General features: G+C 36.5%; 1 protein-coding gene and 2 pseudogenes across 1 annotated transcript; all 3 read right to left on the reverse strand.

Annotated features, from left to right (window-relative positions):
• Positions 1-13,103: 13,103 nt before the first annotated feature.
• LOC124959425 (olfactory receptor 4C15-like) lies at positions 13,104-14,049 on the reverse strand (annotated as a pseudogene).
• A 21,318-nt stretch (positions 14,050-35,367) lies between these two features.
• LOC124959772 (olfactory receptor 4C15-like) lies at positions 35,368-43,557 on the reverse strand. Its single transcript, XM_047518155.1, has 2 exons — positions 43,439-43,557; positions 35,368-36,190 (listed from the first exon to the last, which is right to left on the reverse strand). The coding sequence occupies exons 1-2, from the start codon at positions 43,546-43,548 to the stop codon at positions 35,368-35,370; spliced, it is 933 nt and encodes a 310-aa protein (XP_047374111.1). The 5' UTR covers positions 43,549-43,557.
• An 11,983-nt stretch (positions 43,558-55,540) lies between these two features.
• LOC124959426 (olfactory receptor 4C15-like) lies at positions 55,541-56,477 on the reverse strand (annotated as a pseudogene).
• Positions 56,478-72,089: the final 15,612 nt, after the last annotated feature.

Here is a 72,089-nt window from a genome sequence, read left to right on the forward strand (position 1 = left end):
CTATAATAAACACATATAATGTAAATAAAAATTTAACTTTCTTTGCCATCCAGCTAAAATAGTATTAGCTCAATGTGATAAACTAGGGTTTTTATAATAACTACAACTGATTTTAATTCTAGTTATCTGTGACAATTATAAAAAATAAAATGAACTAATTATTAGTTAATTTCAATACGTTAGGTTCCTCATGAGAGAAAACTAGAAAGAGGGTGTGAGAAAAGGATCAATTAGAAATTACAAGAAGAAGAAAAAATGCTTTTCATCAGGTGAACACACAGAGGATCTTCAGAAAAAAACTAAATTCTCATCAAATACAAAGGCTGTTTGAAATAAAGTCATGGGCAAATGATGGACACCCACACTCTCCAGGCCTGAAAACCTATTTTGGTTTATTTTAAATAAGAGGAAAAAACAGATTTAGGGACAAGGAGCACTTTGTCAAGATCCTTGCATAAGCTTAGGTCAATACTGTTTCAGGTTTATCATTGAAACCAGTTATTATTTCTTAAACTCCTGAACTAAACTTTCTCTCTGATTTGGGGGACAACCATGGTAGTGGAGCATACTATTTACTCTTCCTTAAATTTTATTTCTCCTCATTAGAATTTTAACAAGTTCAAATTATATCTGGGCACAAAACCCTTCTGTGCTTTTGTCCAGAAAATCATCTACCTCTATTCCTTTTCTTTGATATTACTATGTGTTTTGATTTGACTTGAATAAAATACTCTATATTACATATTTTTCTTGTTTCATTACCTTATAGTTTAAACAAAGGTTCACTTTTCTTATTTCATTTGATATGAATGTTTTCTTACAAGGTAAGTATGGCCACTGGTCTTGTTCTTTTCTGTGTATTAATTGTGACCTGTAACATAGAGAGTTTTACTGAGCCAAAACAAGAATGGGGTGCTGATACTAAATAGTTATTCTCTTTTGTGTCTACCTCACCTGTCATGTAAAATAACAAACCACAAACTTCCATGGTAGATTTCATCCTCAAAAAGAGAAATCTTGAGCCATCAGAAAATGCCAGTTGTTTTTATTTTCCTGACTTGATCATAAAATCAAGTTCTTCAACTTTCATGTTGAGAAAAGTATGAAAACATGAATTAGATAGCTAATGAATAATAGTGAAAAGGGGACAGGGCAGAGAGTCAATGAATCTGAGTAGCAGAGAGGAGAATGATAGTGAAGAGACAGCAGCAGAGTCAGGGGGTAGGAGAAAGGAAGATCTAGATAGCAGAGGTCAAAGGAGTCTGTTACCCAAGATTTCATCTCAAAGTTTAGCCTCCTTCTTTCCGACCCAATTCAAAGCTCTTGTGCCAAAACCAGAGAGGGGAAGTTGTGCATCATGAGCAAGGAAGATCAAGGGTCCTGAAATTCCAGGTGGGTAAAAACTAGAGCCCTAACATATACTCTGTCCCAGAAACACCACCACTGGCACTAAACTCTTCAAATGAGATGATCCTATGATTAAAAGTACAGCCATGCTGGGTTCAATGTCATGGTGATGTCTAATTCCACCTTCTGTTAAAAGAAAGTCATTAAAGATATAGTACAGCTTCCTGCTGAGGCCAAGGGCATATCATGAATCCTGGACCACCGTAAGTGTTCTTTTGGGAAATACTCCCCAGGAGCTCCACTTTTCATAGAATAAAACATCAGTATAGGTTCCATCAAATCAATCTAGAGAAGGTAAAGTGCAGAGAGCCTTTTAGAGAGATTAAAACCCTTACCTCTTTTCTTTTAAGCAAACAGATAATTTCCAAGAAACTTCAACTTTCATTTACAGGAAACTGAATCACACGAAGCCTGGTTACAGTTTTCTATCATAATTATGGGATGTGGAGATACTATGCAGAGAGGAGATTTTACAAGTGGACTTTACGTATTACACATGGTTCCTCCAAAAGCACTGTGTCATATGAAAACAACAATTTCTCTACTGGAGCAAGGAAGAAAGTTGTAAAAATTGGAGGAAGTTTCTTAATTTGGTTCTTGAAAACATTATGGAACAAACTATTCCAGCATTTGGAGAAACCTCTGAAACCAGTTTTTGTTCCAAGTTTGTCTTTAGTAACAGTGTAAGTAAATGAGTTTCTTTTTATTGGATTGGATATTTATAGTAATTCCTCAAAGACTTTAGAAGCCTAAAGCTTTTATTCTCAGGAGCTCTAAGAAAGCCAAACTCCCAATCAGTCCCAAAGGTTGTCAGTGAGTTACCTAGTTGACACAGTCCAAAGACAAGGCAGGCACTGGAGTTAAATTTCAACTCAGTATTAATTGCAGCTGAGGAAAACTTGCTCATTTTTTATGTGATTATGACTTAAGTCCCTCTCTTATGGAATCATGGAATTCGTTGAAGCCAGTTAGATGTCCACGTTCCATGAACCCTGGCTCTACCACTACCTGCTATCTGAATTTAATCAACTACATTAATCTCTTCAATTTTCAATTTAATCTTGTGTAAAGGTCAACTAATAATATTTATTTACCCCATTTCCACTCCCATCTATGTTTTAAAATAGTGCAGAGAGAAGAAAGGGATGAGAATTATTGAATATTTTAAACATATTTTTCTTTTTATTTGTAAAGATATATTCTCTTCCACACAAGGAAGATGGCTAGATCTTTGCTTTTGAATGTGATCATAAGCTATTAAAGTTGGCACATTACAAAATTACTTTTCTATGATGGATGGAAACTGTGGATTACTAGCTAGTGTATGTATCTGCTAGCTATGCCAATGCCTCTGTAATACATATAATGAGGTTTATGTCACAGATCCAGAGAGGGGGTGGGAGGACAGAAGCAGGAGACAAACTGCACAATTCTTCACACTTTTGCCCATGTGTCTGAGCACTAACCAGCAAGTCCAAGTGCCTGAGAGAAACATATTAGGGAAAATATTACTGTCAGCCTGGCTTTTTTTATTGTAAACAGACTGGAAGAATTTTGAGAACATTTTTTGGTGTGTCACCTAAAGCTTTTGGACCTCAATTTCTCCACCAATTAAATGGGAGTGTGATGAAAAATTTATAATGTTATTATTTTACCAGTATACAATTTTATAAAGACTTCAAGATATATCATAAAAGAAGTAATCCCTGACTCAGAAAAAGGTGTAGAAGTAGTTATTATGCTTTTATGAATCCTTCTTAAATATGAGGAAAATGAAAAGACTCCCTCAAGGCGACAAAACCCATGAGTAACAGAAGGAGCTTAGAATCTAAATCTCTCAACAAGGAGTCTAAAGCTTTAAAAAAAAGTAATAAGATATTTATAGTAATGTCATAAGATTTCTTGTCCTGTAAAACAAGATCAGTCAACTAGGCAGGAGTCTGGGTCAATGATCTCACCTAGCCCCTTAAAGTGCTGAGTGAATTCTGTGAATGCACACTAAATATTTCTTGTGGACAGAAGAGTTGAGATACCTAACAACTCCCCAAAAAGCAAAACCAGGGCTAGCAAGGATGGATTGAGGGCAGTGAACTCTGGTCATTTAATCACGAAAACTATGTAAGTTGGAATAGATGACAACTGATACTTGTACTCTTTTGTCATTTTTCTTTCTTTTTTTTTTTTTTTTTTTTTTTTTGTATCGGGGATTAAACCCAGGTGTGACTCTCTACAATTGAACCACACCCCTAGCCATTTTAAAAAATGTTTTATTTTTAAAAAAGTTCTCACACTACATTATTGAGGCTGGCCTTGGACATTGTGATCCTCTTTCCTCAGCCTCCCAGGCCCCTGGGATTACAGGTGTGTTGCTACCATTGCAGCCTAGCACTCTTTTGTCTCTCTTTTTTTTGGGGGGGGTGGAGGTTCCTAGGGATTGAATGCAGGAGCACTTGGCCCTGAGTTTCTTAGTGCCTCACTTTTGCTCAGGCTGGCTTTGAACTCACTTTCCTCCTGCCTCAGCCTCCCAAGCCTCTGGAATTACAGGTGCATTTCTCCACACCAGACCACTCTTTGTCTTTTGTAAAAATATCAGAATGAATTAGGACCTTACTCTAAAATTTGTTTACTTAAAGTTTCTTCTTACTAGGGTAAGCATGTCAATGAATAATAAAGAAATTTTTCAGATCAAAACTAACCAATAAAATGAAAAATTGAAGCGATAGATTATTTTATTGAGATTCAAAATACCTACAGATCACTGAAAGCAACTTTTATTTTTGAAAGCAATGGGAGAATGAATGGAGAATGAACAGACTTGCAGAAAATAATTTAGTATAGACATAGGAAATAACTAAAAATAAAATTTATTTGAAATATCCCATTCCATGCTATGTTAAACTATGAACTGTAGTTTTTATCACTGTCTGCTAATGACTACATGCACTCTGCCAACATTTCAATGGATTAATATTAGAGATGGGTTTGAACTATTCTAAGGAAAGATATACCATGCATTCATTCAGTCAAAGTATGTTTAATAAGACAGAGATGCATCAGTGAACCAAAGAGAAAGAAATTCTGGTCCTCATAGCCTAGGGTTTATGAAAGGAGACAAACAAAAATACAAGTATACAAATTATATGGAGGATCAGAGAATGATATAGCTATCAAAGAACAGAGAGGGTGACAAGGGGCTTAATGAAAGCCACAATGCAGAGTTCTGCCTTTTAAAACACAGGTGATGTGGAATGCATGGGGAATCATAGAAGAGAAGTAGGGAGGGTGTGAGAAAGAAACAGTAAAGGAGGTCACAGTCATCCAAACTGTAGAGTCTTGGAGGTGACTGTCAGGACTCCACATTTTCCTCTAATCAAATGGAGAAAAATTGCAAGATTATGAGCAAAGTTGTGTTTTCATGGTACCTATGAGTTAATACAGCATCACTCCTGAATCATTTCCCTTTTAAAATTAGAAACCTCCTGTTATTCTTTCAAATATCCAGAAACATTTTTTTCGAATCTCCACTTTTAACATTGGCACTGTATTCCTGCAAATTCTTTAAATAACTCTGGTAACTCCAAGGAGCCAACTTAGTGTTAGCCCAACAACATTATTGGGATGAGTGTCATCATGCCTAAACAGATCTACGTGGAAAACAAAATGCAAATCTAAAGCCAAATCTGTTGTTCGGAGAGAATGAAATATTTCAGTACATAGGTTTGTTCTAGAAGCTACCTGGTAACCTGAGATTACTAAACTTTAGCAATAGAAATGACATATGTTTCTACATTTAAATTATCTTTTTATTGATAATTGTTCCAATAGAATCATTTTCACTTGGTAGTCAAAGCTAAGAAAATTAGAATCATACAAATTGAAATGTGATCTTCTTTTAAAATTAACTTTTTACTTTCTAATACTTTTGGGCACTATTTTTTTTCTGCAAGAGGGAAATTTCACAGCACTATGTATGTACCTTAATAAGGCATTGCTGGTATAGAGGTGTTCCAACAGTTCCCTTTCACTTTACTTGGATAAGAAATGCTGATTGCTGACTCCCATATGGAGTGTGCACCACTATCCCTCCATAACTTACTGATGGTTTTCTGATCTGAGAGGAGCTATTCATAGGCAGAATTCTCTCTCAGGAAACACAAGAAGGGACTCAAATTCTGCCAACCACACTGAATGCTGAAGTCACCTGACACAGGGTGTCCTACAGTAGAGGTTTAGTGAGTCTCTACCCTCTATCCATCTTAAGTCCTGGCTGTTCTTCAACAGTAACTAGGATCACTGTCATCCATATTTTATAACATGAAATGGTATGAATAAATTTCTGTTTCTAATGTGCAAAATACTTTGTTTTCACTCTATAAAGATTTTGCAAATAGTAGAGAGAAGGGTCAGTAATCAGTAGGTAATCTCTCTTTCCATTCTTTCTTTCTTTCATTTTTAGATTCAAAGACACGTAAAATTCAATTCTTTTGAATTTATATATGAAATATCAAGTTGCCCATTCAGATCTGATAACACATGTGAACATAAAAACCATTTCCTGAACCCTATGTGAAGTATTTTTCATACATATAAATATTACCATGTTTCTATACAAAGGGAATCCTATCAAGTTTTTAAATCAGAAACAATTTTTTATTATTTCAGAAATTTAATTTTTCAAGTTTTCTTTTTATTGTAAAAATGGTCCACTTTATTTTTTTTCTCAGAGCAGTTTTATTTATTTATTTGTTTTTAAATTTATTTTTATTGTAAACAAATGAGCTACATGTTGTTTCTGTTTGTACATGGAGTAAGAGAATACCATTTGCATATTCATACATTTACATAGAGTAATGATGTTTGATTCATTCTGTTATTTTTTCCTTCCCCCCCACCTCTCACACCTCTCTTTTCCCTCTATACAGTCCCTCCTTCCTCCATTCTTGCCCCCCTCCCACCCACCATTACATGTCATCATCCACTTATCAGTGAGATCATTTGTCTTTTGGATTTTTGAGATTGGCTTATCTCACATAACATGATATTCTCCAATTTCATCCATTTGCCTGCAAATGCCATAATTTTATTATTCTTTATAGCTGAGTAATATTCCATTGTATATATTTATACCACAGTTCCTTTATTAATTCATCAATTGAAGGGCATCTAGATTGGTTCCAGAGTCTGGATATTGTGAATTGAGCAGCAATGAACATTGATGTGGATATAGCTCTGTAGTATGCTGATTTTAAGTCCTTTGGGTATAGGCTGAGGAGTGGGATAGCTGGGTCAAATGGTAGGTCCATTCCAAGTTTTCTAAGGAATCTCCACACTGCTTTCCAGAGTGGCTGCACTAATTTGCAGCCCCACCAGTAATGTATGAGTGTACCTTTTTCCCCCACCCTCTCCGAAACCTATTGTTGCTTGTATTCTTGATAATCACCATTCTAATTGGGGTGAGATGGAATCTTAGTGTCTTTTTGATTTGCATTTCTCTTATTACTAAAGATGATGAACATTTTTTCATACATTTGTTGATTGCTTGTAGATCTTCTTCTGTGAAGTGTCTGTTCATATCCTTAGCCCATTTGTTGATTAGGTTATTTGTATTCCTGGTGTAGAGTTTTTTGAGTTCTTTATAGATTCTGGAAATTAATGCTCTATCTGAAGTATGAGAGGCAAAGATACTCTCCCACTCTGCAGGCTCTCTCTTCCCATTTCTGGTAGTTTCTTTTGCTGAGAGAAAGCTATTTAGTTTGAATCTATCCCAGTTATTGATTCTTGCTTTTATTTCTTGTGCTATGGGAGTCCTGTTAAGGAAGTCTGATCCTAAGCCATGAAGGTGAAGATTTGACCCACTTTTTGTTCTATAAGATGCAGAGTCTCTGGTCTGATTTCAAGCTCCTTGATCCATTGTGAGTTGATTTTTGTGCAGGGTGAGAGATAGGGGTTTAGTTCCATTCTGTTGCCTATGGATTTCCAGTTTTCCCAGCACAATTTGTTGAAGAGGCTATCTTTTCTTCATTGCATATTTTTGGCACCTTTGTCTAGTATGAGTAAATTGTATTGATTTGGGTTTGTGTCCATGTCTGTCGGGGTACTGCGGACCCCATCCTAGCCTGGCACTGAGCCGGGGCAGCCTGGGTTGCAACAATCAAGGACTTCAGTATGGCACCTGGCACTGAGCCGGGGCAGCCTGGGTTGCAACAACCAAGGACTTCAGTATGGCACCTGGCACTGAGCCGGGGCAGCCTGGGTTGCAACATCAAGGACTTCAGTATGGCACCTGGCACTGAGCCGGGGCAGCCTGGGTTGCAACATCAAGGACTTCAGTGTGGCACCTGGCACTGAGCCGGGGCAACCTGGTTTGCAACAAACAGCTGACACTGCTTAAGGAAGTTGCCCCGGCACTAAGCCAGTGCCAGAATGGACTGCTCTGATTGGACAAGGTGACTCATGCTCGCTGCGCCCTTATTGTATTACATTGTTATCATGCTTATTGTATTACATTGTTATCATGCTCTCCCCACATGCTCTGTAACCTAATTGGCTCATGATTCATATAAATATGATTGTAACTGCCTTGTAAAATCATCAGAGGATCATCAGAGGATGATCAGAGGAGGAAGAGAGAAGAATAAAGAGCTCTGATGAACAACTGATGTGTCGTGTCTCTCTCTGCGGGCAGAAGGAACGTGACACATGTCCTTTATTCTCATTGATCTACCTGTCTATTTTGGTGCCAATACCATGCTGTTTTTGTTACTATTGCTTTTTAGTATAATCGAAGTTCTGGTATTGCGATACCCCCTGTTTTGTTCTTCCTGCTAAGGATTCCTTTAGCCATTCTGGGTTTTTTATTCTTCCAGATGAATTTCATGATTGCTTGCTCTATTTCTGTAAGGTATGTCATTGGGATTTTAATTGGAATTGCATTGAATCTGTATAGCACTTTTGGTAGTATGGCTATTTTGACAATATTAATTCTGCCTATCCAAGAACATGGGAGATCTTTCCATCTTCTAAGGTCTTCCTTAATTTCTTTCTTCTTCATTTTGTAATTTTCATTGTAGAGATCTTTTACCTCTTTAGTTAGATGGATGCCCAAGTATTTTATTTTTTTTAAGGCTATTGCAAATGGAGTTGTTTTCCTCATTTCCCTTTCAGCTGTTTTGTCACTTGCGTATAAAAATGCTTTAGATTCATGCATGTTGATTTTATAGCATGCTATTGTGCTGAATTCATTGATGAGGTCTAGAAGTTTTCTGGAGGAGGTTTTTGGGTCCTCTAAATATAAAATCATGACACCCACAAATAGGGACAGCTTAAGATCCTCTTTTCCTATTTGTATCCCTTTAATTTCTTTAGTCTGCCTAATTGCTCTGGATAGAGTTTCGAGGACAATGTTGAATAGAAGTGGTGAAAGAGGACATCCCTGTTTTGTTCCCATTTTTAAAGGGAATGGTTTCAGTTTTTCTCCATTAAGAAAGATGTTGGCCATGGGCTTAGCATAAATAGCCTTTACAATGTTCAGGTATGTTCCTACTATCCCTATTTTTTTTAGTGTTTTGAGCATGAACAGGTGTTGTATTTTGTCAAACGCTTTTTCTGCGTCAATTGAAATAATCATATGATTCTTATCCTTAATTCTATTGACGTGATGGATTACATTTATTGATTTACGAATGTTGAACCATCCTTGCATTCCAGGAATAAACCGCACTTGAATGTGGTGCACAATTTTCTTAATATGTTTTTGGATATGGTTTGTCAATATTTTGTTAAGAATCTTTGCATCTATATTCATTAAGGATATTGGTCTAAAATTTTCTTTCCTTGATGTGTCTTTTCCTGGTTTGGGTATGAGGGTGATATTAGGCTCATAGAATGAGTTTGGTACGGTACCCTCCTTTTCTATTTCCTGGAATACTTTCAGAAGTATTGGAATGAGTATTGGAATTCTTCTTTGAAGGTCTTGTAGAACTCAACTGAAAATCTGTATGGTCCTGGGCTTTACTTGGATGGTAGATTTTTAATGGCTTCTTCTATTTCATTGCTTGATATTGATCTGTTTAAATCGTGTATGTCCTCCTTGTTCAGTTTGGGAGGAGCATATGTCTCCAGAAATTTGTCAATGTCTTCAGTACTTTCTATTTTGTTGGAATACAGATTTTCAAAGTAGCTTGTCATTATGTTCTGTATCTCAGTGGTGTCTGTCGTGATATTTCCTTTTGCATCATGTATTTTAGTAATTTGAGTCTTCTCTCTCCTCTTTGTTAGTGTGGCTAAGGGTTTGTCTATTTTGTTTACTTTCTCAAAGAACCAAATTTCTGTTTTGTCAATTTTTTGAATAGTTTCTTTTGTTTCAATTTCATTGATTTCAGCTCCGATTTTAATGATTTCCTGTCTTCTACTACTTTTGCTGTTATTCTGTTCTTTTTCTAGGACTTTGAGCTGTAATGTTAGGTCATTTAGTTGTTGACTTTTCATTCTCTTCTGGAATGCACTCCATGCAATGCATTTTCCTCTTATTCTGCTTTCATAGTGTCCCAGAGATTTTGATATGTGGTATCATCGTACTCATTGACCTCTAAGAATTTTTTAATCTCCTCCCTGATATTTTTTGTTATCCATGTTTCATTCAATAGCATATTATTTAGTCTCCAAGTGTTGGAGTAATTTCCCTTTTTTATTTTGTCATTGATTTCTACTCTCAGTCCATTATGATCTGATAGAACACAAGGCAGTATCTCTATTATTTTGCATTTCCTAAGGGCTGCTTTGTGGCATAACACATGGTCTATTTTCGAGAAGGTTCCATGTGCTGCTGAGAAGAAAGTGTATCCGCTCATTGATGGATGGAATATTCTATATATGTCTATTAAGTCTAGGTTATCAATTGTGTTATTGAGTTCTATGGTTTCTTTGTTTGTATTTAGTATGGAAGATCTATCTAGTGGTGACAGTGGTGTGTTAAAGTTGCCCAGAATTATTGTGTTGTGGTCTATGTGATTCTTGAAATTGAGAAGGATTTGTTTAATGTATAGGGATGCACCATTGTTTGGGGCATAAATATTTACTATCCTTATGTCTTCCTGATTTATGGTTCCCTTAAGCAGTATGAAATGTCCTTCTTTATCCCTTCTGACTAGCTTTGGCTTGAAGTCACTTTATGTGATATAATGATGGAAACCCCCACTTTTTTACTGAGTCCATGCACGTGGTAGGTTTTTCCCCATCCTTTCACCTTTAGTCTGTGGATGTCTTTTTCTATGAGATGAGTCTCTTGCAGGCAGCATATTGTTGGGTCTTTCTTTTTAATTCATTCTGCCAGTCTACATCTTTTGATTGATGCGTTTACGTCATTAATGTTCAGGGTTATTATTGAGAAATGATTTGTATTCCCAGTCATTTGGCTTATTTTTGGTTTTTAAGTTGGTTTTGTTTCTCCTTTGAGTGTTTTTTCTCTAAGGTAGTTCCTCCCTTTGCTGACTTACATTGTTGTTTTTCATTTCCTCCTCATGGAATATTTTGTTGAGAATATTCTGTAGTGCAGGTTTCTATTTGTAAATTCTTTTAACTTTTGATTATCATGGAAGGATTTTATTTCCTCTTCAAATCTGAAGGTTAGAGTTGCTGAGTATAGGATTCTTGGTTGGCAAAGATGTTCTTTCAGAGCTTGAAATATGTTGTTCCATGCCCTTCTAGCTTTTAGAGTCTGGATTGAGAAGTCTGCTGCTATCCGTATTGGTCTCCCCCTATATGTAATCTGATGCTTTTCTCTTGCGGCCTTCAAAATCCTATCTTGATTTTGAATGTTAGGCATTTTCATTATAATGTGCCTTGGTGTGGATCTGTTGTGATTCTGTGCATTTGGTGTTCTGTAAGCCTCTTGTATTTGATTTTCCATTTCATTCTTCAGGTTTGGGAAATTTTCTGAAATTATTTCATTGAATAGGTTGTTCATTCCTTTGGTTTGTATCTCTGTGCCTTACTCAATCCCAATAATTCTTAAATTTGGGCTTTTCATGATGTCCCATAGTTCTTGGAGATTCTGTTCATGATTTCTTACCATCTTCTCTGTTTGGGTGACTTTATTTTCAAGATTAAATATTCTTTCTTCATTGTCTGAGATTCTGTCTTCCAAGTGGTCTAGTCTGTTGGTGGTGCTTTCCATTGAGTTTTTTATTTGGTTTATTGTCTCCTTCATTTCAAGGATTTCCATTTGGTTTTTTTTGAGAATCTCTATCTCTTTGTTGAAATGATCTTTTGCTTCCTGCAGGTGCTCTTTCAGCTTTATCATTCATTGCCTGCATTTGCTCTCTTATCTCATCCTTTGCTTCGCAAATCATCTGAATCATGTATAATCTGAAGTCCTTTTCTGACATTTCTTCTAACATATTGTCATTGGATTCTATTGCTATAGAATCTAGATTTGTTTGGATCATTTTCTTCCCTTGTTTTTTTCATGTTGTTCATGTATTGTCTCCTCTAGCAATGTAGATCTGGGGTATTGCAAATTTCCCCCTATAGGTTTATAGTGGCCCTATAGGTTTCCAAAACCCTTTCTTTAAGGGGAGATCAATATTAGCAGTGCCCAAATCAGACACTATGCAATCCTAGACCAAATAGCCCCTATGGGGACAATAACAAAATTGTCATAATAAACAAAATGAGTTCAAATATTACCTTCGGTAAAAGGAACAGGTTTGCAATAACGTCTGCAGTTTCTAATGGAGGACAAAGAGGATGCAGTGGTATGTAGAATGTGCTGTTAATGTGAGAAGAAAAATATATACAGAAGTTCTAGAAAATAGAAAGGGTGAGAGTGTAATCAAAAGAAATCGGATGTTAGCATGCAAAAAAAGGAGAAAGAGACTCTGAGGGAACAGGTAAACAAAAGGAAAAGAAAGCAAGAAAAGTAAAAAAATAAAAACTTAAATTTTTTTAAAAAGGAGAAAAAAGAAATTCTACTGTATAACACTCATATACTAATGAAACCTCCCAGTGTTCAGTAGCCTGATGCATGAGAAGTATCTGACAATGAGCTTCAAGCCTCCAGCAGGCATCACAGGATGGGATTTCCCCACCCAAAGATCAGAGCTCCGGCTTCCAGGATTATCCATGCTGGCTGCTCTGACTTTGAAATGTGTTGGCAAGTGGGGAACTGCAGCTCAGGGGTGGACGTGGTCAGCTGGAGGTCCTGGAGACAGGATGCAGTTAGTCTAGCAGGGGTCCTGGAGGTCCAGTGTGTTTGGTGTGGTTGTGGGATCCTGGAGGCAGGGTGCAATCAGTCAGTCTGGGGTCCCGATGATAGGGCACAGTCAGTTGGTCTGGGGATCCTGGTGGCAGGGAGCAGTCAGTCGATGTGAGGGCCCCAGAGGCAGGGAGTTATCAGTTGGGCTGAGGGATCCTGGAGACGGGGCTCAGTCTGTCCGGCCAGGGGTCCTACGGGGCCTGGCTATTGTCTCAAAATGGTGGAAGGCAGGTATAATCAAACCTGCAGGTACTGTAACAGTGAACATCCAGGCAGCAGCAGGCAGCTGGTGCTCCACTGGGGGTTGTTGATCAGTTTGCTGACTGTTGTCGGACAATTGGGAGGTGAACCTCAGGCGTTGGGTGATGGATAGGAGTAAAGCAGGTGATGGACAGGCGAGAGGCAGGCAAATGGCAGATGATAATTTTTCAAGTTTTAATATCTAACTTTCATCAGAAAGCACCACCACTCTCTTCCACACTTTCCTTAAGGCACTTTTCACTTCCTGAATTCTGAAAGTGTAAATCAAAGGATTAAGCAAGGGGCTCAGGATGGTGTAAAATATGGCCACCATTTTGTCAGAGGTGAAGGCAAATGGAGGTCTTGCATAGGTACATATGCAGGGAACAAAAAACAAAACCATCACAGCAATGTGAAATCCACAGGTAGACAGAGCTCTCCTCCGCCCTTCAACACTGTGTGTCCTCAGGGAGAACAAGATGACAGACACCATAGGAGACAATCAACAGGGAGAAGATGATGATGCAGATTAATCCACTGTTGCTGATCACCAGAAGACCTAGGATGTGGGTGTCAGTGCAGGCCAGCCCCAGTAATGGGTACAGGTCACACATGAAATGATCAATGACATTAGGTCCACAAAAGGGCAGCTGGAATGTAAAGAGAATCTGGATGATGGAATGCAAGAAGCCCCCTGTCCAGAAAACCCCCACCAGAATGCCACAGAGCCTCCAGTTCATGATGGAAGAGCAATGCAAGGGCTTGCAAATGGCCACATAGCGGTCATAGGCCATGACCGAGAGAACAATTACCTCTGCCCCAGCAAGGAAGTGCTCAGCAAAAAGTTGAATCATGTATCCTTTATAAGAGATGGTTTTTCTTTCACAAATAGAGTCCACAATCATTTTTGGAGTGATGGCAGAGGAGAAGCAGGCATCCAGGAAGGACAGGACTGTCAGGAAGAGGTACATGGGAGAGCCCAGCAGTGCAGGGCTACAGAGGATGCTTACTACAATCAGCATATTGCCCAAAACAGTTGCAAGGTAGACCAACAAAAATGCAACAAATATCATTTTCTGAACTCTTGGAATATTTGAAAGCCCCAGTAGGACAAACTCAGTTACAATGCTATAATTTTGCATCATTTCCAAGGAAAATATGAAGGTAAAAGAGTGATCATGTAAACCTACAATTAGAATAGAAAATTGCTTCATGCTATTTGTAATATTATAGTCATCAACTAGTTGGTGCTTCATTATTTGAACTTATCTTGAGTGCTTTTAATTTCATCACTTAGAACATAATATTAGACATTTATTGAAGGCTGTTGTAGATCAGGCAAAATTGAGGTGGAGATACATTATTGTGCACTGAAGAAAACCAGATTTTCAAACTGGTGGAGAAGTTGCTTTTTATTTCAAAGATTAGCTTTAAAACCATTGTGAATTATTTAGAGGCATTTTGAAGCCACACACAAGTTGCAAAAAAATAAATTAAAAGACTATTATTTACTAACCAAAACACCCATAGGCATGGTATGAGGTAGGGTTGAGTAACCTGCCATGCTTGACCAGAGGACTGCCTCATCTACCATTAGAAAACAAATAAGAAATTGTTGAGGTGGCTTTTGGAAACCATGGTTACTCCTCAAAATTTTTTAAAAAATTTGGAAAGAATTGATCCTTTGAATGTGATGATTCATTCTTTATAAAACAGAAAGATATATGAAAAAGTACATAGCTCTTGATGCATAAATATATACAAAGTGTTGAGGTTTTACTGGCAATTCATCATTTAAAAATGTGAGCAAAGGTCAATAAAAATAATGTCTATTTTATGATGAATAACTGGAACAATGAGGGAAAGCAATAGCTCAGGAACCACAACCTGTGTGAGGTCTTTTGATCCCTATTTATTGGAGAATAATTTGTACTTAAATTTTAATTTGAATCAAACAACAGATTCTTCACTGGGAATTTCATGTTATAAGAAATCTCTAGCTTCAAAATTCAATTCTTTTTAAAAAAGATTAGCAGAGAAAGAAATAGAACTTTTTCCTCTTCCAGGAATTTCATGTTATAAGAAATCTCTAGCTTCAAAATTCAATTCTTTTTAAAAAAGATTAGCAGAGAAAGAAATAGAACTTTTTCCTCTTCCAGGAGGAAGTTCAGAGCAGGTGCAGTCTCTCTATAGTTTCAGTCCATCTTGAAATTTAAAGTATATTATTTGATTGCTCATGTTTAAATGAGGAATCTTGATAAAGCAAACAAGCACATCAGGAAGAATCAGAAGGTGATTGTCCAGTCACCTACAGATGCATATTGGTAACCACTAGGTAAGAAAAGGAATAACTGGGTGAATATAATTTAGAGTCTTGAGACTTTATTATGTGTTATTTATTTATACAATATCACCTTATCTGAGCAGATATAATTCTTCAAAACACATGGTTTCAAATTTATATGAATTTATTATAAGATAGAAGTGTTATAAACAGTTTATATACTCATCTCCTAGGATTATAATGATGGTCAAATTTGGAAATGTAAAATCATAAATGATAAAATGTTCTTATATGAAAACCAGGTGGCCTCACCCACAGGAAGTTTTTCTATGAGTTCTCCAGATAAATACTCCCAACTCTTGAAATCATTTGTCTCTGGCTGACACAGCTTCAAAGAGTGACTATCCTCGCCTGTTCATGTAACTAAAATGCAAATAGCATTTGTGTCTGTGAATAGTTATGTGTACATGTATGCATACATATGTATTTTTGGTTGTTAAAAGAAGGGAATAAAACAATCATTGGGCTTATTCAAGAATGACAAGTGACTTCCCTTTGAATCAACAATAACAACTTGGAATATTAATAAAGCTAACACATACAACTGTTAGCCTTAGCATATGTCCTCCGCCAGACTGAAGGCAGCCATTGTCACCATTCCTTCAGTTCATTCCTCACTAGTGTCTGCACCTTGAACTCTGTGTCAAAAGCTCACAGGCTATTACTAAGGAAACGAGAGTGTAAGCAAAACCTAAAATGTCATGGTGTCAGAAAACAACCCTGGAAGATCAATATATAATTTAGCAGAGGTCTGCTAAACCAAGAACCAAAGCAGGAAAGGCAAAGAATGAGGAAGAAAATCTGCTCCAGATTCATGCAGACCTGGCTTCCAATCTTTCTGAGGCTCAGATCAGTTTATTCATAGATCCTAAAAATTCAAAAAGCCTCAAGTTTCTGCTCAGTGAATGACTTTATTAGGAAATGACTCTCTGTGTGGATCTTCTGCAGAGTTCAGTGAAGTCATCCACTAGAAACATCAATGCAGTCAGAAGCACAGATGATGGGGAGGCATGAGAATGACCTGCCACAGCCCAGGACACAGAGCAGAATGACAACCTTTGCCTCTGATTTCTCCCTCACCTTGACAAGGCTGAGTACCTTTCCTCTTACTGATTTACAAGTGTAAAGTCTTTTGATGATAATTCACAATGAAGAAATGATACTTTTAAAATACACAACACTTTAAATGTCTTTAGCATTCCTTGAATGCATTACTGTGGCCCTCAGTCCCCACTGGTTTCTTTCTTATTTCCTTTACAAAGAAATCCAAACTGAGTGGAAGGTTCAAAGGAAGATAGTTTCCTAATTAATCAAATAATCAAGGAGCTCTTATTTATTCATTATCTTTTTCTTGAGGAGTTCTTAGAGCAATACCATATTTGGATTAAATACTCATCAGATACTAACATGAGGGTGTGCTCATGGTTTATGACAAGTTTTATGATTTTAAATTATGTAAAATGTAATTGTAATGTACTGTGCTCTTCTAGATGGAATCCTACTGTGGAAAAAGTACAGAAGTGGTAAATGATTTAAATGTACATAAAATTTCATATAATTATTATTATTATTATTATTTTTTTGCAGTGCTTGGGATCGAACCCAGGGCCTTGTGCTTACAAGGCAAGCTCTCTACCGATTGAGTTATCTCCCCAGTCCTTATTATTATTTTCATTATTATCTGATACCAGGGATTGAACCCAGGATACTTAATCACTGAGCCACAACCCCAGCCTTTTTACTTTGAGACATGTCTTCCTAAATTGCTTAGGACCTCACTAAGTTGCTGATGCTAGCCTCAAAATTGTGGTCATCCTGTTTTAGCCTCCTGAGTGGCTGAGATCACAGGCACATACCACCATGTCCATCAAAGTCTTATATTATTTTAAAGTATCTCTTAATCTTGGCAAACATACCCATGGTAACATAAGAAAACAATATGAAAGGAAACTGAGTTACATACTAGAACCCTCTATACAATCTCATATCTCTTAATCTATAATTATGCAGAATAGTTAAGAAAAAAGAAACAAATCTGTTCAGTGTTTCTATCAAAAAGATAGCAATCCCAGTTTCATAGTTAATAGCTGTGTGTCAGCTTTCTGATCCATGAAAAGCATAGATCAAAAGGAAGATGTGAGTATTCATGTCAGCAATATTTTAAACAGTGTCTGCATAAACAAACTGAGATAAAACTGAACTATTCATAATAAAATGCCTTTTTAAACTCATGCATTAAAAAATGACTCCTACACTAAAATGGCAACAAAATTGATTCATTCATGTAATACTTCTGAAAAATGTATTAGTAAATGTTTCCAGAATCTTAATTCACTTGTATTGCTTATACTACTAACCCCAGGCATATAAATTTATCCTAATAATGAAAAGAGAAAAAAAAAAAGTGGAAATTTTATATTGGAAAATTATCCAATGTTAATAATGGCAATTGAGAAATATCTAACCTATTCAGCAATTAAGATGTTCATATAAATATGACTATTACAAATTATCATCACATAATACTAAGAATAAAACATTAATAACATAAGGACATACAACACAAAGCGTTTTATACTGAGAGGCAGAAGAAAAAGAAAATCACTGACCTTTCATAAATCTTTTAAATATAATTTTGTTAATTTAGAAGGGAACATATAACAATGATAATCTTTTTATTTTTTGTTACTATTATAGGAGTATTTAGAATTAAACATCAAGATTAAAATCTTACCATCAAATTTCCTAGAAGTTCAGAAAGAGAAGGTAAGGTTGTGGTTAATTTATTTGTCAAGGGTTATACTAACATAATCCAGCATCTTATATAAAAAATTTAAACTATTGAAAACTTTCCATAAGTGACCCCACCATAGACCCACCCCTCTCTAACTTCCATGTGTTCTTCAATATCAATTTTAGGTCTATATTGTGATGTAGGTAGCAGGTTATACTGTCCACATTTCTCCTACAAAATACCTTGGTTTCTCCTTCCTTCATGGTATACTCTTGAATATGATGGTCCTGTTCCTGAGATTGGTCAGAGGCCCCTCAAATCATGATTTGTGGGCACTGAGTCACCACTTTGAGCTGTGATCTTGGAAAGTTGGCATCTCTGTACCCCACTCTTCACATTACCCACTCTTTTCTTCCTAACAAAACAAATTATTTAGCAACAAAACTAATTCTAACATTAATTGCTCTGTAAATAATAGAATTTTGTTTTAAATTTTATTTTTTATATATACATATGTTTCTTTCAAAATTGTAAGAGAGAGCTGTAATAAGATTTTCATTATGGGCAGTCTTTTTGTAACTGTACTTTAAGTAATAAATTTCAAATAATTTATATGCACATGTATGTACATATCAGTCACACTTTCATATAGCTTATTAAATAATTATTGTAACAAATTTAAAAATAAATTAAAATACTACTTGTAATAAACTTTTCTGTTAAATTTCTTAAATTTTCCATATATTTGATCTAAGATTATTCTTCACCAATTAAAGATTTTTTTTCTTGTACTGTCTAATTAAGCATGCCCCATCTAATTAAGCATATTCTCTTTCCCAACTATCTAAGATGCATATTCTTTTCAGATTGCTGGTCCTTTCCTTTTGAAGCCAGAATTAAGGACAGGAAGTTAGTGTAGAAATAGGAAATCGGGTCAATTCGAGGAAAGGAAGCCATGAAGCCATCTGCCTCTGGAAGTTGGAGACTGCCCCTGGGAGAATGGAATGTCAAGGAGCTCCAGAGCCCATTAATTACCAAATTTACCTGCCTTTATCAAGGAGTGCAAGCATGGAGCTGCTAATTAATGCCCCCTGGGCCTTTGCCTGCCTGAATCACCTTGGCCCTCCCCCTGCCCATGACTTCTCACTTAATGCAAAACCAGGCCTAGTCAAGTAGGCAGGAAGGAGAGATAAGGGGGGAGAGAACTGGAGAACAAAAGAGATTTTAACCTATAAAAGATGTAGGGTGTGCTCACTTCTTGGGACTTTTAGAACATCAGCCCTGGCCCCCTTCTTCCTGCCAGGAGAAGTCTGTATTATTACCTTTAAATAAAACTTGCTTAATATTCTTGCCTTGGTGTGCTTCTCTAGTGTTCAATCTTCAACATTAGAAGGAGCAGAACTCGTCACCAGTAAACGGCAGTATCAGATTTGGAGATCCCACCGAGATTTATGGCAAGGTAAGTAAGCTTCTCTCTCCACGCACCCCACATCTGCTAGAGGTGCATCTTTCTGTCTCTTTATTTTTGGAGGGCAAAATGGGCACCCGTCAGCTACTTAAATGCAATCAGGGCAGCGGCCATTCTTATGACTCGGGTGAGAGGTTTCCCGGCCCAGGCAAGTTTCCAATCACCTGCTCTGTAGTCATGTTGGACTCTGCTGAAGCCGTTTCCTACTTTCTGTCCAGTCCCGGAGTGTAATTGCAGTGAGTACACAGTGTCCCTAGTCCTGATCTGTCCAGGATGCGTGGATGTGGAGGAAGGGTTGAAACAACTACGGGGTTCTCGGCCTGGGCTACTCTCAGGTGGACCCCAAAGGTTCCTTCTCCAGACTCCCCCTCCCAACAGACCTGAGGGGTATCCAGAGTGATAGGTAGACAAGCGGCACTGAGGGAAAGCACCAATTACCTTTGCCTCCATATGGGCCACACAGTGCACAACACTCCCGCACATCCACTCCCTCCTGGATGCTCCTCTTCCCTTGCTGATCAGACATTAGGAATTCAAGCTGTAGGATTAAGGCCTGGGATGATTAGCATGAAAATGCCCAGGTTCCCTTTGTTCACATAGTTAGCCCTCACTAGTCTAGACACTAGAGTCTCCCCATTACTGTTCCTATACTTAATGTGCTCATGGTGTTCTCTTTAAGCAGCAAGAGGGATGCATTTAAAAACCGCTCCCGTGTGACCCTCCAAGCAAAGGGTGTTATACGCCTAACAACCAACCAATGTCCCCTCACCCTCTGGAGATTCCTTTAGTCTACAGGGCAAGAAAATAGGCAAAAGGCAGACTTTTTACTTTTGTCATCGCTTTTCATAATTAGGAGTTTATAGTGGCAGGAGGAAAGCAGTAATGCCCTTAAGTCTGAATCCTCCCAGGGTCTCTAGCACAGGGCAAACTAGGACCCTAGCACTTTGCCAAAGAAGGCCATAAATATCTTTGGCAAAACCAGGTAGTGAGAGATGGGTTTTTCTGGGCCATAAGGAAGCTCAAAGTAAGGGAGACGTCCCTAATACTTCTAACTCAGAAGGGAGCTTCTCTCTCAACAGTATTGCCAGATTCACCACTAGCCTGCATACTGCTAAATTGCAAATGATCAAGAAAAGTGCCTTTCATATGTTACTGTGCTTGACATCAATAATTTCTACCATGAGAGGAGAAAATACTTGAGGAATCACCCACTAAGGGAGGAAAATCGAGGGGACCTTCCCAACTTAAGTGTCAGGGACCAAGAAGAAGTTCTCATTCTGAGAAGGTTCTGACCTTTATGATAAGCAGCAGCGCCCCTCCCTGCTCCTGGCTGATAGTTCTGACAAAATGGCGCCTATGGTGCCGTCCCTGCTTCTCTTCCAGGATTTCACCTTCCCACCGGCGCGAACTTGCACCCTATCAGGAGCCCAGTAGAAGAACACAGCCAACCAGCCTGCACCTCGTCATACCCCTCATTCCCTCAGCATAAATACCCATGTGAACAATAAAAATTTGCAGCTTGATCAGAATTCCTGTCTTGCCGTCACTCCCTGTGTCTCTTGTCCCTTTCATTCCTTCTCTCTTAGGTTCGCTGTCCTCATTGATGTCCTGCGGGTCGGGACACTTAAGACAGACAAAAATAAATTTAAGGAGGCTTTTGGAGGATCCTAATAAATATTGAGATGTTTCAAAACTTATGCCAGGTATGACTTCACCTGGAAAATTATGCTATTAACCATCTAGAGAACAGGCAGTTCCCAGAAACCATCCTAACTGGTATTCAAATAATGAGTACAATGCCTAAAAAAACTATTTGCAGCCTTCAGGAAAGTCCTGCTATTTTCATGGACAGACTTAGGAAAGCAATAAGAAAACACACCACTCTGAATCCTGAATCCATAAAGGGCCACCTACTTTTAAAGTATAAATTCATTATTCAGTCAGCCCCAAACATTTAGAGGGAATTACAAAAATTGGCACATGGCCCTGATCAATCCTCAGATGATCTTCTCCAATTTGCATCTTCCATTTTTTAATTGACTTCAAAAAGAAAGAAAAGGGAACATATAGGCAAGAAAAGGATTTATTAAAGATCATTCAAACTGATAGAAACTTTTAATGCCTTGCAATAGCCCATGCAATTCACCCATTTTAGGAGTTAAAAAGCAAACTGCCTAGTCCAAAACCTTTGAATAATGAAGCAGTAATTTCCCCCACCCTGTAGTTCTTAATCCATACACTTTTATCTTGAATTCCAACTGCTGCTTGGTTTACTAAGTTAGATTTAAAAGATGACTTTTCCTGTCTATGCTAGACTCTGAATAGCAATTTCTGTTTGCCTTTGAGGAACCAGATACTGTATCTCAACTAACCTAGACAGTGTTGCCTCAGGATTTAGATGGCCCTCACCTGTTCTGGACAAACCTTAGCTAAGGACTTAATAAAATTCAGAGATAAAACATCTGTGATTGTTCTCCAGTAAGTAAATGACATCCTTTATGTGCCTTCACCCAGGAGGAATATCAAAAGGCCATTGCAGAACTCCTAAACTTCTTAGCTAATAGGAATTAAAAGATCTCAAAAAATAAAGCTTAATTATGTCATCAACAGGTTCAATACTACAGGAAATAGACACTATAGGACAATATTCTGCCCCAGGAATATCAAAAAGGGGCCTTACTTCAAGCTCCTGTCCTCAGCTTACATATGAAGCAAGATTTAACCTGTTTGTCACAAAGGGGAAAATAAATTCTGGATAAGCAGCCATAGGCAGCTCAGTAACCAATGGCATATCTCAGTGAGGAACTTAGCAAAGTAGCTTCATTCTCAAAAGTAATGGAAAATAAGGTCTCATAATTTTCTTTAACATCCAATCTGTCCTGATGAGATGGCTAGAATGCCCTAGGCACAAAGTTTCTGTTAAAAACTGTTAGGTCCTTCCAGATCTCAGTCAAGGATTACATTGAAATGTAAATAAAAGAAGCCTAAAGACTCAGTAGGAGACAGGTCTCAAACCCAAGAGAAAATAAGGTAAAGGAGTCTTACCTAAACTCCAGCAAAAGCAAATTTTACGGTGCCTTACTAAAGTAATTAACGACCTTATCATTTTTCCAGGACTCTTGTTTTTTTTAATTCTATATTTTTTTGAGCTCATGATTTTTTTTTGATCAGTTCTATTTTTTATTCAACTAGAGTTTTTGAACATCTTTTACATTGCAATGGAGACTCACCTATAAAGTTACAAGGCCTTTGATTTTGTGTTATTTTTATGTAGTGCTGTCTGATGTCATGTTTTGTCTGTATAAAAACTGAGCGCTCCTAAAATTAAAATTTAAAAATGGATCCAGATACTTTTAATTCACATGATTTAAAAAGTTCAATTCAAATTGGGTAAACTAATGAAAGTACAATGTCTTTGAAAATAACTCGCAAGTCTCTAGGTGGTCAAGCTAATAAAATATTGATGTTAATAAAATGTATAATATCAATTGTTTGTAGAACTTTTCTTCAACAGGAAAGAGACAGCAAATACTGTTTAGGACACTTGTCTGATATCTTGGTTTTTACAGAATAAGTGAATTAGAGTTAACATGTATGGGATTACTCAAATGTGTTTGTAGAGACATCTGATTACTTTACAAAGTTAAAATGCTAATTGTTAAATAACATCAAGTACTCTTAACTCTTTAAATTCCATGGGGTATCAGACTTAAACATTATTGGTGTTTTCATAGGTTGGTAAATAAAAGGGTTTAAACTTGCTTTGTGTCATCACTAAACTAAAAACAAGGTTACTAAGAGTTATGTCCTAACAAGTGCATTTCTATATACAAAGGGTCCCAAAAGTTTCAACTGTGTTTCAATTAGAGTACTATAAACAACAAAATATTTAATCTTATTAAAATAATTTATCTAAATTCAGAAATTTCATAAGAGTTGTTTCAGAATGTGAACAAAAAGGGGTCAACAAATAGGAAAGAGAAAATAAAAGGTTCTGGGTATGGAAATATATTTAGTAAAAGGGAAAAGGAAATGTTTCTGGGTAAGAAAGTGCTTGTGTGATGAAATACATGAGGGTCTAAGTGCTATGAAAGTCTGTGTAAGTAAAGGGCAAGTTTCAGCAAGTTTGTATGTAACTAAGTTGGTTGTATGTATGTGAGACAGCTAAAGCTATTTAAGGTTTTTCCTAAGGTGAAATACTAATGTTCTGATATAAACCAAAGTTTAATCTATATGGTAAAATGACATGGTAAAATGACAAGGATTTCTTAGAAACACTAATTTACTCTTAACTTTATGTCTATTTAAGTTTTATTCTTTAGAACTATTAGTCTTAAAAATTGAGGTTTATACAATTATGGTTAAACAACTGTTAGAGTATTGTACTATGTTACAGAGTTTAAATTTTTCTTTAAAAACTAAATTTGGTAAGATAAAAGTGTCAAGGTAATTGTGAAATGGTCACTAGTTGTATATTAAATGGGTTCATATTTTCCAGGTGTACAAGTTTTTAAAGCAGGGAATTTATCAAGCTCTGCTATTCTCCAGATTAAACTTGTCTGTAATGGTAATCTTAAAATTATAAAGAGTAAATTTTAATTGGGGATTTATTTCTATTATTTAATGTTCTATTATGGGACCTATTATCAATAGGGTATATGCACAATTTGTTACTTTTTACACTGAGATAAAAAATTTCAAATATAAATGTGTTTATAAAAGTTAGAGCCTGACTTGTTTAAAGGTTAATATTGTGAAACATGAAAACATTTTGCCACTTTGACACACAAAAGAAAAGTTAAAAGCTCTCTCAGCCTTTTTTTGATTCATGTTTTAGATACAATGTTAAATTGTGTTAATTATAAAGTTTATAAAGACTCAGGAAACAGTGTATGTAAACTTCTTAAAATGATATTTAAGAAAGAAGCAAAGATCAACATCAAAATTAGAACACTTAAGATTTGTAAAGAGCCACGCCTTACCTAAGATAAGGCTCTACCTCCCACCTTACTGAATAATAGAAGGGCTCCAAAATAAGTCAGACTTCAGCTTATTTAAAGTTATAGTCAAAAGGTTGGTCCTTGTTGTAAAAGTACTGTGATCTCAAATAGGGGATATAATGTGGTTCTCAGTCAAAATTCAAGATAGCTATTATACAAGCTGAATATATTTTTACTCTTGCTAATTTCATTTTGTAAAACTGTTACCTGTTAATGTTTTGCAGAAGTAGCTGCTTCAAGAACACACAACCTAGGTAACTTGTGATAATAAGCCATCACCTATAGAACAGATAGTGGTAACTTCCCGTACTAATACAGACTCCAGCCAAATAAAAGGGTAAATAACTGTAAAGTTATGGACATTGAAGTTAAAGCCCAGTACTCTTACTTTATGACTGGTGAGACTGGCTTGCTGGATGATTAAGATCAAACTTAAAAATTGGAATTAAATACAGAGGACAAGATAGACCACTATTTGGATCTTTTGCCCTCAGTCAGCCTGAACCATGAACAAAAGAACTTCTCTAAGGAGTGTTGCAACTCTGGGTCACACAACCTCCTGATCAAGGAGATTGTTGAGACTAGAGGATAAAAAATCTCTCAGTGCATCTGCTGCAGAGGAGGGTCAGAGAAAAAGGGAGACATCCCTTGATGCTTCCAAAGGAAGCCACCTCATCAAGGAGATCCTGCCTAACCAATGACACTGGTGGAGCTAAGAAGCTACTCTTAAGTTCTTCATGAGTGGCCCCTGTGGGAACTCAGCTGACTCTTTAACAAAACAGGAACCAGGTCAATTTGACCAGCTTGATCTTAGACACCCAGCAAAACTGTTAAAACCAAAATATAGCCATTCTTGGGCATTTAAAAGAAATAATAGTTAAATGTAACTTAAGATGTACACTTGTATTAGCCCACTAGAATAAAGACTGGAAGCTACAAATGAAAGAAAGATTCTTCAGCAAATGTGCCTGATAACTATCAAGAGAAACTGCCAGAGTCAGAAGTTTTTGTCAGTTTAAGACCTTCCTAAGCTACACAGGTAGACTTAATATGTGTTTGCTCATATGATTATGTAGCCTTAAGTAACAGAAATATAGAGATCTCTACTAAACACAGGTTATACCAATAAAGGGATATTTTAAAAAATCAGATGACATTAAGTAGCTTAACTATATTTTCTGGGGACGTCTATGACATTAAGAGTTAAATGTTGTGTTTACATTCCTGATAATCTGGACAATGTTAAAGTCCCCAAATAAAGGCCTTGTCCTCTCCAGACTTTGTTAGACCTCATTATGGAAGCAATTTCTCAGTTCTTCCACCTCCTGGTGAGAGATTGACTTGTCATTTTCATGATACTCAGTGGCATGTTTCAGATGCTGCAACATTTACTTTGTACTAATCTCATTTCAGTACTCATGTTTTTTTTGTTCTTCTATCACAGAAGCACCCACCCCCAGATGACTTTACAATCTGCTCTTCCCCAACCAGACTTCTACCTTGGACCCCTCAATTGACCAGATTTTTAAAAAAGGAACTCCAAACTGCTTGCCCCTCGCTTCCCCCTTTCAGCTTCGAAGCAGCCAGAATGACTGATGCCCCCTTTCTTTTCCTTACAGCAGTTAGGAGTTCCTAAAGCTAAAAGGGGAATGAAGCCAAAATTAAGGACAGGAGGTTAGTGTAGAAATAGGAAATTGGGTCAATTCAAGGAAATGAAACCATGAAGCCATCTGCCTCTGGAAGTTGGAGACTGTCCCTGGGAGAATGGAATGTCAAGGAGCTCCAGAGCCCATTGGTTACCAAATTTACCTGCCTTTATCAAGGAGTGCAAGCATGGAGTTGCTAATTAATGCCCCCTGGGCCTTTGCCTGCCTGAATCACCTTGGCCCTCCCCTTGCCCATGGCTTCTCACTTAATGCAAAACCAGGCCTAGTAGGCAGGAAGGAGAGATAAGGGGGGAGAGAACTGGAGAACAAAAGAGACTTTTAACCTATAAAAGATGTAGGGTGTGCTCACTTCTTGGGACTTTTAGAACATCAGCCCTGGCCCCCTTCTTCCTGCCAGGAGAAGTCTGTATTATTACCTTTAAATAAAACCTGCTTAATATTCTTGCCTGGGGGTGCTTCTCTAGTGTTCAATCTTCAACATTAGAAGGAGCAGACTTCATCACCAGTAAACAGGCGGTATCACTTTCTTCTCAGTGTACTCATGCTCATTTCTCTAGACATGTCCTCATTTCTGCTAAATGTGAGTGAAAGTATATTCTTTCTCTCTGTTGGTTTCCTTCTCAACATATGCCTGAACTTCTTTTCTGTTGTCTTAGTGATGCAAGGGTGATGTCAAGCTATGAGGACTAGTCCTGAAGCAGTTCTGCACATCAGCCACTTGGATATTCCTGAACAATCCTGCAGCAGGAGCCCCATGAAATCTGTGACATCAGGCACACTTAACAAACTACATAGATAGTTAAATCATAAGCTTCCATTCTGTGCTATGAGTCCCCTTTTCTTATCTTGTCATTTCCTGTGCTATTTGTTAGTTTGTGGTTGTGGCAATAGTAAATTTTGTACTCTCTATCACTACCCATGATTGGCACAGGAGTACTTAATTTTTCCATGTTCCTACATCTGTACTTTGACATGCGTTCATAATATTCACCTTTAATTCCTAAGTTATTCTGTTTTTACTCAAAATACAAGGCTGAGTATGGATTTACTTTCATAGGAGTTCCTAAAGCAAAGGAAGAAAAGTAATTAAAATAGAAGAACGATTTGAATGCTCTCCATTGTGTACTTAGATGTCAAGTGCTGTCCTCTCAGCTCCACATTTGTCATTTTATCCCCTGCTATGTCCACTCATCTTGGTACAATTCCTACTAAAGATGAGAAATCTGGGGGCCAGAAAGTTTATGAAGCTAGCTCAAGTGTACACTGTTATTAAGGAAAAGGACAGCATATAACATTAACCATGAGAACCTGACTACAACACCTGCACTTTGAAGTACTACATCACTATTGAAAACCCTGTCTGAAAATGCAGAAATGTTAATTAGTAATCTCACCAATTGTCAGGTCCTTAAACACTCTGGTAATGGTCAAAGCATGATGCTCTTTTTTCAGGTCTTCGTTCTTCACCTAAGAGAGAAATAACTTCTCTGGTAAGTAGAGATGGAGGATGTTGCCTCTGCTGCTCAACTGATACCTTCAAGATGGACTTAGGAAAAAAGAAAAATGAAGCAAAAGTTTCTGCCTTGGCTTCTGACTGGAATTTAAAGAGGCTCCCTGAGAAACCATGAACCTTTAGAATTGCTTGTCAGCCTCCCTGGGGATTGGAATTCTTTACACTACCCTGATTAGCCAACACAATTTTATGTGACTTTTCACTTGCTCAGGAGTTTACAAAGCTTTTATGTTCCTGTGTAACAGGGTTCTTTCCTTCTTTTTTTAAACTTCTCTTTGTTAACATAAGATGTTTTCAATTCCTCTCTTATTCAGGAATAGAGTACAGTGTATAAGAGGATGGGATGTCATATCACTTTTAGTATTCAGGCAAAGTACTTATATTACTAAGCAAAAGAACTGAGTCCTGGATAAGAAATTCTTCATCAGTCCTTGAAGAAAATGCATAGTGCTTGTGGACTAAGGTAGCAAGGGGTGTGTATGAGAGAAAAAAAAATACATAAAGGATATAAATAGTATACATTACTTGAATTGCTTTTTTTCAAAAGCTGATCTAAAGAATCCATGACTTTAAAACTAAAAACACATTTTCTGGAGAGTAAAGGCATTTTTTTCTCTTCTAATCTGAGAGATGATAAGGCAGTTCTGTGTGATGTCAGGGAACACACCATGGAGACTAATGCTTGAGGGAAAACTCAGAGGAAGCTATTCAGGCTCTTTTAAGAGGACCCACAACAAACCATTTGCTACTTTACAGACTTCAAGCATTGTGTCCTATTTTTGTTCCTCTTCACTACCAAAGGAAAAAAAAAAAAGTAGAATAAAAGTGATTTGTGAAAAAAGAATATTAAAGCTCAGAAGCCTTATCAATCATTCATAGAATTAAGAAACAAGTTTAATTTTCTTTTAATTGAAATTCTACTTGTGAGTCTGACACAGAAGAATTATCTGACATGAATCACACTCTTGGTGAGAGGGATACTTCAAGAATGCCAGTCAGTAATAAGGTGCCACCAACACATCTGGACTTCAAACTACACTGAAACTCCCATTTCAGTCTTAGGCCTGCTTTGCTAAATGCTTCATTTGTTTCTGTTAGAAAAAATAGAGTTGGATAACTTGGGAATAAAATCACAAAGAGAATGGTGCAGGGGCCGGGGAGATAGCTCAGTTGGTAGAGTGCTCGCCTCCAAGCACAGGGCCCTGGGTTCAATCTCAAGCACCGCAAAAAAAAAAAAAAAAAAAAAAAAAAAAAAAGGAGAATGGTGCAGATAATATAATAAATATTATATGCACAGTGTGAAAAATAGGAGAATTAGAAAAATTTATTTTTTTTAGTTTGACTCAGAAAAGAAACAGAAACAGAGAGAGCCACAGTCAGAAAAAATGGAGAAATGTGAACAAAAGGAAGTATGGGGGTAGCTATTAGATCTTCCATGATTTAGCCTATATTCCATTCTTTTCCATACATTTAGTGTCACGGATAATATATTTTATTAGTTAGATCATGTTGGCTTTCCTTTTCTTTTTTATGATTTTGTTAGTAAAAAGTAATTAGAACAGTGGAGTACATTCTGACACAATATAAATGCAGTACTGTCCCTTTCCCTCCCCTGTCCCTTCCCCCAATCCCCTTCTTCTATCCTACTGGTCTTCCTTCTATTTATTTATCATATTAAAATTCCATCTTTACCATTAAATTTAAAAATTATAAAATATTTCCAGAGACAAATCATTTAATTTTTGAATACTTTCTTCTTTTTTTAAAGAATTCTTTGAGATTCAGTTTATAGCAAATATAAACAAAAAAATGATGTTTTGTGATGTTTTGAGATTGAATAGACCCAGTCCTCCATTTCTTCTGATAATTTTTTTTAATTACCAAAGCTGCTTTTCAAACACAGGTACACATCTGCACATATTTTAGAATTGTCTGATCAATTTCTGTGAAAATATTCATCATTAGGAGGGGAATGAGTGGGTGACTATCAATTCCCAGAAAAATACTGTTGGTAAAATCAGGGCCTCTCCCATGATGTGCAGGGTCAGCCAAATGTTCTTATGGGAACACTCCTTATATAACCAGCAGGATGTAAAGGATAATAAACAATTTGAATAAAGAAGAGTGTATTTTTAAAATTCTTGAGACAGTGTCAGATGTGATTTATGGATGAAGATTTAGAACAGTGAGCAAACAGGAGGTATGAATCAAAGCACAAGAAGACTCTTCCTACTGAGCCAGCATGTCTCCATCATATCCAGGAATCATCTCTTCCTTTTCTGTGAAAAACCTATTTTGATGAAATAATTCCTCTGAATTTCCTTTACTACCATTCTTAAACTCCATGTTACATCAGTTCAAGAAAACCCATCATTTATTGGGCTGCCCAAGATTACTGTCCTCCAGGAACTCTGTTACATACACTTTTTGATAATGACCACAGACGCAAATAAAATGAACAAAGTATGTAAGAAAATGCAAATAATAACTCCTTCCTTGTTCACATCAAATGTAACATTTAGAATTCCTTAGGAAAGAACCAGGTATTCTGACCATATTATTCCTTGGACTCCTCAGGCATTAATCACTGCATGCTATTATGAGATGTTTGTTGACACTGCCCACAGCCTGCAGCCACACACTGCAAGCAGAAGGGAAAAAGAAAAGTCAGCTAATTTAAAACCAAGCAAACTTTAATTTAGATAATCAGGTTCCCAACTAGATGCTCAGACATGCAAATAAAATGAGATTGTAAAGTGTGTTATCTCAGTGATTAGCATGGAGTCTGAAGCCACACTGACTTGTGTCAGAGGACACCCTACTTCCCACCAGGGATCTGTGATTGAACCCATTCCTTGATCTTCACCTGTACAAAATAAATGATTCTAGAAACTACCTTTAAGGGACTCTAAAATGGCTAAGTGATTCAATATGCGCAAAACATATGGAGGTGGCTGTGTACTGTGTGCAATTGGGGCAATTGCATTCATCATGATTATTAGCATTGACTTTCCAAGAGGACATTTTTACTTTTTAAAAATGTTAATTGCAATTATTCACTTACCAATAATACAGTTACAAAAGTGTTTTAAAACATGATGTTCCTTTGATGAGTGATATAATTTATATTGGTATCTTAGATCATCCTAGTTTTTTCAAAATGATCAGATAGTATGAATGACAGCTCCAAATAACTTCAGTAAATAAAAAAAAAAGAATTGAAAGTTCATGCCATCTAGAATATTGGCATGAGAAGAAAAAAAATTGCTTTCTTGGGCAGATGGAGAATCATGAAAACTCTAGTTAGGCAGAATTCAAGGTCACAGAAGGAAAACTTGAAAGTAAGTTGTCTTCTTAGCTGTAGTTCATGAAAGCAAGGTTATGAAATTTTGATATCTGTCAATTAGTGAAGTATAAAATTTGGAGTATGGAATCATGATAGTGTTTTGATTATGTCATATGAGAACAAAAAGCAGTCAGAATTATTTAATTGAATTTTATCTTTCTTTCAAACTTAAATTACATACAATTGGACTTGGAAGTTATCCATAACAAAGAGCCTACCCCCTTCAAGACGCCAGATGCCCACTGAAGATATCCATCTTCTTATTTCCTGCACTTAGTAATTCAGTGCAAAATACAAGCAGGTGTTAAGGCAAGATTGCAACAAATCACCTAGTCAGTCTTGAAGCAAGAGATGGAAACGATCTCTAGTTGGTGGCCGAAGGGCAGGCTGTAAGTCTGCACTCTTTGACCCCCTCCAGGGGTCAGAGCACATCTTTTATAGTTCAAAACCACAAGTAGAGCATGTCAGTGCATTAATCATAAGGGGATGTTGCTGATTCAAAATTACAAACAAAAATCATGAGATCTAAATCATATGTAGAATGGGAAGTGGGTCAAAATGACACTATTGGAGTATAATTTAAAGAATGATTACTAACATCTAGACAAACATTCTCTGACGTTCTATGGGGTTAGGTACATTGCACAAGTAAAGTGTACAAGAACAGAAGGAACAATTTTGTCACTTTGCTTTGCCAAATATGCTATGCTAAGCAATTGTTGGTGGGAATAGAGGTGGGAGAAAGCATTCTTATATAAAATGAATTCTCATGGGAGAAGCAATTCTTACGTAAATGAATGAAGTCTAAGGGTAAAAATTGAGATTGTTTGGTGAAGGCACATGTAGTTTAACCCATAACAGTGGTCCCTGCTAAATAAAGACTGGCATGGAGAGCATCCCAAATATCATCCCTTAGTGTCAATTTCTTTCTTATAGAAGACTCAAAGTACCTTACTCTCAAATATTCTCTGGGAGGTATATAAAAACTAAGCATCCTTCGTCAGCTTTAAGAGAATCATAAGGACCAAATATTCAGGCCAACATGTCATTAATTCTAGTATGATAATCACTGATCCTAGAATGGTTTAAGTAGAACCTCACAGCACTTTACTGAGATGCTTATTTTATTTTTTTAAAGAAGGGAAAAAAATCAGTTATATATTCTCACTGTTTTTCCAAGCTCTCCTAATAGTTTGCTTCTTTTCTATAAGAATTTGAAAAAGAGAAGTAAGCTGGGCGTGGTGGTGCACACCCATAATCCCAAGGGCTTGGCAGGCTAAGGCAGGAGGTTCATAAATTCAAATCCAGTCTCAGCAACTTAGCAAGGTCCTCAGCAACTTAGCAAGACACTGTCTGAAAATAAAAAAAAAAAAAAAGAAAAATGAAAAGGGTTGGAAATAAGGCTCTGTGGCCAAGCACCCCTGGGTTCAACACCTGGTATCAAAAATAAATAAATGTGTGTGTGTGTGTGTGTGTGTGTGTGTGTGTGTATAATTCAATGCATTTGAATTACTTGAATTTACAATGATTCATAAGCAAAATTAAATAGTCTATACAATTCTCAGATGCACTTGTTGAGATGCTTACTATGATGTTCAAAGTTCTCTGTACCATCTGCCTTTCTACTTATCCTCATAGGGCTTGACCTCATCCCTATTGCTGTGTAACCACTGCTGTCTCTCCTGAATGCATTCCTTGATCACTCTGTGTCTCACACCATCAACAGTTCCTCTGCTCTCACTTCCACTGGCCATTTCCACTGTGGACAAAGACTGGTTTAAATACCACTGCCTCAGAAAAGCCTTCCCAGATTGTAACAGATGAGTAACTTACTCCCTAAAGTCACCCAGTATTAAAATGTGTCTATATTTATTGAGTCACATAATCTTGAAGGTATCATGCTCTCATTTTTAGTTCAACAATTTTTATTTAAAATACTTTACAATATATTAAAACTACCATGCACAGCTCAGGCTAACCTGAATGATAGAGTTTTGTAGGAAGCATCAGAGATCCAGGATGAGAATATGAGTTTTCAAATTCCATGAAGTGACTCTAATACACTGCCCCACATGCCAGACAAAGGGCATGCTCCAACCATCCAGGTGGTGCCAACATAAATCCAAGAAACCATAGACAGAAAGGAGAAGAAATCACTTGCCTTTTCATATTTGTGAATACACTAATGGATGTAATCTTCATGATGACTCAAAGAGAATGTCAGTTTATATTCATACTTGAAAAAATAATAGCAAGAAAAATATTTCAATGATTAGAGGATAAGGAGAGGAGTCAGAGCCAAGGGAAAATAATGGCATTTTTACTAAGAGTGACAGAAGAAAGATAATCTGGGAATTAGACAGAGTAATACCCACAGTGGAAGAGTGAGCCATGATCCATGGTAACCACAGAGAAGTTTAGGAGGGAAAATGCTTTCATACATTGAACAAAGTAAAGAACATATCTAACTTATGATTTCACAAAATATCATTTCTGAATAATTTTTAAAATTAGGATTTTGTTCTACATGTACTGTCTTCTTTCCGCTATCCAAAGACCTTATAAATTCATAATTTTTACATTATCATAATGTGTTTCTGCAAACTCTTTGAATAACTACAGAAACTATAACAGGTGAAATTGTAATTAGCATAACAGTTAGATGACCTAAAAGCTGAAAACACTAGAATGTACTTCAATATGCTTAAAGTTATCAACACAGAAAACAAATTGGAAAGTCAAAGCTACCATTGTTTTGGAGGCAATTTTGAATAATTGTTGCTCAATAAACTAGTGGGAATGAAAAAGTTTGGGTAGATGCCTTTCAGTATTTGTTTACCCTCCACCCCACCCACTGAATAGTAGTGCATTTTCTCCTTGTATATAACTAGAGTCCACAATGAAATGCTGAGCATCAAAATAATTTAAAAAGTTTGAATTTGAGCACATGATGAATCAGAAATGATTTGGTGTTGGTCACTGAGCTCTGACCAGAATAGCATTTTACCTTGTAGCTACATTTCAAATCTTGGCTTCACAGATTCATAAAGTGAAGCTTTATGGAGTCAAGCTAAAAGGTCCACATTTCTTGAACCTTGAAAGGCAGAGGACATGAAGAAGCTCCTCCTGCTTTGAGGACAGGCAGTTGTGAAGAAAGGGAAAAGTGAAGCAGACATGTTTGCGTGTCTGAGCCTTGTCACACTCTTGGTCTGCTGCAGGGCACCTGCATTGTCCAGGTGAGGTTTTGACTCACAATTTAATCTTTCATGAACTTTTTCTGGGGTGATCAGTGAAATTACATGTATCTTTTGCAATCTATTTTGAAAGTAATATCATATGCTCTTCTACTGTGGTGGTGGCCTATAAGATTAAAGAGAGGAAAAAGAAAAGATAGTTTACTACCTTTGCCCACAGTACTCTCAATGATATGTTGTCATTGTTGATTTTCCAGTTACTACTGATGACACTTGACTACCTGAGACTAGCAAAACAGAAATGACCACCAAATAAGTTTTTAAATTTGAATGATTCCTTTATTGATAATTACTCAAATTATTTGCACTTAGGAAATGAAAATCAGGAAAATGAAAATCACTAAATAAACTGTAATTAATACTCTTTAGAATATATACTTTACATCTGGTTCCTCTGGGTGCTGTCCCCTCTGTGGGGACATGGGGAAAGTGTGTTCACTACACCTGCAGGTTTGACCTGGGGTTGCAGGTAGGTGTTGCCTCAGGAGTTGCTTTTGTACTAGAATAAGAGACTCTCCCATGTGATTCATCTCTGGAATTGCCCCACCTATTCTTCTGTAGTTGCTTGATATTAGGTGGTCACCTGATCCAAGGGCCCATGCACATAGGCAGAATTGGAGCATTTCAGATTCTATCTCTCAAATTCAAGAAGTGACTCAAACTCTAGCAGATAGTAATGGACCTATCATTCAGATGAAGTGAAATGATGCAGGTGTCTTGAAAGCTCTTCTCTCTGATTTTCCTAACTCCTGAAGTTTTGCACTGGAATCAATCACTGATTTCAGCATCAGAAAGAATGTTCTTTTCACTTGAAATGTTCCTAATTTCTAATAGTTTCTTCCACAAAGTATTTTTTCAATGCATAATATGAATGGAAATCATTGTTATGAGTTAAAATCCTTCCAATCTTTGATGAAGGTAAGAAACTGTAAAATTGAACTTTCATTTACATATGAGAATATAGAGTGGTATCTGAGTGAAATTGTGATATTAAATTAAAGCATATGTTTTCACTCCCCCACACAGGACAACTCTGCCTTAGAATTAGGTAATCTTGTTCCATGACAGCAACTGTTTGTCTAACTAAATATACTCAAGTTTTTCCACTCTACATCATATTTTTTATACTGAAATACATTATTAGTTAAGTGAAACCACCAATAATCTCTTCCACAATTTCCTCATGGCATTTTTCACTTCCTTGTTCCTCAATGTATAAACCAAAGGATTGAGCAAGGGAGTCAGGATGGTGTAAAACATTTCCACTTCTTTATCAAAAGAGAAGGCAGATGGAGGCCGTGCATATATAAATATGCATGGGACAAATAACAAGACCACAACAGCAATGTGAGATCTACAGGTGGACAGAGCTTTCCTCCGCCCTTCAGCACTGTGTGTCCTCAGGGAGAACAAGATGACACCATAGGAGACAAGCAACAGGAAGAAGATGATGATGCAGATTAATCCACTGTTGGGGATCACCAGAAGGCCTAGGATGTGGGTATCAGTGCAGGCCAGCTCCAGTAGTGGGTACAGGTCACACATGAAATGATCAATAACATTTGGCCCACAGAAGGGCAGTTGGAAGGTAAAGAGGATCTGGATGATGGAATGCAGGAAGCCCCCTGTCCAGGACACCCCCACCAGAATACCATAGAGCCTCCAGTTCATGATGGAAGAGTAGTGCAAGGGCTTCCAAATGGCCACATAGTGGTCAAAGGCCATGACTGTGAGGTTAATCATCTCTGACCCTGCAAGTAAGTGTTCAGCAAAAAGTTGAATCATGCATCCTTCATAAGAGATGGTTTTCCTTTCATGAATGGAGTCCATGACTATCTTTGATGTGATCACAGAGGAGAAGCACGCATCCAGGAAGGACAGGATGGCCAAGAAGAAGTACATGGGGGAGCCCAGCAGGGGAGGGCTGCAGAGGATGGTCACTACAATCAGCATGTTGCCCACATGCCGGGGTCCAGCCCTAGCAGGAGTCCATGGGTTCCACACTGGTAAACGGGGCGCGGGGAGACAGCGTCGGCGATGGATGGAGAATGAAAGACACAGACTCTAGTTCTGGTGCAATCAATTCCACTTTATTCTGGGGAAGGCTGGGTTTATATACATTTTTCTTCAGGCTATAATGACAATCTTGTGGTTAATATTAAAGAAGATTTCAAAGCACAGGCAGAAATTGTTTTTAACAAGGAACAGAAAATTATGAGAAAACAGTAACCTTACAGATTATCCTTACCTATTCATAATTGTTTTAAGAATATCTAACTACCTCGGTGAACTAATACAATATTTACTTCCTTAATATCTAAACTCTATGTGACCTAAGACTATTCTTATTATTCTCGCGGTTAAAACAATAGACAAGTAATCTCATGTGATTATCTCTACTAGGTCCATCTGGTTAATATCTGAATTGCTGAGTTAAGGGGTACAGGAGGGCAGCGGTCCCAATTGTAATTGTGTACCAGTGTTTATTTTTTTTTGTTTTTTTTTTAATTGTATACAAATGGGATACATGTTGTTTCTCTATTTGTACATAGAGTCAAGGCATACCATTTGTGTAATCATACGTTTACATAGGGCAATGATGTTTATTTTTTTTCCCTTCCCCCACACCCCTCCCACCCCTCTTTTCCCTCTATACAGTCCTTCTTTCCTTCATTCTTACCGCTCTCCTTATCCCTAACCCTAAACCTAACCCTAAACCTAATGCTAACCTCTCCCACCCCCCATTATATGTCTTCATCCGCTTATCAGTGAGATCATTCGTCCTTTAGTTTTTTGAGATTGGCTTATCTCACTTAGCATGATATTCTCCAATTTCGTCCATTTGCCTACAAATGCCATAATTTTATCATTCTTCATTGCGGAGTAATATTCCATTGTATAAATATGCCACAGTTTCTTTATCCATTCATCAACTGAAGGGCATCTAGGTTGGTTCCATGATCTGGCTATGGTGAATTGAGCAGCAATGAACATTGATGTGGCTGTATCTCTGTAGTATGCTGATTTTAAGTCCTTTGGGTATAGGCCAAGGAGTGGGATAGCTGGGTCAAATGGTATTTCCATTCCAAGCTTTCTGAGGAATCTCCACACTGCTTTCCAGAGTGGCTGCACTAATTTGCAACCCCACCAGCAATGTATGAGTGTTCCTTTTTCACCACATCCTCGCCAACACCTATTGTTGCTTGTATTCCTGATAATCGCCATTCTAATTGGGGTGAGATGAAATCTTAGGGTAGTTTTGATTTGCATTTCCCTTATTATTAGGGATGTTGAACATTTCTTCATATATCTGTTGATTACTTGTACATCTTCTTCTGTGAACTGTCTGTTAATTTCCTTAGACCATTTGTTGATTGGATTATTTGTATTCTTCGTGTAGAGTTTTTTGAGTTCTTTATAGATTCTGTAAATTAGCGCTCTATCTGAGGTATGGTTGGCAAAGATATTCTCCCACTCCGTAGGCTCTCTCTTCACATTTCTGATAGTTTCCTTTGCTGAGAGAAAGCTTTTTAGTTTGAATCTATCCCAGTTGTTGATTCTTGCTTTTATTTCTTGTGCTATGGGAGTCCTGTTAAGGAAGTCTGATCCTAAGCCAACAAGTTGAAGATTTGTACCTACTTTTTCTTCTATAAGATGCAGGGTCTCTGGTCTGATTCCGAGGTCCTTGATCCATTTTGAGTTGAGTTTTGTGTAGGGTGAGAGATAGGGGTTTAATTTCATTCTATTTCATATGGTTTTCCAGTTTTCCCCGCACCATTTGTTGAAGAGGCTATCTTTCCTCCATTGCATATTTTTGGACCCTTTGTCTAGTATGAGAAAATTGTATTTATTTGGGTTTGTGTCCATGTCCTCTATTGTGTACCATTGATCTACCTGTCTATTTTGGTACCAATACCATGCTGTTTTTGTTACTATTGCTTTGTAGTAGAGTTGAAGATCTGGTATTGCAATACCCCCTGCTTCGCTCTTGCTACTGAGGATTGCTTTAGCTATTCTGGGTTTTTTATTCTTCCAGATGAATTTCATAATTGCTTGCTCTATTTCTGCAAGGTACATCATTGGGATTTTAATTGGAATTGCATTGAATCTGTATAGCACTTTAGGTAGTATAGCCATTTTGACAATATTAATTGTGCCTCTCCAGGAACATGGGAGATCTTTCCATTTTCTAAGGTTTTCTTGAATTTCTTTCTTTAGTGTTCTGTAGTTCTCATTGTAGAGGTCTTTCACCTCTTTTGTGAGATTGATTCCCAAGTGTTTTATTTTTTTTGAGGCTATTGTGAATGGGGTAGTTTTCCTAATTTCTCTTTCTGAAGATTCATCACTTATGTACAAAAATGCATTGGATTTATGGGCATTGACCTTGTAACCTGCTACTTTACTGAATTCACTTATGAGTTCTAAAAGTTTTCTGGTGGAATTTCCAGGTTCCTCTAAATATATAATCATGTCATCAGCGAACAGGGATAGTTTGAGTTCTTCTTTTCCAATTCGTATCCCTTTAATTTCTTTGGTTTGTCTGATTGCTCTGGCTAGAGTCTCAAGGACGATGTTGAATAGATGTAGTGAAAGAGGGCATTCCTGCCTTGTTCCAGTTTTTAGGGGAAAGGCTTTCAGTTTTTCACCATTTAGAATGATATTAGCCATGGGCTTAGCGTAGATTGCCTTTATAATGTTAAGGAATGATCCCACTACCCCAACTTTTTCTAGTGTTTTGAGCATGAAGGGATGCTGTATTTTATCGAATGCTTTTTCTGCATCTATTGATATAATCATGTGATTCTTAACTTTAAGTCTGTTGATATGGTGAATGACATTTATTGATTTCCGAATGTTGAACCAACCTTGCATCCCTGGGATAAAACCCACTTGATCGTGGTGCACTATCTTTTTAATATATATTTGTATGCGATTTGCTAAAATTTTGTTGAGAATTTCTGCGTCGATGTTCATTAAGGATATTGGTCTGAAATTTTCTTTTCTCGATGTGTCTCTGTCTGGTTTAGGTATCAGGGTAATATTGGCTTCGTAGAATGAGTTTGGGAGGGTTCCCTCCTCTTCTATTTCATGGAATAGTTTGAGGAGTATTGGAATGAGCTCTTCTTTAAAGGTTTTGTAGAACTCGACTGAGAACCCATCTGGTCCTGGACTTTTCTTTGTTGGTAGGCTTTTGATGACCTCTTCTATTTCATTGCTTGAAATTGGTTTATTTAAGTTGTGTATGTCCTCCTCGTTCAGTTTAGGTAATTCATATGTCTCTAGAAATTTGTTGATGTCTTCGAGGTTTTCTGTTTTGTTGGAGTATAGATTTTCGAAATAGCTTCTAATTATGTTTTGTATTTCACTCGTGTCTGTTGTGATGTTTCCTTGTTCATTCCGAATTTTAGTAATTTGAGTTTTCTCCCTCTTTCTCTTTGTTAGTGTGGCTAAGGGTTTATCAATTTTGTTTACTTTTTCAAAGAACCAACTTTTTATTTTGTTAATTTTTCCAATTGTTTCTTTTGTTTCAGTTTCGTTGATTTCGGCTCTGATTTTAACTATTTCCTGTCTTCTACTACTTTTGGTATTGGTCTGCTCTTCTTTTTCTAGCGCTTTGAGCTGTAGTGTTAAGTCGTTTATTTGTTGATTTCTACTTCTTTTTTTAAATGCACCCCATGAAATAAATCTTCCTCTAAGTACTGCTTTCATAGTGTCCCAGAGATTTTGATATGATGTGTCTTTGTTCTCGTTTACTTCTAAGAATTTTTTTATTTCCCTCCTGATGTCTTCTGTTATCCATTCATCATATAATAGTGTATTATTTAATCTCCAGGTATTGGAGAAGTTTCTGTTTTTTATTCTGTCATTTATTTCTAATTTCAATCCATTATGATCTGATAGAATACAAGGTAGTATCTCTATCTTCTTGTATTTGCTAACAGTAGCTTTTGGCATAAAATATGGTCTATTTTAGAGAAGGATCCATGTGCTGCTGAGAAGAAAGTGTATTCATTCTTTGTTGGATGGTATATTCTATAAATGTCCGTTAAGTCTAAATTGTTGATTGTCTTGTTGAGATCTATAGTTTCTTTATTCAATTTTTGTTTGGACGATCTATCCAGTGGTGAGAGAGGTGTGTTAAAATCGCCTAGTATTATTGTGTTGTGGTCTATTTGATTTCTGGAATTGAGAAGGATTTGTTTGACGTACGTGGATGAGCCAATGTTCGGGGAATAGATATTTATGATTGTTTTGTCTTGCTGATTTATGCTTCCCTTAAGCAGCATGTAATGTCCTTCTTTATCCCTTCTGACTAGTTTTGGTTTGAAGTCCACATTATCTGAAATGAGGATGGATACTAGAGTGTTTTTGCTGTGTCCATGTGCATGGTATGTTTTTCCCCATCCTTTCACCTTTAGTCTATGGATGTCTCTTTCTATGAGATGAGTCTCTTGCAGGCAGCATATTGTTGGATTTTTCTTTTTAATCCAATCTCCCCAGTCTATGTCTTTTGATTGATGAATTCAGGCCATTGACATTCAGGGTTATTATTGTGATATGATTTGTATTCCCAGTCAATTGACTCATATTTGTTTTTGACATGATTTGGTTTCTCCTTTATTTGGCTATTCCTTTAAGCTAGCGCCTCCTGTTGCTGATTTGCATCATTGTTTTTCATCTCTTCCTCATGGAATATTTTGCTGAGAATGCTCTGTAATGCTGGCTTTCTTTTTGTAAATTCCTTTAGCTTTTGTTTATCATGGAAGGATCTTATTTCATCGTCAAATTTGAAGGTAAGTTTTGCTGGGTATAAGATTCTTGGTTGGCATCCGTTTTCTTTCAGGGCTTGGTATATGTTGTTCCAGGCCCTTCTAGCTTTTAGGGTCTGGATTGAAAAATCTGCTGATATTCTTATTGGTTTCCCTCTGAATGTAATTTGATTCTTTTCTCTCGCGGCCTTTAAAATTCTGTCTTTATTTTGTATGTTAGGCATTTTCATATAATGTGCCTTGGTGTGGGTCTGTTGTAATTTTGTATGTTTGGAGTTCTATAAGCCTCTTGTACTTGGTTTTCCATTTTACTCTTCAGATTTGGGAAATTTTCTGTTATTATTTCATTGAATAGATTGTTCATTCCTTTGGCTTGTTTCTCTAAGTCTTCCTCAATCCCAATAATTCTTAAATTTGGCCTTTTCATGATATCCCATAATTCTTGTAGATTCTGTTCATGATTTCTTACCATCTTTTCTGTTTGGCCAACTTTGCTTTCAAGATTAAATAATTTGTCTTCAATGTCTGAGGTTCTTTCTTCCAGGTGTTCTATCCTATTGGTTATGCTTTCTATGGAGTTTTTAACTTGGTTTATTGTTTCCTTCATTTCAAGTATTTCAGTTTGCTTTTTTTTCAGTATCTGTAACTCTTTATTGAAATGATCTCTTGCTTCCCGTATTTGCTCTTTTAACTGTTGATTGGTGCGTTCATTTAATGCCTGCATTTGCTCTTTCATCTCCTCCTTCAATGCCTGCATTTGCTCTTTCATCTCCTCATTAGCTTCCCTGATCGTTTCAATTACATACATTCTGAACTCCCTTTCTGACATTTCTTCTGCTGTGCTGTCATTGGGTTTTATTGATGTAGTATCTAGGTTTGTTTGGGACATTTTCTTCCCTTGTTTTCTCATATTGGTCAGCTGTCAGTGGGACCCTGAGATATTGCAGTTTTCCGCTATTGGCTTATAGTGTCCCGGTAGATTTCCAGTGTATCACCTCCCAGCGTTCAGTAGCCTGATGTCTTGGAGGAATCTGATAAAGCAGTGCATCTGAAGAAAACTTCCCCTAGCCCCCTACTGGTTCCATGGTTTGGAACTGGTTCTGTGCGGAAATGCTCTCACTGTGGGCCTGCACCGTGCACCTGGCTGTGTGGGAGGAGCCCACTGCTGGAGTGTGGAAGGCTACCTTGGGAAGACTCTAGCTGCCCTGCCTGGCTCTGATAAGCCACCTCTATCTGGGCCTGCCACCCGGGCCAAGATTTACCCAGTGGGCAGACTCACCTGTGGCTCTATTTCAGTCCGAGTCTCTCAATGCCTCCCCTTCTTAACTCCTGGGTTCTGGAGCGACTGGGGGTGCAGTCTCCCTCTAGGCCGCCATCTTGGATCGCCCTGTGAAGAAAGCCTGCAGCCGGAGTGGGCAGAGCCGCCTGAAGAGGTCTCTGGCTGCCCTGCCCTGATCCCAGAGGCTGCTTGCAGATCGAAGCTCTCTGTTGGTTTGGGGACTTGTGGCTGGTTCTATGTAGAAAACCTCTCACTGGGCGGTCTGGTCTGAGAAGCTAGACTTGAAAGGCACCTCCCACCGCAGGGGTTCAGGCTACTTGGGGAGGTCTCTGGCTGCCCTATCCTGGTCCCTGAAGCTGCTTGTGTGCCGGAGTACACTGCGCTGCTCTGGCTCCGGGACTCGGAGCTTGTTCTGGTCAGAAAGGCTCTCACTAGCGGGCCAGTTCCATTCCGAGAACCTGGAGAAGCTGGCTGTGTGGGTGGGGCCCACTGCCGGAGTGCGCAGGGCTGCCTGTGGATGACTCTAGCTGCCCTGCCCGGCTCCAATAAGCCACCTCTATCTGGGCCTGCCACCCGGGCCGAGCTTTACCCAGTGGGCAGACTCACCTGTGGCTCTATTTCAGTCCGAGTCTCTCAATGCCTCCCCTTCTTAACTCCTGGGTTCTGGAGCGACTGAGGGTGCAGTCTCCCTCTAGGCCGCCATCTTGGATCACCCCCACCAACATTTTTTATAGGGGTGACATATTCTTTGTAGGAAGGAAGGAATGTTATGAAATCTTATTCTTATACCTCACCACCACACATGAACAAAACCATCGTTAAAATTTAACCAGCCTGTTGGAGACAAAGGCAGATCTACAACTATTTTCTCCAGAGGCTTTCAGGGACTCATTGTATGGTTGCAAAATTATTTTTAATTTTGTTAGTGGTAAAGACCCATTGTTTTTCAGATTGTAGGTAATATTTTCTGGAATTTTTGTTGTATTCCCTTCGTCCCCTTAAGCAATCCATTCAGACTGAAATGAGTAATATATTATCAGAGAAAACACCATGCTTCGGAGCAAAACATCTGGCAATTCCTTTTAGGATGAGCCTTTGTAATCATCCTCCAGAGGATCTTTGTCAAGCACTGGATGGAATTCTGGATGCCCCCGCACCCACAATAGTTGCAATGTAGACCAACAAAAACAAAATGAATACTATCTTCTGAACAGTGGGATTCTGCGAAAGCCCCAGTAGAACAAATTCAGTTACAAAGCTTTGGTTTTTCATGATTTCTAATGAAATGGTTAAAGTAAAACTGATGATGCAAATCTGCAGTATGATAAAAAAATATATGATTAGTTTATAAATGTCACCACCAACAAGCTGCTATACACTCATGATGGTTTTGTTTTGTTTTGTTTTGTGGTACAGTCTGGGCGGCTTAACCACTGAGACACATTCTTAGCCTTTTTTGTTTTCTTTTTATTTTGAGACAGTCTCAATAGTGGCTCATGGGTTTGCTAAGTTGGTGAGGCCTGCTTTCAAGATGTGAGCCTCTCCAGGCCTGTGATTAGAGGATTATGCCCCATCCCAGGCTACTTACGACTTTCTCATTACTATTGTGACTACTGCTTATTATTATCACTGAGAACAAAAATTAGAAGTTTGTCAAAGGTAGTTATCAGAGGTCAGATACAATTGAGGTAGGCGTAAACTATAGAATACTTCAAAATGCCAGAAATTTAATAAGGGGAAAAGAAAGCATTCACATTGTTTAAAGAAAAAGAATATATATATATATATATATATATATATATATATATATATATATATTTAATTTTAAGTGATTTTGATAATTTAACAGTGACTTCTAGCATAAGTGATTGGGAAACTTTCCAAAACTACACAAGGACTGTGATTTATTAACCATGTCTGTGGTGGGAATGAAAACCAGTGTGCCAACTCTTCCTGGAGACAGTCTTATCTATAAAATGAATTAGAAAAATATGCACCTTAAGAGGCACTCAAAAATGATAACTTCTGCACCATTTTTTCTTTAAAAATGGTGAATGGGCCTTTTTCTTAGTTGGTTATTTATTTAATATTTATTCAATTTTTTTCCTGGTTCTCTTTGATATACATGACAGTAGAGTATATTTTGACATACACACATGGAGTCCAGCTTATTCTAATTAGGATCCCATTATTGTGGTTGTACAAGATGTGGAGTTTCACTGGTAATGTTTTCATATAAGAACATAGGAAAGTTATGTACTGTTCATTCTACTGCCTTTTTGTTTCCCATCCCCTGTCCCAGAAGTTCATTTGATTTAAAAAAGGGGAATGAAGTTAAGTGAATTGGCTTTTAAATGAATTAATTCATTTCTTTTTTAAAAAAGGAAGATTTGGGTAAAATATTCTGCTCTATAATAACCATGTAACAAGTAGAACTTTTATTTTTTTAAATTTATCATGTAAATATAGGAATAGAACTCCATGCAAAAAACTGATTGCTACTTCTGAGTGTTATCATGAGCACTGAGTAATGTATTCAAGGTCAAACACAGCTCAGGGCTCACTTGCTATGAGCCATTCTGTAGTTGCTATTATCTTGATTTTTTTAATGAGAAACCCAAGTTTAAAGAACTTAAGTTAAACCAAACAACAGATACTTCATATGGGATGTCACCCACAGTACCTTTGTCTCCACACACTTGTCCTTTCCTCTGGATCAACAGGAAAAGGATGGGGGTTTTCCGTTTCCTGCAAGGACTTCAGTGCAGACTGACCTTTCCAGAATTACTCTGAAAACTCATAAATCTTGAAACCTCTGATTCTTTGTTCATGTTTGAATGAGGCACTTTGATGAAGCAAATCCAACAAATGATGAGGAGTGAGAATGTATAGCCAATCCCCTAAACATGCAAACCAGCAACAACCACACAGGTAAGGAAGAGAATGTTAGCAGCCAGCCACAGTCTAGAGGCTTAATCATTTGCCAATGTTTACTAAAATATGACTCACTCTGATCTAGGTATAACTCAAGGTAAATGTTTCAAACTGATGAGACTTTCTTGTCAGGTAGAGTTGTTCATTTATAGCTTACCTGTTCATCTCCCAGGGTTATCATGAAGGTCAAACTTGAAAGTATGAAAATGTTGCTTATGATGATGGGCCTTTACCCATTGTAGTTAATATGCGCTCACTTAATGGAGCCAGCTGCCTTGCCTGGAGAAAGTTCCTCCATGATTCATATGGATAATTCCTTGAACACTTGATATCACAGTTCACAGACAGAACTTCAAGAATGATGTGTCCTCACCTATATGCATAACCAAAATGTTTCAGTGAAGTAACTGATGTGTGTGTCTACATAAAATTTTCTGTATTTATAAGTATGTAAGTTTATTAAAAATAGATGTATTGAAGTATAAGGGGTTTTATAAGAGAATAAAAAAAATCATCTATGTTTTATGATTCCCATTCAGAGTAAGCAGAACAAATTAAACATTTTACAACTAAGTAGTATGCATTGTATAAATTAGTATTTGTTTTCTTTATAACCATCATTTATATTGTGTTCTCAGGTGGTTCCTGGTCAAAGTCTCTACTTTCATCTTCACAACTGCTTAAAATAGAACAAATAAAACAAACTCTGAATTTTTATTGGATCAATTAGAAACCACTTATTACGGAATAAGGAGTAGCAATGCGTCACCCAGCAATGTACATGTTAGCCAAGGACCAATACAGGAAACAAAGAGAAAGGAAATGAGTGAGAACATTGTGTATATGGGTTCAAATACAGATTGTTCTGTTTGTTCTATGGCATGAATCAGGTTACTTAAAATTCTTTAAGACTCTGGTTTTACTTTTTCTACTTATGAGTTTAATATCAATAAATAACTTTCTTGTGCAAATCAGATAAAGTCACGAAAATAAAAACACCAATGTTCATTAGCAGTGAAGAAATTTTAATTTGTTATGCACTGCAGTTTTGAAGGTGCGTTGTAGCCCCTGAATATGTTATTGTGGAGTCAGACCCACCTGTATCCATTCATCCTTCAGATGCTTCCTTGTGAAAGAAAACCAAATGGAGTGGCAAGTTGAAGACAGGGTCCCAAAGTAATAAAATAATTACAGACATCAATCCACTTGTGTTTTCTGGGAGGTCTAAGAGCACTATCACTGCATAATTAAAATGTTGAATGTAAGCACATCAATCCCTTTTTGTCCCAAATGAAAGTAATTCTCAATATTAGTGTTAAAAATCTGATGTGGAGAATATGCTGTGCCTCATGGTTTATGATCACATGGTTTAGAATCTTACATCATTAAATGCTAATTATCTTAAATAAAATTGTCTTGGATTGAATCCTGGAATATTAAAAGGACAATAGTGGCAAAAAAAAGTGAAATATGAATAAAATGTGTTTATTTATAAAAATTTACATATATTCATTTCATATATTGACAAGTGGGCTCACAAAAATGTAAGGTAATAATATTAAGGGTAATTGGGAATTCTACATGAATTTTCTGTATTCATGCATCTTTTTGGCTAATCTAATATTATTTCAAATGAAAAGTTAATAGAAAAGCAGTGATCAATTTCTGGTATAAAAAACCTACAATTCAAGCCTCATTGTTTACCAGAAAAGTACCATTTAACAAAGTCCCATGCCTCAAGCTGACTACAGAGGAATCATGAATGTGGGGTTCACAGTGGAAGTCAACAGGAATATCATGATAAGTGAAATAAGCAAATCCCCAAAAAACAAAGCCTGAATGTTTACCCTGATAAGTGGAGAATTATATATAATGGGGGTGGAAGTGTGGGGAGTGAGAGAAGAATGGAGGAACTTTGGATTATGTAGAAGGAAATGGGGTGTATGAAAAATGGTGGAATGAGACAGACATCATTACCTTATTTACATGTATGATTACACAAATGATATGAATCTACATTGTATACAACCATAGAAACAAAATGATGTACACCATTTGTGTAAAATGAACCAAAATGTAGTCTGTAAAAATTTTAAAATAAATAAATAATAGAAAAAAAGAAATACTAATATCACCTTTTTTAAGCAGCACATTCACTCCGTGAAGTATAGGACTAAATGAATCACAAGATTATCAATTTTAATGAAAATACCTTTTAAATGTAATCCTTTTGGAAGCAAATTGACAAATATTTTTAGAATCATAAATGCATTTGTATTTTTTGACTAATTTTCTAAACCTAAAAATATATAATGAAAGTGAAATAACATAGGTACATTTTATAATGGAAAATGCTGCTGTATCACTTAAAGCAGAATTCAATGAGAAAGATTCAATTAGAAAGATGTCTGTGTAAATCAGATCATCACATTAATGTAACATGATGCTATGAATAAAACCATAATTAATGAAATATAAGGTAAAAACATTTAGCAACATTTTAAGGAAGAAATAAAAATATGATAAATCCCCCTCATATGTACTGATATTTTAATAGAGTCTTACAATCCAGAAGATAAACTACTACAGTGAGTCCTAATTTGCAATAAATACCTGGTTATTATGATGACAATTATTTATAATTAAATATAATTAACAAACACAATAAGGACTCACCATTATCAGAACAGTACAGAAAGAGGATGTGAGGTTTGAGGACAATTCATTCGCAAATGTGGCTGTAATACCTACCAAAGGGGGGATCTTAAATTAAAACTGTAACCTATTGTAAGCTCTCCCCTAATGGTACTACATATGCCAGACCCCTCCACCCTTTATATATTTACTGATATTGGTTTTAAATTTACATTCTCCTACAGGCATAAGTTTAATGTGTCTGTATTTGTCCTGGAGCATTCTGGGGTCTTTCCTGTCTCAGTAACGATATTCTCCAATACGCTGGAGCCACATCTGAGATTGCTCATGGACCTTCCCAGCATGATCTGTGGCTACAGGACCTCTGAGGGTGGGAATCTTGAGAAGTTTCCTTCCCTTTGCAAAACTATGTACACTGACCACTGTTTTCTTCCTATTAGTTTTATCAGCACAAATATTTTTAGCACTATTCTAAAGAAGTTATATTTCTTCTTTAATTTTCAAATATGTATGTATAATATTCAGACCTAAAAGAGAGATTAGTAATAAGGTTGTCATTATTACTAGTAGTAATACCTTATTAGTAATAAGGTTTAGTAATTATATATCAAGCAATAAATTTCAGATGCAGTTACATATACATACATGTGCATATCAGTCACATTTTCCTATGTTCTTCTAAATATTGTTATTGCAAATTAAAAGGGTAAAGTCCTATTTGAAAATACCCTACCTGTTATTGCTTTAAATAAACCACATTTTTCTTGTTCTTTTTGATTAGATTTTAGATTCATTTTGAGATAAATATAAAAGCATGAAATATAATTTGCTGTAATTCAGTACCTAGTACTTCCCCTTTCTTTTCTTTCCTCCCTCCCCATTCCTTTTCCTCTATTCTACTGATCTTTCTGCTATTTACTTTTAGATTTTTTTAACCATATTTTTAATCCAGGGTTACATTCAGTAACAAAAGATAAAGTTTTCAGATTTCAGATCCTTTGTTTGCCCCTCAAAATTCTTCTGATATTTTTCCTAAACTTCAAAACACATATATGTATAACATATAAATTTCTAATGTGTGTGTGTGTGTGTATGATATGCTTATGGAATTTGAGAAAAAAATTTCTTCATTTCCACTGGTGTGCTTCCAGATATCTCAATTGTTTGGCTCATTTTAAGACAGACAAACCACAACAGCAAGCACTTACAGAAGTTCAGAGCTTAGTCACTTAGATTTTTCTGAACAATGCTGAGGTAAAACCTAATGCTACTTATGACATCAAATGAACATAGGAAAAATTCAACAGAGACATTTAAAATCTAAGGGCTCCATTCTGTGTCTTGGACACTTTTTCTTAAGCTTAATTTTTTTCTCTGTATTTTTAAGCAGTGTGGTGTGGAAATAGTGGATAGTACATTTGATATCAACAAATTAGTGACAGTTCTGAAAGACTTATGTTTATCAGGTTAAAACATCAGTATTCTTTGTACATCATCTTAAAAGACCATTTTTTTTTGTTTTTGTTTTTGGAGATTGAACCCAGGACCTTGTGCATGCTAGGCAAGCACTCTACCAACTGAACTATAGCCCCAGCTCTGAAAAGACCAATTTTAACCTAAAACATTACAATTGTGCAAATATTATCAAACAAATAACCTGTTGTCACTTATATGTTGAAGCTAAATTAACAGCTCTCACAGAAGTAGAGAGTAGAATAATGGTTCCCAGAGGCTGGGGAAAGTGGTACAGGAGGTTGGAGGATGGTTAACTGGTGCAGTGGTGCCTTAGGATAGGCAGCATAGCTTCTACTTTAGCATAACCAGGATTGAAACCAATGAATTGTGTATTTTTTAAATGCTGGCAAGACATGATTTTATATTTTACCAAGTTGAAAAAATGATAAATATTTGACATGACAGATAATGCCTATTCCCTTTATCTGATCAAATTTTTCCCATAAAAGTCATCATGTACAATAATCATGTGTCCATCAAAAAAGACAATAAAAATAATTACAATTATGAAAAGTTATACTAATTTGGAGAGATATTCCATATTCATTGGTCATAGCACTAAATGAAATGGAAATTCTCCCCCATGACAGTCACACACACACACACAAAAAATCACATTTGATATGTGTTTCTAAGTGTTTGTATTTGGCTTGAAGATACAAAGCTGAAAATGAGTCATATTTCATTAGACTGAATGTTATGAATGAACCAAATGTTCCCACCAAAAATGCTACACTCTAAGAACTGATGCTCATTGAACACTTATTCTATGTGAACTATGAATACTATTCACATATATTATTCACTGTTCACTGTCTGTTCCACATGTATTATTTTATTAACTTCAAATCCCTTGACCCTGCTAATCTTATAAACCTCATTCAACACAAGAATTCTGAGGCCAGAAAGGTCGTGCAGTTTTAACAAGTGTACAGCTCCTGACAGACTCATTCTGTGCACAGAGCTCAGCACCCCCACACTATGCATAATTTTAAGCACTGCATCACAATTTTAAATCATCCATGAAAATCCAAAACATTAAAGTATAAACCTCACCATGTGTCAGTTCCTTGAAAATTCTAGTGATTGCCTTTCCTATTCTCTATGAAGAAAAGTTTACCTATGGGTCCAAAACTGTGAGGTCTATATTCATTCTTTGTTCCACACCTAAGATAGAGAGGAACAGCATCTCTGGCAGTCAAATGGCCCCACTGTTCGTTGAGAGCAGTGTCAGGAACCAAAAAACAAAGAGAAGCAAAAATTCCTCCTGAATTTCCAACTAGACTTTAAAGAGGTTTCCATCACAGGCCATGAACCTGTAGAATTCCTAATTGGTTCACCCCAGGGAAAAATTATTCATCAGCACGATGTGCCAAGATACAATTTTGTGTGGTTTTTCACTTGCTCAAGTGTTTACAAAAATTTTGTCCCAAGCAATTAGGTGTTTATTCTTCTGTTTTCTTGTCTTCCTGCTCTTGGGTTTCTATCTGCAGATGCTTTTATTTCCCATCATACTCAGGAATAGAGCACTTGCTGTTTGGGAACATAATATAATGGCTCTTGCAGGATTCAGGCCAAAGGATTGTGTATCTACTAAATGAAAATACAGAGTTCTGTTGATAAGCCAACCATTCACCATTCCAAATGGAAACATGTACTGCTGCAAGGAGTACTTGTTAAAGAAAAATATTTCATGTAAAATATTTGAAGAGGTATACATTCCTTGAAATGTTGTTTCTCTCAAAACTGATAGTATAAAACAATAATTTTAAAGACAAAAACAAATTTAAAGAGGAGATTGAAGGAACTTTTCTCTTTTCATTTATTTGGAAGATGGTTGAGCAGATGTAGTTAATGTGAAGGAACATGTCATCTAAAATGATGTTTGGGGGAAACATGGACGTAACTCTTTAAGCCACCTCAGGAGGATTCCCACCAATAATTTTCTATTTTTGTGGTATTTAAAAATTACATCCTATCTAATTTTATGTCTATTCACAAACCACAAAAAGTGCCAAGTTTAAGTGATTTGTGAGAAAGGTTTAGACACTAAAGGACCATCACATCCAGAGTCTGTGAGCATAATCACTGCATTCAATAATGTGAAATTTGTTGACTGTGTCCAGAGTCCTGCAGCTACACACTGCAATCAAAAGCAGGAGAGAGTGTTTGGACATTTTAAAACCATGCAAACTTCAAATCAGACAATAAAGTTCTCAACTAGATTGTAATACACATAGATGGAACCAGACTACAGTGTGTTATCTTAGTGATTGGCATATAGTTTGAAATCACACTACCTCCTGTCAAATCACACCCTACTGCCCATCAGGTTCTGTCATTCAACCTGTTCCTTGATCTTCACCTGTAGAACATACATGAATCTAAAAACTACCTTTAAGGGACACTAGGGAGGCTAAAAAATTCAATATGTGCAAAATATACAGAACATGTGACTGTGCACAGTGTGCAATTGGGGCATTTACATTTATTATGACTGTTAGCAGTGGCTTTCCAAGATGTAAATTTCATGTTGAAAATATTGATTTAAATTATTCACTTACCTATAATGCAGATAACTGCTTTAAAACAAGAACTTTCTTTGCTGAGTGGCATAAGTTATATTTCTACCATAGATTGTCCTAGATTTTTCACAAAGATGAGAAGGTATGAAGGAGAGATAACAACAACAAAAAAATTTAGTCAATATAAAAAAACCAAAATGAATTAGAAGTGAATGGAATCTTGAATATTGGTATAGGCAAAAATATCAATAAAATAGGTCTTTGGTTGTGGAAAAGGCTTGTATCTAGAGATATGAAATTCAGAGGAGTGAGGATTTGGGATGAGGAAAATGAAACCAAGATATAATGGAAATAAGAAAAAAAAATTCTTTATTGGGCAAAAAGATCAATGTGAAATTCCAGATTCAATGTTATAGTCACACGCACATAAAAACACAGACACACACAAATCAATAACAAAACCTGGAAGCATGTTATCTGGGTAGGCCATAAAAGCAAGGTTATAAAATTTAGATAACTTTTCATCAAGCAAGTATAACATTTGGAGACATAAAAACATGATAGTAGCTTCTCCAGATTAAGTCATCACCAAAGAAGAAAAGTCACTGAGAAATTTTAATTGAATTATTATTTTTTTAACCTAAATTACATACACTTGGACTTAGATATCATCCACATGAAGAGCCTACCCTTTTTCAGATGCCAGACACTTACTGAAGACATCCATTTATCTGTTCCTTGCATTTAGTAACTTAGGGCAAAATATACAAGCTGACTCATGGTGGTCCCCATATAATAAAGATTGGCATGAGGATTTACCAAGTAAAATACATCAGTGACTTTGGACTTGGCAATTTGTTTCTCATTGAAGGCTTAGAAGAGTTTACTATCAAGTGTTATCTGTGGGTCTAAAAACACTAAACATCTTTCCTCAACTTTAAGAGAATCATTTTATATTATCCAACATATAAAACAAGTTTTACACAGTATTTGTTACTCATAAATTCTCTATAGAATGTTGAAAACAATTTAATGGCAGACAAACCTCTCTCACTTTGAGTGAGATACCCTTGGTTTTCATTGTAAAAATCACTGGAACTTACAAACCAAATATTCAGGCTGAGATGTCATGAACCCCAGTGTGATAAAATGGTCAGGCCTTTAATTCTTTCAGTAGATTCTCACAGGCTTTGTCTGATATGCCTATTTTAAATCTCTAGAGAAGGAGGAAATTCAGGTAATGCCAATTCTCCTCACTTTTTCCAACCATTCCCAGTTTTTTACTTCCCTTCTATCACTTGAAAAGTAAAAGAGGGCAGTTTTTACTTATAAGATCTTACAGTATATTACAAGTGCTCTGTCCAACTCAGACTAACCTGGGTGATAGAATTGTTTAGGAAGCAATCAGGATCCAGCATGAGAACCTGGTATTTCAAACTCCATGAAATGACACTCTAATAAACTACCCCATATGCCACACTAAGCCTCACACTCCAACGTTCCAGGTAGAGCCAATCAAAGTCCAAGAAACCATGAACAATTAGTATAGGAAACTTACTCACATGTTCATGAAATTTCTTGACTAATAAAAATGAATGCAAGCTTTAGGGTGACTCAAGTAAATCAGCATTTTATATGTATATTTGAATGAGGAAAATATTTCAATGATTAGAGGATAAAGGGAGGAGTCAGAGTCAAAGGAAAACAATGACATTTTTTACTAAGAGCCACAGAAGAAAGTTAATCTGTGAATCAGATGGGGTAATATCCACAGTACAAGAGTGAGCAATGATCCAAGGAAGAGACAGAGTAGTTTAGGAAGGAGTATTATTGCAACATAGTGAATGAAGCCAAGAATGTATTTGACTTCAGAGTTCATGAAATGTCTTTCTGAATAATTTTTAAAATTAGATCTAGTTCTGTATGGTTGTCTTTCAGATATCCACAGACATTTTTCTAAATTCACACTTTTAACATTAACATAATGTATTTCTGAAAACTCTTTGAATAGCTACAGAAACTGTAACAGAAACAGATGAACTTAGTATTAGTGCAACTGTTAATTTGCCTAAAAGCTGAAAATATTGGAATGCCCTTAATCATGCCAAAGGTAATATACATAGAAAAGAAAATGAAAAGCTAAAGCAACAGTCATTTTGGGGAGAATTTTGATTTATTCTGTTCATCAAACCAGTGGAATGACAAATATTGGATACATACCTTTCATAGTTATTTATTCTTCTACTGAATGTTAGTGGATTTTCCCCTTGTATACAACTACAGAGTCCACAGTGAAATATTGGCATTAAAATAGTAAAAACATGTTGGAATTTGAGTGTATGATGCATCAGACATGAATTGGTGTTGGTCAGTGCAATCTGGCCAGAAAAGTGTTTTACTTCGTAGCTTCATTTCAAATGTTGGCTTCACACAGGTACTTAAAGTATTAGAGTCAATATGGCAGGTTCACACTTCTTGAGCTAGTTCTTAGGAATAAATGATCTTAAATGACAGGACTTGGATGGCAGAGGACATGAATAAGTTACCCCTGTTTTGAGGATAGGTGATGTGAAGAAAGGGAAACACATGTCTGAACCTTGTCACATCCTTGGTCTGTTGAACACACGTGTAGTCCAGGTCATGATTTAGACTCACAATTTAATCTATCACAGACTCTTTCAGGGTGATCAATGATGTTATATGTATCATTGGCATATCTACTATAAGAAAGAAAACTAAAATCATGTACATTTTCTAGAGTTGTGTTGGCCTGTCAGATTACAGAGAGGGAAAATAAAAGATGATTTGCTCACAACACTCAACTGGATATAATCAGTATTGATTTGTCAAAGGAAACTAATATTTTACTGTAAATAAATTTATCCCAATGACACTTGACAACCTGAGACAAACAAAACATAGAAATGACCACTGATATGTTTATTATTTGAATGATCTCTTTATTGGTAAATACTCAAATTAATTATTTGAGCTCTCATTGCTGACTCCCTTGTGGAATTGTCCTACCTGCTCTCCAAGAGCAGAGTGATGTAAGGTGGTCACCTAACCCAAGGGGACCACCAACATAGGCAGAATTGGACTAATCAGATTCTCTCAAAATTCAAGAAATAACTGAAATTCTAACAGACATTAATGAACCTATTTTGGAGATGAAGTGAAATGAAAAGATGTAGGTAACTTGAAAGCTCTCTTCTCTGATTTTACTAAGTCTTGATGTTCTGAATCAGATTCACTGATACTAGTGTCAGAAAACTGTATCCTGTCACATTAAATCTTATGTTTTTTTTCTCCTGATTTCTAGAATATTTCCCATAAGGCTTTTTCAAAGATTTATGTAAATGTATATCATTCTGATGGGTTAAATCCCTTTCATTTTTAAAAATAAATTTCACAAAGTACAAAATTGAACTATCTTGAATTTACATATAACACTATTGAGTTGTCAACTCAGAGGGAATGGTTTATTTCCAATTGAAAACATAAATTTTAACTCCCCAGCATATTAATGTCATCTCCTCAGAATTATGTGATCTGTTTCCATAGAAGAATATCTGATAGTGTTTGTCTAAATAAATACCTTTTACTCCTTACATTATGTTTCATTCAATAATATTTTATTTTCCATGAAATACCTCCACCAGTCTCTTCCACACTTTCCTCATGGAATTTTTCACTTCCTTATTCCTCAAAGTGTAAATCAAAGGATTGAGTAGGGGAGTTAGCATGGTGTAAAATATTTCTACTTCTTTGTTAAAGGAAAAAGAAGATGAAGAAGGTCGTGCATATATAAATATGCACGGGACAAAGAGCAAAAGCACCACAGTAATGTGAGACCCACAAGTGGACAGAGCTTTCCTCGGCCATTCCACACTATGTGTTCTCAGGGTGAACAAGATGACACTATTGGACACAAGCAACGGGAGAAGTTGATGATGCAGATTAAGCCACTGTTGGCGAGCACCAAAAGGCCAAAGATGTGAGTGTCAGTGCAGGCCAGCTTCATTAATGGATGCATCTCACACATGAAATGATCAATGACATTAGACCCACAAAAGGGCAGCTGGAAAATAAAGAAAACTTGTGTGATGGAATGCAAGAAGACCCCTGTCCAGGACACCCCACCAAAATGCCACAGAGCCTCCAGTTCATGATGGAAGAGTAGTGCAAGGGCTTGCAAATGGCCACATAGCGGTCAAAGACCATGGCTATGAGGATAATCATCTCCGTCCCACCATGGAAGTGTCCAGTAAAAAGTTGAATCATGCATCCTTCATAAGAGATAGTTTTCCTCTCCCAGAGGGAGTCTGCAATCAGTTTTGGTGTGAAGACTGAGGAGAAGCAGGCATCCACAAAGGACAGGACTGCCAAGAAGAAGTACATGTGTGAGCCCAGCAGGGGAGGGCTGCAGAGGATGGTCACTACAATCAGCATGTTGCCCACTGTAGTCGCAATGTACACCAACAAAAACACAACAAATACTATCTTCTGTAGAGTAGGATCCTGTGAAAGCCCCACAAAGATGAATTCAGTTATGAAGCTTTGGTTTTGCATGATTTACGAGGAAAGGGTGAAACTACAGCAGGGATCATGTAAACCTGCAAGTATGATAAAAAGTTTGCTTCATGTCAGTTCAAAATATTGCAATCACCAACAAGCTGATGACTCTCAAGAGCATTGTATTATTATTATGAGTACTACTTATTGAGTTGTTATCTTTAAAAACACAAAATTAGATATGTTTATGGTGGTAGAAAGAGATCTGAAAAAGTAAAGATTGGAATGAACTAGGGAATACTTCAAAATGCCAGAGTTTTAATAATGGGAAAGGTAAGCATCCACATGTGTTAAAGAAGAGTAGTTTTTATAATAATGTCATCTTGATCATTTAATAGTGACCATCAGGGTGAGTTCTTCACAACCGTTCTGAAACCAAACCCAAGGTAGGAGAGAAGGAGTACTGTGGTTTATCAACTATGTTTGTTCTGGTCATACGATAGTGTTTAATGACAGATCACCCACTATCTGGAAACAGTCTCATCTATAAAAAGAAGAAAAACATGCACTTTTAGAGGGTTGCAAAAATAATGACTACACTTCCAAATTTTCTTCAAAAATCTGAAGTGAATTGGCCTTACAATGAATTAATTCATTCTTTAAAAAAAAAAAAAAAAAAAGACATCATGGGTAAGCATCCACCTCTATAATAACCACAGAGAAAGTTTAGGTTTTATTGAGTTTTTTAATAATTCATCATTTAAAATAAGAATAGAAGTTCATGCAAATAATGATGCCTACTCCTGAGTGTCCCCATGATCCTTAAGTGATGCATTCAAAGCCAGCCATGGCTTAGGGCTCACTCTATAGGAGCCAGTCTTTGTTAAACATTATCATCCCAATATTACTAATGGGAAACCCGAGCTCACAACCTTATGTTTAAGAAAAAAATAGATGTTTGACATGAGATGTCACACAAAACCTCTCTTCCCACCCCCCAAAGTCCTTTCACCTGGATCAACAGGAAAAGAATGAGGATTTTTCTTTTCAGCAAGGACTTTACTGCAGGCTGAGCTTTCCAGAATTACTCTCAAAACTCATACATCTTGAAACCTCTGATTCTTTGTTCAAGTCTGAATGAGGCATCTTGATGAAGTTAATCCAACAAATGATGAGGAATGAGAATGTATGGCCAATCTGCTAAACATGCAAACCAGCAACAACCACCCAGGTAAAGAAGAGAATGTTAGCTGCCAGCCACAGTCTAGAGGCTTGGTTAATAATTTGGCAGTGCTTATTACAACATGACCCACTCTGATCAGGTACAATGCAAGATAAATGTGTCAAATTAATAAAACTTTCTTGTCGGGCAGAGTTGTTCATTTATAACTTACCTGCTCATCTCCCAGGGTTATTATGAGGGTCAAATTTGAAAGTATGGAAATGCTGCTTATGATGATGGGCCTTTACCAATTGCACTTATTATGTGCTCACTTAAAGAGGCCAGACTCCTTGCTTGCAGAAAGCTACTCCAGGAATCATCCAGATAATTAATTGAACCCTTGACATCGCAATCCACAGAGACACTGCTTCAGAGAATGATGTGTCCTCACCTGTGGGTATAACCAAACTCTATTGGTGAAATAGCATATATGTATGGCCACATAAACTTTTCCACATATATATGTACCTATATATGTATAGGTACATATACCTGTGTGTGTATATATATAATTTTATTAGTACTGATACAGGAAAGTAGAATTTATTTTGATAGAACTGTAAAATCATGGAATATGTCTTATACTAATGAGTACCCAATTCTTATAGATGTACATGATGGTAGGATTCATTATGATGTATTCACATAACAACATAGAAAATTAATTTGGAATCATTCCACCGTGTGTGTGTGTGTGTGTGTGTGTGTGTGTGTGTGTGTATAGAGAGAAAAATCACAGAATAATGGGTTTTATATGAGAATAAAAAAATAAACTGAGTTTCATGACTCCCATTTAGAATAAGCAGAAACAATTTAAAATCTTTACAATTCACTAATATGTACTTCTGTAAATTAATATTTATTTATTCACTTACCTTAAAATAATCATTTCCATTTTGTTCAAAGGTTATTCTTTTATTATTATTATTATTGTATACAAATGGGATAAATGTTGTTTCTCTATTTGTACATGGAGTCAAGGCATACCATTTGTGTAATCATAAATATACATAGGGCAATGATGTTTGATTCATTGTTTTTTTGCCTTCCCCCCCACCCCTCCCACCCCTCTTTTACCTCTATACAGTCCTTCTTTCCTCCATTCTTACCACCCTCCTTATCCCTAACGCTAAACCTAACCCTAACCCTAACGCTAACCCCTCCCACCCCCCATTATATGTCCTTATCCGCTTATCAGCAAGATCATTCGTCCTTTAGTTTTTTGAGATTGGCTTATCTCACTTAGCATGATATTCTCCAATGTCATCCATTTGCCTGCAAATGCCATAATTTTATCATTCTTCATTGTGGAGTAATATTCCATTGTATATATATGCCACAGTTTCTTTATCCGTTCATCAACTGAAGGGCATCTAGGTTGGTTCCACAATCTGGCTATGGTGAATTGAGCAGCAATGAACATTGATGTGGCTGTATCTCTGTAATATGCTGATTTTAAGTCCTTTGGGTATAGACCAAGGACTGGGATAGCAGGGTCAAATGGTGGTTCCATTCCAAGTTTTCTGAGGAATCTCCATACTGTTTTCCAGAGTGGCTGCACTAATTTGCAACCCCACCAGCAATGTATGAGTGTACCTTTTTCCCCACAGTCTCGCCAACACTTAATGTTGCTTGTGTTCTTGATAATCACCATTCTAACTGGGGTGAGATGGAATCTTAGGGTAGTTTTGATTTGCATTTCTCTTATTACTAGAGAGGTTGAACATTTTTTCATATATCTGTTGATTGCTTGTAGATCTTCTTCTGTGAAGTGTCTGTTCACTTCCTTAGCCCATTTGTTGATTGGATTATTTGTATTCCTGGTGTAGAGTTTTTTGAGTTCTTTATAAATTCTGGAAATTAGCACTCTACCTGAAGTATGAGTGGCAAAGATATTCTCCCACTCTGTAGGCTCTCTCTTCACATTACTGATAGTTTCTTATGCTGAATGAAAACTTTTTAGTTTGAATCTATTCCAGTTGTTGATTCTTGTTTTTATTTCTTGTGCTATGGGAGTCCTGTTAAGGAAGTCTGATCCTAAGCCAACAAGTTGAAGATTTGTACCTACATTTTCTTCTATAAGACGCAGGGTCTCTGGTCTGATTCTGAGGTCCTTGATCCATTTTGAGTTGAGTTTTGTGCAGGGTGAGAGATAGGGGTTAATTTCATTCTGTTGCATATGATTTTCCAGTTTTACCAGCACCATTTGTTGAAGAGGCTATCTTTTCTCCATTGCATATTTTTGGAACCTTTGTCTAGTATGAGAAAATTGTATTTATTTGGGTTTGTGTCCATGTCCTCTATTGTGTACCATTGATCTACCTGTCTATTTTGGTACCAATACCATGCCGTTTTTGTTACTATTGCTTTGTAGTAGAGTTGAAGATCTGGCATTGCGATACCCACTGCTTCGCTCTTTCTACTGAGAATTGCTTTAGCTATTCTGGGTTTTTTATTCTTCCTGATGAATTTCATGGTTGCTTGCTCTACTTTTGTAAGGTAAATCATTGTGATTTTAATTGCAATTGCATTGAATCTGTATAGCATGTTTGGTAGTATGGCCATTTTGACAATATTAATTCTTCCTATCCAAGAACATGGGAGATCTTTCCATCTTCTAAGGTTTTCTTTAATTTCTTTCTTTAGTGTTCTGTAGTTCTCATTGTAGAGGTCTTTCATCTCTTTTGTGAAATTGATTCCTAAGTATTTTATTTTTTTTTGATGCTATTGTGAATGGGGTAGTTTTCCTAACTTCTCTTTCTGAAGATTCATCACTTATGTATAAAAATGCATTCGATTTATGAGCATTGATCTTGTAACCTGCTACTTTACTGAATTCATTTATGAGTTCTAAAAGTTTTCTGGTGGAATTTTCAGGTTCCTCTAAATATATAATCATGTCATCAGCGAACAGGGATAGTTTGAATTCTTCTTTTCCTATTTGTATCCCTTTAATTTCTTTGGCTTGTCTAAGTGCTCTGGCTAGAGTCTCAAGGACGATGTTGAATAGAAGTGGTGAAAGAGGGCATTCCTGCCTTGTTCCAGTTTTTAGGGGGAATGCTTTCAGATTTTCACCATTTAGAATGATATTGGCCATGGGCTTAGCATAGATGGCCTTTATAATGTTAAGGAATGTTCCCACTACCCCAATTTTTTCTAGTGCTTTGAGCATGAAGGGATGCTGTATTTTATCGAATGCTTTTTCTGCATCTAGTGAAATAATCATGTGATTCTTAACTTTAAATCTGTTGATATGGTGAATGACATTTATTTACTTCCAGATGTTGAACCAACCTTGCATCCCTGGGATAAAACCCACTTGATTGTGGTGCACTATCTTTTTAATATATTTTTGTATACAATTTGCTAAAAATTTTTTGAGAATTTTTGCGTCGATGTTTATTAAGGATATTGGTCTGAAATTTTCTTTCCTTGATGTGTCTCTGTCTGGTTTAGGTATCAGGGTGATATTAGCTTCATAGAATGAGTTTGGGAGGGTTCCCTCCTCTTCTATTTCATGGAATACTTTGAGGAGTATTGGAATGAGCTCTTCTTTAAAGGTTTTTTAGTACTCAGCTGAGAACCCATCTGGTTCCGGACTTTTCTTTGTTGGTAGGTTTTTGATGACCTCTTCTATTTCATTGCTTGCAATTGATTTATTTAAGTTGTGTATATCATCCTGGTTCAGTTTAGGTAATTCATATGTCTCTAGAAACTTGTTGATGTCTTCGAGGTTTTCTGTTTTTTGGAGATAGATTTTCAAAATAGCTTCTAATTATGTTTTGTATTTCACTCGAGTCTGTTGTGATATTTCCTTGTTCATTCCGAATTTTAGTAATTTGACCTTTCTCCCTCTTTCTCTTTGTTAGTGTGGCTAAGGGTTTATCAATTTTATTTATTTTTTCAAAGAACCAACTCTTTATTTTGTTAACTTTTCCGATTGTTTCTTTTGTTTTAATTTCGTTGATTTCGGCTCTGATTGTAACTATTTCCTGTCTTCTACTACTTTTGGTGTTGGTCTGCTCTTCTTTTTCTAGGGATTTGAGCTGTAGTGTTAAGTCATTTATTTGTTGATTTCTACTTCTTTTGTTGAATGTGCCCCATGAAATAAATCTTCCTCTAAGTACTGCTTTCATAGTTTCCCAGAGATTTTGATATGATGTGTCTTTGTTCTCGTTTACTTCTATGAATTTTTTTTATTTCCCTCCTGATGTCTTCTGTTATCCATTCATCATATAGTAGTGTATTATTTAATCTCCAGGTATTGGAGAAGTTTCTGTTTTTTATTCTGTCATTTATTTCTAATTTCAATCCATTATGATCTGATAGAGTACAAGGTAGTATCTCTATCTTCCTGTATTTGCAAACAGTAGCTTTGTGGCATAAAATATGGTCTATTTTAGAGAAGGATCCATGTGCTGCTGAGAAGAAAGTGTATTCGTTCTTTGTTGGATGGTATATTCTATATATGTCTGTTAAGTCTAAATTGTTGATTATGTTATTGAGATCTATGATTTCTTTATTCAATTTTTGTCTGGAGGATCTATCCAGTGGTGAAAGAGGTGTGTTAAAATCACCTAGTATTATTGTGTTGTGGTCTATTTGATTTCTGGAATTAAGAAGGATTTGTTTGACGTACATGGATGAGCCAATGTTCGGGGAATAGATATTTATGATTGTTTTGTCTTGCTGATTTATGCTTCCCTTAAGCAGCATGTAATGTCCTTCTTTATCCCTTCTGACTAGTTTTGGCTTGATGTCCACATTATCGGAAATGAGGATGGATACTAGAGTGTTTTTGCTGTGTGCGTATGCATGGTATGTTTTTTCCCATCCATTCACCTTTAGTCTATGGGTGTTTCTTTCTATGAGATGAGTCTTTTGCAGGCAGCAAATTGTAGGATTTTTCTTTTTAATCCAATCTGCCAGTCTATGTCTTTTGATTGATGAGTTCAGGCCAGTAACATTCAGGGTTATTATTGTGATATGATTTGTATTCCCAGTCATTTGACTCATTTTTGTTTTTTGACATGATTTGGTTTCTCCTTTATTTGGCTATTCCTTTAGGCTAGTTCCTCCCATTGCTAATTTGCATCATTGTTTTTCATCTCTTCCTCATGGAATATTTTGTTGAGAATGTTCTGTAATGCCGACTTTCTTTTTGTAAATTCCTTTAGCTTTTTTTTTATCATGGAAGGATCTTATTTCATCATCAAATATGAAAGTAAGTTTTGCTGGTTATACAAATCTTGGTTGGCATCCGCAGGTTGTTCTAGCTTTTAGGGTCTGGATTGAAAAATCTGCTGATATTCTTATTGTTTTCCCCCTGAATGTAATTTGAATCTTTTCTCTCATGGCCTTTAAAATTCTGTCTTTATTTTGTATGTTAGGTATTTTCATAATAATGTACCTTGGTGTGGGTCTGTTGTAATTTTGTATATTTGGTGTCCTATGAGCCTCTTGTACTTGATTTTCCATTTCGTTCTTCAGATTTGGGAAATTTTCTGATATTATTTCATTGAATAGATGTTCATTCCTTTGGTTTGTTTTTCTAAACCTTCCTCAATCCCAATAATTCTTAAATTTGGCCTTTTCTTGATATCCCATAATTATTGTAGATTCTGTTCATGATTTCTTACCATTTTCTCTGTTTGGTCAACTTTGTTTTTAAGATTAAATATTTTCTCTTCAATGTCTGAGGTTCTGTCTTCCAGGTGTTCTATCCTATTGGTTATGCTTTCTATGGAGTTTTTCACTTGGTTTATTGTTTTCTTTATTTCAAGGATTTCAGTTTGTTTTTTTCTCAGTATCACTAACTCTTTATTGAAATGATCTTTTGCTTCCTGTGTTTGGTCTTTTAACTGTTAATTGGTGCGATCATTTAATGCCTGCATTTGCTCTTTCATCTCCTCCTTCAATGCCTGCATTTGCTCTTTCCTCTCCTCGTTTGCTTTCCTGATTATTTTAATTATGTACATTCTGAACTCCCTTTCTGACATTTCTTCTACTGTGCTGTCATTGGGTTTTATTGATATAGTATCTAGGTTTGTTTGGGACATTTTTTTCCCTTGTTTTCTCATATTGATCAGATGTCAGTGGGACTCTGAGATATTGCAGATTTCCTCTATTGGCTTATAGTGTCCCTGTGGATTTCCAGTGTTTCACCTCCCAGCCTTCAGTAGTCTGAAGTCTTGGAGAAACTTGAAAATGCAGTGCTTCCAAAGAAAGCTGCCCCTAGCCTGCTACTGTTTCCAGGTCTTGGAGATGGCTCTGTGTGGAAAGGCTCTCACTGGGTGGTCTGTTCTGAGAAGATGGCTGTGAAAGTAGCCTGCCTTCGGAGGGAACAGAGCTGCTTAGGGAAGTCCTTGACTGCCCCTGTCCTGGTCCCTGAAGCTGCCTGCGGGTCAGAGCTCGCTGCTGGCTCCGGGACTTGGAGCTGGTTCTGTGCAGAAAGGCTCTCACTGGGGGGCCTGCTCTGAGAAGCTGGCTGTGTGGAAGGATCCTGCCACCGGAGGGAGCAGGGGAACCTAGGGAAGACTCTAGCTTCCCTGCCCTGCTCTGAGAAGCCGCCCTTGTCTGGGCCTGCCACCCAGGCCGAGCTTCACCTGGTGGGGAAGACTCACCCCATCTGAGTCTCTCAGTGCCTCCCCTTCTTGAATCCTGGGTTCTGGAGCGACAGGAGATGCAGTCACCCTCTAGTCTGCCATCTTGGATCATGAGACTTAGGTGTTTATCATGTTAATATGTCATTATTCTTTCTAAAGCATCTGAAAAGATCACTTTAATCTAAAATACCAGAGTGGGGGGAACATTTTGCCTGCAAATAATGAATGAGAATACTATTAGAAAAACATACTGTCATAGAGTGAGCATAACAATATGCACTTGAAATAAGTCTTACAGAAAGATACCATTTGCTCTCACTTTATGTAGCTGCTAAATAAATAGGTCTCAATGACACAGTGTAAAATTATGGTTCTTAAAAGACTGGGAGAATTGGAGTGGGAAGATAGTAAGGGCATGGTTAATTGGGAGCGTGGTGCTGCTAGACAGGGAGAATAATACTATAGCACAGTCCAGTCACCAGGGTTGAAACCAATTCATTGTATGTTTCTAAAAAGCTGGTAGAGGTGATTTTTAATTCTCCAAGTCAAAGAAAAGATAAATGTTTCAGGTGACAGACAATAGCAATTACTTTGATCTGATCAAACTGTTCCCAAATACATATACAATCATCATGTATCTATTCAAACAATGGTAAAATTAATTAAGAAGTATGAGTAAAGATCTACATATTTGGAATAATATTCCATATTTATTTTTTGGAATACTGAATGAATTGTAAATTCTTCTTTTTATACACACAGAAAAAAGACATGAATTTGATGTTTTTTGAGTGTTTAAGTTTACCTCTATGATGAAAAGTTGAACATGAATCTTATTTCATTAGATTTAATGTCATTACTGCACCAAGCCAAAAACAATGCATTCCAAGACCTGCTGCTCATTGGACACTTATTCTGAATCAACTCTATACTGTGTTCTTAACATGTATCATTTTTATTCAATTTCACATTCCTCACCCTTGCTAATGTTTTAAACCTCATTAAATATGAGAACTCAGTGTTTGTAAATGTCATGCAGTTATGCCAAGTGCAGAGTTGCTAACAGAGGCATCCTGTGCACTGAACATGGCACACCCACACAATCCTCTTTTAGGCACTGCATCACAATTTATAATCATCCATGAAAATCCAAAAAGTTAAACTCTAAATCTTACCATGTGTCAGTTGCTTGAATATTTTGCTGATGTCCAATCTCCCGTCCTCCATGATAAATGGTTCCTCTGTGGGCCTCAAACTATGATGTCTATACCCAATTTTTGCTCTGCACCTAAGAGACAGAGGAAGAGTCTCTCTGACAGTCATGATAGCAAATGTCCTCACTGCTACTCAAGAGCTACATTCACCAAGGTCTCCGAAACGAAGAAAAAGAGAGAAGCAAAAGTTTCCTCCTGGAATTCCATCTGGACTTTAAGAGTCTTGCAACATAGGTCATCCACCTGTTGAATTACTGCTTGGTTCTCCACAGGGATTGGAAATTTTCTATAAGCATGATGTGCCAAGACACAATTCTGTGTGGTTTTTCACTTGTTCAAGTATATGCAAAACTTTTGTTCCAAGTAATTACAGGGTTTTTTGTTATGTGTTTTTTTTTTTTTGTATTTTTTTTTTTTTCTGTTTTCTTCTCCTACTGCTCTTGGATTTCTATCTGGAGATTCTGATTTCCTAACATATTCAGGAATAGAGCACTGGGTATTTGGACACATAATATACTTCCTCTTGCAGAATTCAGGCCAAATGCTTGTACTTCTTGAAAATATGGAAAGAGAATCCTGTGATTAGTTATCCATCCATCAGCCCACATGTGAACCATGTACTGTTCTAAGATGGAAATAGCAAGGGGTACTTATTAAAAAGGAATATTTCCTATAATACATGTGAAGAGGTGTACATTATTTAAAACATTACTTTTCCTCTCAGAAACTGCTCTTGTAACCCAATGATTTTAAAAACAGAAAGAAATTTAGAGATAAGATTGAAGGAACATTTTCCTTTTTATTTTTTATTTTTTGGGGGAGAAGATATGGCAGACATAATTAATGGAAAGAATCATAGTATTTAAAATAATTTTGTGAGAAAACTTGGACATACCTCCTCAAGGCCCTGCAGAAGAATCCTCAGCTATATTTTGCTATTTTTCAGTATTTAAAAACTGATTCCTATCTATTATTAGGCTATTCACACTTTACAGAAATCCAGAATTCAATTAATTCATGAGAAAATTGAGATCCATGAACCACAATTTTCATAGTTTATAAACTTGAATGTTATTTTATGCTAATTGAAATTTAACCTGTGTTTCCTGACACAGAAGAATCACCTGACATAAATCACATTCCATGTTAGGATGATATTTTAAAAATCTTATTCAGCAATTAGACTCTATCTGTACTTTCTGCAACCCTGGTTCTCACTAAATAACATTCTTAGCATCTTCTTGATATTCCCTGTCTTGCTTTGTTTAATCCTTTATTATTTGCTACTTGTTACTGTAGGAGAAATTGTGACATAACATGTAAACAATATTGTGACTATGAAGTAGTAGAGTTAATACAACAACTCATATTATTTTGCACAATTTGAAAACAATGGGGTGATTTTTTCCCATAAATTTAAATCAAGAATTAGAAAAAAGGAGATGGAGGGAGACATAGCCAAGGAGAAGTGAGGTACAGAAAAAAGAGCTAGCAATGTTTCCTTCCAGAATTTATCCAACAATCTACATGTTCCCACTGATCAGAATTCCATCTTCATCATTGTTAAATCACAGAACTACTACTATGTTTCCAGAGATATGGTGTTATGTTTTAGATATGAGCTGTTCCCAAAAATTCATGTGGGAGAGAATCCAAGAACTTTCAGAGATAAATTGATCATATCATGAGAGATGGAAGCTAATCAGTGAATTAGTTCATTGATCAATTAACCTGGTAGTAACTATAGGCAGGTAGGGTGTGATTAGAGGAAGTAGGTCACTGGAATTATTACTTTGGGGTTTCTACTTTGTCCCTGTTGTGTAGAGTTCTCTCTATCTTTACTTCTTGGTTGTCATGTCATGAGCTGCTTTCCTCATCCACGCTCTTCCATCATGATATTGTGCCTCATCTCAGACTTAAAGACAGAACCTCTGAAAGAGTGAACTAGAATAAACTTTTCATCTGTAGATGTTTGGAGGAGGGGGTCTGCTGAGAGGGAGTGACAACGATGTCTACCCCAGTTCAGACATCAAAGACCATGCTCGGAAGGCACAGATCTAATTTTACTTAGGATTGTAGAAGACATATATAGGCATATTATCCACTCAGGTTAACACGCTTGTTAAAACATAACAGAACCAACCTATAGGTAAGCTACACATTGAACTAATGTAAACAAACCAAGTATGCCTAAGTGATTCTGCCCAGCAACAAGTCTGAGACAAAGGCAGTACAGGGGATCTCACATCACAGCTTGCTGGGATGCTTGATGAGTGAGGCCTTCCCTCAGTTTGTAACTCAACCTCAGCAACTGCAAAAGGCCTTCAGTCCTTGGTGAGTCTTTACCATTTCCTCAGTTTCTTCATCCAGACTGTTTGGCTTATTTAGACCATGGTGTCAGTGACTGCTGTCAGATAAGCTTGAGGAACGTTCTCTACATTCATCCTCAAAGTTGTTCTTGGTCACAGTGACTATAAGGTATCTAAAACATGTGGCCTCCTGGGCAATTTTTCTGGGTTCTGAATACCCTATTACTTCATTCAGCTTATAGCAAAACTTTTAAAGCAAAGCTTTAGTCCTTGTGTTGATAAAAGAGATCTAGACCTCCATTTGGATTCACACATTTTCTTAACAAGGCTACTGTTCAGATCTAGGCTAATATCCATATAAAGTTGAAAGTTGACTTATCAATCTTCATAAAAACTTGTTTGTGAGAGAAGTACTAGAATATTAATTCATCAAAATTATCTCTAAAATAAGTACCTCATCTATAGTCAGTCACAGATGAAGCCAGTCACAGGTAGACTGTTTATATAGTCAGGTTGTTTAAAGACTACATATCAGGTAGTGAAGTTTTCTTTTATTGTTTTCTGTGGAGCATTTTCATGTTGAAGTGATGTCTCTGAAGTTGCTTGGTACAATTTACTTCATGCTAATTACTCACGGTCCTGCATTATTTATCTAGCTGCCTATTTTACTGACTTCTAATGATTTTCTCAAAGATTTTTAAATAATGGTTATAGACACAAATCTGATGACTAAAGTACAAAGAAAATGTGAGCAATGATTCCTTTCAGCTTTATGTTAGATAAACTGGAATTTTATAGCACAAATATAGAACTATGCACCTTCTAAATGTGTCTTACATTGAAATTGGTCATAATTACTCATAAACACTTCACACTCCTGAAGTGTGAAGTCCTTTGACATTGTCCATTTCCCAGTTCTTCAAACAGGGCTAACATAAGGGAGGATGGACTGTACAATGAAAAATGTAAAATTAAGTCAATTAAGTATAATGAAAGAGATTCACATTCTAATTCTGGTTCTTGCAAATAAATCCAGAGTTTGACCCTTGTTCGAGATCAGTGCATAGTGTGAGTCCTCAGAACTTAGTCTCAAGCCCAACCCACCACTCAATAGTGGTCAGTTTACAAGTCTCTTGAGATTCATGTGTGAAAAAGAAATAATAAAATTTCTGCCATTTTAGGATTGCTGATCCATATCAGCAAAACATACAGATGATTTGGCTGTGTGCAATGAGCAAATGAAATGCTTGCTTTCATGATGATATTTAGTATTGACTTTCTATGAGGCTGCTTTCATTGTTCAAAAATATTAATTCCATTTACTTACTTACATATACTATAGCTGTATAAATGTTTTAAAACATGAAGTTGCTTTGCTGAGTAGTTGAAATTATATAAGCACTATGGATCACACAGTTTTTCTTATGGTGAATAAGTATCTAGTTATGACAAGTCTCAAAGACTTTAATAAATTTAAAAATTAAATTAGTAAAATACATACCTTCTTTAATACATAGGGCTCAGAGTGAGAGGAAATAAGAATAAAATAGGTCTTTGGATTCTAAAAAATTGGTGATCCTGAGATATGAAAATCAAAAGAGCAAGGACATTTGAGATTTCAGAAATAAAATTAAAGATAAATGGAAGTGAGAAAGAAAATTCTTTCTGAAACAAACTGAAGATCAATATAAATAACTTGTTAGCTAAATTTCAGTCACAGTAGAAAAACTTTGAAAAATAAATTTTCCTACTAGTTCGAGGTCATAAAAACCAACATATGAAATTGGGATATGTTTTTGTGGGCACCATTCACTCTTCTTTTCACTTTTCCATTCTCTTTCTTCTTTCCTCCTATCACATTAGAAGGAAAGTAGGGCCAGGCATGGTGGCACACTCCTGTAAGTGTGGCATGAAGCAGGAAGATCACAATTTCAAAGCCAGACTCAGAGAAATCGAGGTGCTAAGCAACTCAGTGAGGCCCTGTCACTTAATAAAATACAAAATAAGACAGACTATAAGACAGTGTTTGAGTGCCACTGAGTTCAATCCCTGTTACCAAAAATAAAAAAAAAAAAGAAAGAGGAAGTAATCACTTTAAAAATATTATGATCTATAAATATAATGGAATGATTACTCTGGTTGTTGAGATAGTCGCCATGGTCTTCTGAGTCTTTAACCTCATGCTTCCATCTTGCTTTCCACCTGCCTCCCAGAACTTCTACTCATCCATGCTTCAGTTACTACCAACACATTCTGGTCCTCATAAACACACCTGGAAAGTCTCATTCTCCAAATGTTCCTTACCTCATAGGATCTAATAACCCTTCTTTTGCTGTGATACTTTGCTAAAGTCTCCACTTTCCATTTTTAACTAATGACAATAAGCAACAGTAAGTAAAGATTATAGCAATAAGTGAAAATAGCATTGCCTCAGTAAATGTTACTAATTACCCCAGTCAAATAATGGTCTTGCTGATAAATTTCCACTGTTAAATGTGCGTGCATGTGTGTGTATAGATTGAATCATACAATGTTCTAAGTATATCCTTCTTCATTATTGCATCAAAATTTTACATTCATTTGATTTTACCATATCTTATAAGGCAAGTTGATGTTGTTTTGCTTTGTGTCCTTCAAACTAACTTGGTGGATAGAGTTTAGCAGAGAGTGGTCAGAAAAAAATTCCAGAACAGGAAAATCCCACTAGCATGACTACATGTTTGCTAAACAATTCCTTGTCAGCTACAATGTGTTCATCTTGTCCTGATGATGTTTAGACCCTAATATAAATCCCTGCGAGTTTTTCAAAGATAAACCAATTAATCTTACTGACTTTTTGCCATATTTGATCTGAGAAAGAAAACCAACATTGTACCCTCCTCCTTTGGACATAACATGAAAGATTAAGGAAATAAATAGAAGATTTAGACTTTTGTTCACAGCACACAATAGGCATTTTATTACTGTTAGTGAGCTAGGGAAAACTGACATATTTTTCTCTAAGCATATTTAGCCCAGAAGCTAAATGACAACCTGAGATTAGCCAAATTTAACTGTGGGAATGACATGTAAGATGTGTCTATATTTGAATTATCACTTTATTAAAAATTGTTCTCATACAACTATTTTCACTGGGTGCAAAGACTCACAAAAATTAAAGTCATTGAGAAAATTAAAATGTAATATTTTCAAACAATCTTTTACCCTCTGGTTCCAGTAGACTCCAGTAGACTGCTTGACTAGGGTTCACAAGGTCCTGGGTTTGATCACCAGTTCTGTATAAAGTTATAATAATACATATTTTTAGAGGTTTTCACTTTAAATAGAGTATATTTGTATCCTGAAGGCTTTGGGAATTTTGTTAACACTCATATTTTTTAAATGGTGACTGACATCAATGACCAACAGTTTGACAGGAAGTTTTTCTATCTACATTTCTTATTGATTACTAAATTCACATAAGAATAAAATGTATTTCTCTTTAATTCACATATCAGGATATTGAATTGCCAACTCAGAGTAGATGACTGATGTGAAAGTGAAAGAATCATCTTTCACCCCAAGAAAACTGCAATTTTTATACAATTGGCATTTGACTTCAAAGAAAGTGAGCAGCCCATAATATTTTGGTTTACTATCATTTTTTATTTCTTTACTTTTTACGCTTTTTATTGTAAAGCCTAATATTTTATTTTTTTCATTGGAAACCACCACCAATCTCTTCCACAGCTTCCTTAAGACATTTTTCACTTCCTTTTTCCTCAAAGTATAAATCAAAGAATTGAGGAAGGGAGTTAAGGTAGTATAAAATATGATCACCTTCTTTACAAAGGGGAAGACAGAAGGAGATCTTGCATATGTAAATATGCATGGGATAAAGAACAAAACCACAACAGCAATGTGAGATCCACAGGTGGACAGAGCTTTCCTTCACCCTTCAGAACCGATGGTTCTTAAAGAGAAAAAAAATGACACCATAGGAGACAATCAACAAGAGAAAATTATCAGACAGATCCACTGTTGGCAACCACAGAAAGTCCAAAGATGTGGGTGTCAGTGCAGGCCAGTAGTGCAGGTCCAGAAGTCTCAATCCATAGATGGCCAATGATATTGCTCTGGGCCCAAGTGAGGCAGCACATCATGGGGTGAGGGACTAGAAAAGGAAAGGTGCTCCCCCTGTGGCAGCAAGGAAGCAGAGAGCAGCAGGGAAGGACCCCAGGGCAGATGCACCTTCCACTGAACACTCCCAGTGTCCCAATTCCTACAGACCTACCCCATTTGCATATGCTTACCACCCAGTCATTAACACTAGGATCTAC

This window comes from Sciurus carolinensis, chromosome 11, assembly GCF_902686445.1.
Source record: "Sciurus carolinensis chromosome 11, mSciCar1.2, whole genome shotgun sequence".
NCBI classification, from domain to species: domain Eukaryota; kingdom Metazoa; phylum Chordata; class Mammalia; order Rodentia; family Sciuridae; genus Sciurus; species Sciurus carolinensis.

What these genes read in the sequence shown, in the direction of transcription:
- LOC124959772 (XM_047518155.1), bottom strand. Translation starts at nt 43,548, where the DNA reads ATGAAAAACCAAAGCTTTGTAACTGAATTTGTTCTACTGGGGCTTTCG. An exon ending in TTGGTCTACATTGCAACTAT is followed by an intron (nt 36,191 to 43,438) that starts TGTGGGTGCGGG and finishes TGGACCCCGGCA; the next exon opens with TGTGGGCAACATGCTGATTG.